The following is a 72,089-nucleotide window of genomic DNA, read 5'->3' as shown; positions in this document are numbered from 1 at the left end:
AAACAAAAATTCATGGGCCGTGACCTGTCCATGACTTTTACTTAAAATACCTGGGTGTTCGGGGGGAGGGGTGGTGGTGGTCTGGGGGCACTGCAGGTGCTGGGAGAGGGGGGACATGGCCACAGCACACAGCCCAGGGCTCCTGCTGGTACTGGGGGGGCTGGGCCATGGCGCATAGCCTGGGACCCCTGCTGGTACTGGTGGAGACAGGGGCATGGCCACAGCACACAGCCCATGACTCCTGCTGGTACTGGGGGAGGGGGGCCATGGCCACAGCACACGGCCTGGGACCCCTGCTGGTACTGGTGGAGACAGGGGCATGGCCACAGCACACAGCCCATGACTCCTGCTGGTACTGGGGGAGGGGGGCCATGGCCACAGCACACGGCCTGGGACCCCTGCTGGTACTGGGGGAGGAGGGCTGGCAGAGGCTTCCTACCTGGTTCTGCATCCTTGCAGCTCCTAGGCAGCAGAGGAGGAGCTCTGCTGCTCCTGCCACAAGCACCAGCTACCACAGCTGCCATTGGCCAGGAACTGCAGCCAATGGGAGCTGTGGGGCCTGCAGGCAGCATGGAGACACCCCTCACCCCCACCGCTGCCTAGGGGAGCTGCAGGGGGGCCATGCTAGTGGGAGCCGTGAAGTCCCCCACCCCGAGGTAAGTACCCCTCTGCACTCCCCAACCTTCTGCCCCTAGCCCCCTTCCACATACCCAAACTGCTGCTGCTGGCCCAGGGCTGCCTGCCTCAGGTAGCCCCTGAGCCAGCACCAGCCGCTACAGAAGTCACGGAGGTCATGGAAATCTGTGACCTCTGTGACAGACTCTCAGCCTTAATTATAAGAAAGGTACAGGCCAATCTGGGCTATGTAACTGCTATACTAATGATTAATATGTATACTTAAATGCTTAAATATATAAATTGTGGGTCGTATTATTAGCATAGTATATATGTATGCTAGTCAGTGTATATTAGTCAAAAGGGCCTACAGAGACAGGCAGTAGCTGACCAAGGGTTTTGTAAATGCCATTGGCACCTAAATGTTGGATATTAAGTGCATAAAATGGCAGTTACGTACCTAAGTGCCCCTTGGGTATCCTACCCCTAACGTAAACAGGGCAAGGTGCAGCTCCACCTCAGTGAAGCTGGTTGAGGAGAATCCAAGGTAAAAGTACAGCTTGCCCTATCTACAATAGGATTTTACGATGTCTTTATCTCATTGTAAAAACATGATCACAGAGAACATCCTGCTAGTAACTTCCTCTCTTTTAAGTGAAGCATTAACAGCTTGATTCAATGACCCACTGAGACCTCAGTGCATGTTTGTGGGATCACACCCAAAACTCTTTAAAAAGCTACTGTCAGAGTATCTGTAGGGTCAGTTACTACTAATAATGACTAATTAGTGGATATTTTGTTATTTAAAAGACACTCCAACAGTGTTTGGAGTCTCCATGTACATAGTAAGCCAGATGCAGTGTTGCCAACTCTCACAAATTTATTGTGTGAATCTTGTGATATTTGATCTTTTGCTTAAAGCTCTAGTTCTTGTAGTGAAGTGATTACATGAGACTCTCTGCTTTCTTTAAATGAAGAGGTTTCTAGCCCTCCTGGTTGTGGAGAAAAACCTGAAAGCATGAACCCAAAAAGCTGAAAAAGTAGAAAGCAAATAAAAAGAACCTGGCTGGTCAGGCTGAGACTGAGCTGCTTGGCTGCCTTTTGAATGCCTGCCCTCAGTCTGAGCATGCTCGGTAAGAACTAAGGGGTGGGGCATCCTTAGCCCATAACTGTTCCTTAACCCTTTCATGCCTAGTGAGTGGTTTTTACATTCTATCACACTATCACATGATTATTTTTTTTTAAGGGGGACTGACTTATTGTTTTTGAAAGCTTGGGGATGACACTGCAGCAGCTATAAGCGCATGTGAAAACTGTTAGTATTACAGTTCAAAATGCTGAGGAGCAGAAAGGCCCATTTTCGGGTCTGGTCTGAGTAATGAGAGACCATTTACTCTCCCATCAGTCTTGTAGTCTTAACCTGGGTCTTCAGAATTACTTAATTGAAATAATAGCAAATATTTTATTTAGGAAAAAAAACCCCACACACAAATGCAGGCATATATATGCAGTACACCCATGAGACCATTTACACTTTTCTAGAGGTCCATGTTGGGTAAATTACAGACAGAACAGAGCTGTAGCATGACAAAATTGGATCACTCCAGAAGAAGGTCCAGAAGATATTGTGCCTCAAACTGAGCCTCATAATTCCTCTGGCGTGCATAAACTATCCCTTAGGATAATGCACTGGGCTTCCCTTTTTGTATATGACAGCCTCCCCATCCATATAGCATGCAGTCATAATCTGGATTTGAATTAGATGTCATCATCTGACCAGTCATTGTGACATCACCAGAAATCCTAAGAGTGTTACATGGTTGCCAGCAACTACAAAGTACAAGACTTACTAAATGACCACAGTATCCCGTGAATACAGCAGCAAAAGGTATGGAAAAATCCAAAAAGGTAACCATAATTTCCCAGGTAGCTTGTATTAGACCACACTTATAACCATAGCAATATCTATATTTTTTATCCGTAATGCCCAGAGTATTCAGCAAACAGTAGTAATTTAAAAGTATCTAGAATAATTAGCATCCAAAAAGGGAAATATATATATATATATATAAAATAAACAAAAGTTTACAAATAAATATATATTGTTGCTGGTTCCTGGCTGCCAGTTTTATGGGTATGACTAGTGGTTCTAGCAGGGGATTGGAAGCTAGAACTCTTGGATTCTTTTCTCTCTGCCACTAGTTCACTGTACCATATACCGTTGGGCAAAATCCTGAGGCCAGATTTTCAGAAGTGCTAAACACTCGTAGTCCCAAAAATTAGGCCCTTAATCTTTCTGTGCCATAGGCCTTGTCTATAATAGAAAAGTTGCAGCAATTTACGAGATCAATTTCAACATGATTTAGTAAAACTGGGTGCAATTTCTGCAGTGTAAACAAGGCCGTAGTTTATCCTAGGGTTGCCAACTTGGTAATACTTAAAAACTGGACATTCCAGCAGGAGTGTCAGAACCTCCCCGCCCCACCTCTTCCCCTGAGGCCCTACCCCTCCCTTCATTCCTCTTCCCTTCCCTCTCCTCGTCGCTTGCTGTTTTTCACCTCCCACCCCCTGCCACCTGGGTCAGGAGAGACTTGCCTGCAGAGCCAGGGCTGGGAGCTGCAGCTGCCCGATGAAGGATTTTGCCCCCTGGCTGAGTAGGGGCTGGAGCAGGTGATGACCTGGAGCCTCCCCACCTACCCCGCTCAGAGTAACTGGACTTTAGGTGTCTGGTCAGTAGATCTGACCAGACACTGTCAGGTCTCCTTTTCGACCAGGTTTTCCAGTTGAAAACTGGGCACCTGGCCACCCTAGTTTACCCATGTGTAATACGGTAATTTACTAGATCCATTTTAAACTGATTTAGTTAAACTGGTGCAATTTCTGCAGTGTAAACCGGGCCTTAGTTTACCTATCTGCAATACGGGTATAAAACTCACTGTTCCCGCTGAACAGGGTTGCTGCAAGGCTTAATTGTGTGTAAAGCCCTTTCAGTTTTCCAGATGAAAGGCATTAAACGCCAAGACAATACTGTTTTGTCCTATTTGTTAGGCCTACACTATAGCATCTACTGTAACAACAACAGGTAGAACTGCACTGCAACTCCATACTTATTCTATGCATCTAAATCTGAAGGGTCTTGGCTGACTTACTTAACATTTAAACTTTATAAGATCAAAAGCTAAAATTCACATTTCTACTCCTTGTTGCTTTTAACAGTCTTCCTGTGCTCTCTCTTCCTACTTCAGGATTTTCCTGAAGTACTGAAAGGACATTGTCAAGGCCACCTCTTTAAATGCAGTCCTAGCATGGTAGAGACTATCATTATTCCTACTGCAGCTGTGTTACAGAGAACTCAAGGAGTTTTCTATACCAGTGTTGCATTTTAATTGAAAAGTTAACCTTTTTGCTTTGGGAGGTATGGGGGGAGCGGAGGAGGAAGGAGTAGTGGGTTACCTTTCCTAGAACCCACTCTTTCTGGCAGTATTGGCTGAGGACAGGACATTGGACTCTCACTCAGGAATCCTGGGTTCAATTTCTGGCCCTGCTACTAGTATGTTGGGTTACCTTGGGCAAATCACTTCGTCTTTCTATACTACCGTGTCCTCACCTGTAAAATAGGAATAAGAATACTGACCTCCTTTATAAAGCACAAGGACATGTATGGATAGAAGAGCTAGGTATTAATTAATATCCAAAATATTTATACCTCAACTCTTACATACCAAGGTGCTAGACGCTATAGAAACCGAGGGAAGATAGTGATAATCACAGTTGCATGTACCAGGTTTCAGTGCTTGGATGATCGTTAAAACTGAGTTGTAGGTGGGAAAAAGAGTCCACTTTCACAGCTTTTAAGACCAGAAGGGACCATTATGATCATCTAGTCTGACCTCGTGTAAAACGCAGGCCATAAACCTTCCCCCAAATACCTTACCTCCCAGCCTCCTCAAACTCATGCAACAAGTGTCCCCAGACAGTCTCCCAGAAGTGTCTTATTCTTAATATGCCCATTACCATAGGAAATTAGTGCTTTACTGCAGGTGCTCCAAATCTAGTGAATGCAGTGCAGGTTTAGTACTGATTTCACTGTTTTGACTGTAATTGGAAACAAAGTATCCAGATGAGACTAGTCAGTTACTATGTCACTCAGGCAAAGCAGAATAAAGCTGAATCAAAGATTTGATGCAGAGAAAAACTTGGTACATTAGTCTAGCTCCAAAAGAGATCAAACATAAGAGAGACCCAAAAGTATTTTCAGAGTCACCACCATCAAGAAACCACAGAGCAAAATGATGCATTAAAAGGCTGAGTGAATTCTTTGAATGCTGTTTATGGTGTTTCTGTATTCCAAATGACTAGAAAAGAGCGAACACTTTAGTCTTTTCATTAATCACAGTATAAAATGTATTCTGTGTATTCTTAACTCTGCCTTCTTTCCACAGTGCTTCAATAGACCACAATACCATGCATTTCTTTACTCTGCCAACCCCACAGCTGTTGAAATGTACAAGCTCTTCACCTCCTTTTACAAGCCATTCACTCTCACCTACAGGACCTCATCTAATACTATTAAATGACAAAAACTAAACCAAAACAAAAAGGTTGCCCATGCCACCTTTCCTCTGTTTTCTACCCACTCCTGTGTGAGGAAAAGAAAGAGATGCATGTGTACCTTCAGGATGCAATGTACCATAAGTTATGTCAGTAGCAGAGCATAGGACTTTTATTACAAAGGATATTGTCAGCAGTGAGGTGGAATAAGAGGATTCTAATGTTTTAATGATGGTTAAGAGAAAGTGTATGCTGAGATGGTATCCTGTGAGTAAGTGTAAGGGAGTTGTAAAAGGCTGTGAAGTGGTTCTTAAATTGTACACAAGTGGTGTTCTTTCTGGGGAGCTAGCTAAGTGGGTGACTGTACCCCATGACCTGGAACCTCCTGAATCTGAAAGTGCCAGGGGCCAGCGTGAGCATTTGCTATGTGCATATTGAGGCATTGCTTGAAGAAGACGGGGGGGGGGGGGGCGGAGAGGTGGCGTGGGCAACTTTTTTCCCCCTTTTGTCCTTTAATAATGTTAACTGGAATCCTATGGGTGGGAGTGAATGGGTTGTAAAAGGAGGTGAAGAGCTTGTACATTTCAACAGCTGTGGGGTTGGCAGATTAAAGGTTTGTGTTGGGGCATTGCTGAAAGAGGGCGGCGCTAAGGTTGCCCACGTGCCTTTCCTGGTTTTCAGAGGCATGAGTTCTGTTCAACGCAGCATTCTGCAAAGGGACAGCACACCTCCAAGCTACCTTAACTCTGCATTAATGTAGGTTTTTGCCACTGAGTTTCCTAGTTTTAACAGGAAAAGATATGTTGTTGGCAGGAATTAGTAGTTTTTTAGACAATTGTATATATCCTATACCTCAGTTTGCATACTGAGCCAAGTATCAGCAGTAGTCATGTATTTGTAGTCAGCAATCCCAATGTCATTGTGTATTCCTTGCTCTCTCGCAAACTTTGGCAACCTTATGATCTAGGAATCCCCCAGAATCCACGCTTTGGCAACCTTGGCAGCACACACGCTTCTTTTCCCTCAGCGATTAAGGCACTTGTGCTGTCAGTTCTAAATCTCTGCACTATGTCTTTGGAAACACCACATTAAACCCATCCCCAAATCAGCACATAGCCATTTGAACACTTGCCTGCTACCCTCCCGAAATTGCTCAGGGACTAGGTAAATAAAGATTTTATCCAAGACCATATGGGACCCATTCCAAACCCCTAATCATTTTAGTTGCCTTTTTCTGAACCTTTGCTAATGCCAGTATATCTTTTTTGAGATGAGGGGACCACATCAGTACGCAGTATTCAAGTTGTTGGCGTACCCTGGATTTATATAAGGGCAATAAGATATTCTCCGTCTTATTTTCTATCCCTTTTAGAATGATTCCTAACATCCCGTTTGCTTTTTTGACTGCCGCTGCACACTGCATGGAGTCTTCAGAGAACTATCCACGATGACTTCAAGATCTTTCTCCTGATTAGTTGTAGCTAAATTAGCCCCCATCATATTGTATGTATAGTTGGGGTTATTTTTTCCAATGTGCATTACTTTACATATATTCACATTAAATTTCATTTGCCATTTTGTTGCCCAATCACTTAGTTTTGTGAGATCTTTTTGAAGTTCTTTTCAGCCTGCTTTTGGTCTTGACTATCTTGAGCAGTTTAGTATCATCTGCAAACTTTGCCACCTCACTGTTTACCCTTTTCTCCAGATCATTTATGAATAAGCTGAATAGGATAGGTCCTAGGACTGACCCTTGGGGAACACCACTAGCTACCCCTCTCCATTCTAGAAATTTACCATTTATTCCTACCCTTTGTTCCCTGTCTTTTAACCAGTTCTCAATCCATGAAAGGATCTTCCCTCTTATCCCATGACAACTTAATTTACCTAAGAGCCTTTGGTGAGGGACCTTGTCAAAGGCTTTCTGGAAATCTAAGTACACTATGTCCACTGGATCCCCCTTGTCCACACGTTTGTTTGACCGCTTCAAAGAACTCTAATAGATTAGTAAGACATGATTTCCCTTTACAGAAACCATGTGGACTTTTGCCCAACAATTTATGTTCTTCTATGTGTAAAGAATAAAATGGTCAGACTATTGTTTCAACTAATTTGCCCAGTACTGACATTAGACTTACCGGTCTATAATTGCCAGGATCACCTCTAGAGCCCTTCTTAAATATTGGTGTTACATTAGCTATCTTCCAGTCACTAGGTACAGTAGCTGATTTAAAGGACAGGTTACAAATCATAGTTAATAGTTCCACAATTTCACATTTGAGTTCTTTCAGAACTCTTTGGTGAATGCCATCAAGTCCCGGTGACTTGTTACTGTTAAATTTATCAATTAATTCCAAAACCTCCTCTAGTGACACTTCAATCTGTGACAATTCCTCAGATTTCTCACCTACAAAAGACAGGTCAGGTTTGGGAATCTCCCTAACATCCTCAGCCATGAAGACTGAAGCAAAGAATTCATTTCGTTTCTCTGTGATGACTTTAAATGCTCCTTTTGTATTTTGATTGTCCAGGGGCCCCACTGGTTGTTTAGCAGGCTTTCTTGCTTCTGATGTACTTAAAAAACATTTTGTTGTTACCTATTGAGTTTTTGGCTAGCTGTTCATCAAACTCCTTTTTGACTTTTCTTATTACATTTTTACACTTAATTTGGCAGTGTTTATGCTCCTTTCTATTTACCTCACTAGGATCTGACTTCCACTTTTTAAAAGATGCCTTTTTATCTCACTGCTTCTTTTACATGGTTGTTAAGACACAGTGGCTCTTTTTTAGTTCTTTTACTGTGTTTTTTAATTTGGGGCATACATTTAAGTTGAGCCTCTATTATGGCGTGTTTGAAAAATGTTCATGCAGCTTGCAGGGATTTCACTCAAATCATTGTACCTTTTAATTTCTGTTTAACTAACCTCCTCATTTTTGCATAGTTCCCCTTTCTGAAATTAAATGCCACAGAGTTGGGCTGTTGTGGTGTTCTTTTCACCACAGGACTGTTAAATGTTGTTATATTATGGTCACTATTTCCAAGTGAGTATTTCCAAGTATTTCCAAGACCATTTCCTGTTATAGTTACCTCTTAGACCAGATCCTGCGCTCCACTCAGGACTAGATCAGTACCAGCTGCTCCAAGAAGCAGTCATTTAAAGTATCGAGAAATTTTGTCTCTGCATTTCATCCTGAGGTGACATGTACCCAGCCAATATGGGGATAATTGAAATCCCCCATTATTATTGAGTTCTTTATTTTGATAGCCTCTCTAATCTCCCTTAGCATTTCATCGTCACTATCACTGTCCTGGTCAGGTGGTCGATATTAGATCCCTACTGTTATATTCTTATTAGAGCATGGACTTACTATCCATAAAGATTCTATGGAGCATGTGGATGCATTTAAGATTTTTATTTCATTTGATTCTACATTTTCTTTCACATATAGTGCCACTCCGCACCCCTCCCCACCACTACCTGTTCTGTCCTTCCGATATATTTTGTACCCCGGAATGATTGTGTCCCATTGATTGTCATCACTCCACCAGGTTTCTGTGATGCATATTATATCTACATCCTCCTTTAACACGAGGCACTCTAGTTCACCCATCTTATTATTTAGACTTCTAGCATTTGTGTACAAGCACTTTAAAAACTTGTCACTGTTTATTTGTCTGCCCTTTTCTGATGTGTCAGATTCTTTATGTGAATGTTTCTCGTCTGATCTGGCCCATACTTTGTCCTCTTTCATCCTCTCCTCCTGACTAAAACCTAGAGAATCTCTATCAATAGACTCTCCTCTAAGAGAAGTCTCTGTCCGATCCACGTGTGCCTCTGCAGCAATCGGCTTTCCCCCATCTCTTAGTTTAAAAACTGCTCTGCAACCTTTTTAATGTTAAGTGCCAGCAGTCTGGATTCACTTTGGTTTAGGTGGAGCCCATCCTTCCTGTGTAGGCTCCTCCCATCCCACTACACTTGTATTGTAGACATATCCAATGACTTTTGCTGCCTTCACCTGGGGCTTTCCCTCAGACAGAGACACAGCTCTTTTGGTGAGTAGAACAAACAGAATTTACTCACCACTCATGATCGCTATATATATTATTAAACCTCATTATAGATTTGGTTGGGTTTGGGGCACAGGTTTGGGCTGGTTTTAATTTGACCAGTATTAGTTTGCTGGTCCCTACTGTACTGAAAGGATGCAGTGTATTGCCTAGATTTTTAGTAACTTTTTTTTTCAACTTATCTCTCATTGCCTGCATAACACACACACCTAAGAAGAGGGAAATGACTTTCCATGAGCCCTCAGAGAATATTTTTATGTGTCTGAATTCATTTTTAATGTGTCTGAGTTCATTGCCAGACAGGAAAATGAACAATTAAATAGGCAATGAGGTAGGAGCATCAGGCTTCCAATGAACTCTGCCTTGGAGGCAAGCTGGAGAAGGCTGAGATATTGCACAATATCAGAGCTTTTATGATAGAGTCTAAGCATAGAGATAGAAATGAAATACTTTGTAAAAGTATTTTATGTTAGCAGAATAAGTTAGTGTATCATATGTGACAAAGATGACAATTTCCTGCAATATCCTGGCCAACCTTATTGAATTAAGTATTTTAGGAGCTCACTGTATTAAAATGCAAATGTTTATGTTATCGTGGGATTGTATGTAACTTGTCTAGGAGATCTGACTAACACTTGGGAAGCATTAATGAGCTTTAAAGGACTCTTTAATGGGCTAAGATAAGAATGAACTATTAGTTGAGTAGGTTTCCTAGGAAATATTTGGGAGCAGGGGAATGCAAATGACCCATCTCCAGATCCATGCTTTTGGTGCTCCACCTTGAGGAGAAACCCATTGTTTGGCTGATTACCTATTCTGGATCTCTTCAAAGACCCAAACTAATAAAGGCGTAAGGGTGCTTGTGCCGAGCTAAAAGCTGTTAGGAATTTGTGACTACAGAAAAACCCTGGGTGGGGTTTGAAGGGCTATTCACAGGCCAGAAACTTTGTTGGAGTCGGGGTAATCACTAGTAAGCTTCTTAGCATGTGTGCAGGTTCTTTTATTGTTTTTAATATGTTTTTTTCTGTAATGTTTTTACCTTAAGAATGTGCTTGCTTAGAAAGAGCTGTGTGGTAACTTATACCTGTGGCAATAACACTGTGTGTCATCTGAGGAGAAAAGTAAAGCAGGCCTGCTTAGATAATAGGACTTTGTTGGGGAATTCACAGTGTAGATATACTACGCAGTCTGGAAATATCCTCCTCAGGAGGAAGAGAGAGACAGGTTTTTGCCCAAGAGAGGTGATAACTGAGTAGCTGGGAGTTTAGAGTAGTTGCCCTTGCTGGACCATGAGGGAGAAATACAGGTGCAGTTGTCCCTGCACTGTGACACCATATACATTACTATCTTTTAATCACCAAGGTCCATCTCTCACTCACTTATGTAACCTAACTCATGTGAATAGTCTCAGGGCATGGCTACACTTGCAGATGTAGAGCGCTGTGAGTTAAACCCGCCTTCGTAGAGCGCAGTAGTGAAAGCGCTGCAGTCTGTCCACACTGACAGCTGCAAGCGCACCTGTGTGGCCACATTTGCGGCACTTGCAGCAGCATTGGGAGAGGTGTATTATGGGCAGCTATCCCACAGAACACCTCTTCCCATTCTGGCGCTGTGGCTTGTAGGAAGCGGGCAGGGAGTACGGGGCATTCTGTGTCCTGTCCCAACGCCCTGTGCTGCATTGGTTCGCATCCCAGCATTCCCTTTGTTTCTGTCCACATCTGGTGCCATCTTTCAATGTTTTTTGTACTGCGCACTCTGTCTTCCCTTTCCGTCTGTGGGAATGAAGGCCAAACTGCTGAGGAGTATGCTGACGAGTCTCACCAGCATGTCACGTTTGGCAGTCAACTTATTCCTTAAGATCCAAAGTGACAGTGAGGGCTCCGATGATATCGATGCGAGTAACGCATATGACACGAGTTTACTTGTGGCATTCATGGACATGCTCACCACCATGGAACGCTGCTTTTGGGCTCGGGAAACAAGCACTGAGTGGTGGGATCACATTGTCATGCAAGTCTGGGATGATGAGCAGTGGCTGCAGAACTTTTGCATGAGGAAAACCACTTTCATGGGACTGAGTAATGAGCTCGCCCCCACCCTGCGGCGCAAGGACACACAATTGAAAGCTGCTCTGACGGTGGAGAAGCAGGTGGCTATTGCAGTCTGGAAGCTGGCAACTCCAGTCAGCTACCAATCGGTCGCTAACCAGTTTGAAGTGGGGAAGTCGACTGTTGGAATCGTGTTGATGCAAGTTTGCAGGGCCATTAATCGCATCCTGCTCAGAAGAACCATGACTCTAGCTAACATGCATGATATTGTGGCTGACTTTGCACAAATGGGTTCCCTAACTCCAGAGGGGCAATACATGGCACGCATATTCCAATTCTGGCACCAGCCCACCTAGCCTCTGAGTACCTTCACTGGAAGGGGTATTTCTCCAGGCGCTTGTGGATCACCGTGGGCGTTTCATTGACATTAATGCAGGCTGGCCCGGAAAGGTGCATGACACGCGCGTCTTTCAGGACACTGGCCTGTTCAGGAAGCAGCAAGCCGGGACGACTTTTTTCCCAGACCAGAAGATCACTGTAGCGGAAGTCGAAATGCCCATTGTGATCCTTGGAACCCCGCTTACCCTTTAATGCTGTGGCTCAGGAAACCCTACACAGGGAACCTTGACAGCAGCAAGGAGCGGTTCAACAACAGGCTGAGCCGGTGCAGAATGATTGTGGAGTATGCTTCTGGCCGTTTAAAGGGCCGCTGGCACTCTCTGTATTGGAAGCTGGACCTGGCTGATAACAGCATCCACGCGGTTATATCCACATCCTGTACCCTCCATAACATTTGTGAAGGGAAGGATGAAAGATTTGCTCAGGCATGGAACTCAGAGGTTCAACACCTGGAGGCTGAATTTCAACAGCCAGAGAGCAGGGCTATTAGAGGGGCCCAGCGTGGGACTGAAAGGATTAGGGATGCCTTGAGGGAGCAATCTGAGGCTGAAAGCCACCAGTAATGTCTGGTGCATCGTACGGGAGTGAAGTGCAGTGGTTCCAACGTTAGTAGGAATCTGTGTCAGCTACGCTGACGTGCAGTGCCTGTTTCTTTCCTGGGCTAAGGCATCTTTTACTTTATGCAATAATAAAGAATGTTTTCAAAGCCAAAAAATCCATTTATTGGAAAAACACAACTGCTTGGGAAACAGAAAGGGCAAGGGGGTGGGATGGGGAATGGTACAATCACAGATTTCCATATTCTTATACTCAGCCTTCCTGTCTGGAGTGCAGTGCAATGAGTGCTGCACTTCAGGATGGCTATACTGCATGGTGATGGCGGTTGAGTGCAGAGGGTAAGGGTTGTAGTTTTCAGGGCTGGGTGGTGAAGCTACAGGTGTTGGAGGCAGCTGGTGGCGGTAAGAACCCGGATGTTGGGGAAAGTGGGTTGGAGGTGACATGGGGGCACAAGAGAAATAATTTTGGGACAAGGGCTGCGGAGGGGAGGGAGGGTTGGGCACGGTAAAGTTCCACCTGCATGGCTACGAGTGCCTGGATCGAGTCCACTTGGCGCTCCATTACGCTTATCAGCCGATCCGTGCTTTGCTGCCGGAGCGCCGCGCTTTTGTGCCGGCGCTCCTCATTCTGCTGGTGGATCCTCCTTTCACTGTCCCGCCACTCCTGCACTTTCTTATTTTCATTACTTGAATGCTGCATTACTTCATGCAACATGCCTTCCTTGCTTCTACGGGGCCTCTTTCTGATTCTTTGGAGTCTTTCGGCTGGTGATAACACGGACAGCTGAGATCTCAAGGTTGCATCTGTAAAGGCAAAATGCAGGCAGCATTGTTCACACCAGACAGAGCAATGATTCCCCCGTACTTAAGGGCAAGCACAGTCTACACAATAGCATAATTTGCCCGTCCCAAAGCGAGCGCACATAACCCACAGGAGCCCCAAAATGGTGAGTAAGCACAGGGTCAAGCGTGACTGATTGTTTCACGGCTGTACTGTCCTCTGGGTTTCTGTGCCTTGGGGATCCATCAGCAGTAGGGGACCCCTATACTGAATACCATCCCCACATTTTCCACAGGAGTTTGTCCTGGAAGATATCTCGCTGCTGAGGGTGACCTGGGAAGCAAGGGAGGGTCTTCTACCGCAGTGCGGCTTCCGCCCTGGCAGCTTGCCTGTGTGCAGCAATAGTACAGCCACCCCTCACGGCACAGTGGCGTGGACAAATTAGCCTTACTGGGACAAGGAACACAGTGGTTCTCCCGAGAAACCTGCGCAAGCACATTGCCCAATTCTGGATGACACTTCTGAAGAGATCACTGAGGCCGATTACCACGATGTGAGAGAGGACATCAACACCCTATTCCGCATCTAGACATGCATGCAGCCTTAACCCTCCTCACCCCAAGAGCCCACACCGAATAACTTCCCAAAATAAAAGACACTTACTGTGAACCTCCTGTGGTGTTTGTCCTTCCCCAAGCACCGGCCGTCGCAATTGGCTACCTTCCTCCTGGCTTGAGAACAGCTCCTGGCTGCATGCATCTAGGGATTCTGGGGTGTCTTCCTACGCCTTACCACCCTCGCTCCCACTTTGCTCCTCCTTGTCCTGCCTTGTTGCACTGGGCTCTGAAATGCCTATGGTGGTACTCTGAGTGGAGGTGGGGTTGCCCCCAAGTATCACGTCCAGCTCTTTGTAGAAACAGCAGGTCACAGGGGCAGCACTGGAATGGCTGTTTGCCTCACGGGCTTTGCGGTAGGCATTCCGCAGCTCATAGAATCATAGAATATCAGAGTTGGAAGGGACCTCAGGAGGTCTTCTAGTCCAATCCCCACTCAAAGCAGGACCAATCCCTATTTTTTTCCCCCCAGATCCCTAAATGGCCCCCTTAAGGATTGAACTCACAACCCTGGGGTTAGCAGGCCAATGCTCAAACCACTGAGCTATCACTGCAGTGCATCCCAGTCATGGCCCCTTTCCATCATGTCCCTTGATATCTGCCTGAAGGTACTGTAATTCCTACAGCTGGAGCGCAGCTGCGACTGGACAGCTTCCTCCCCGCAAAGACTGATGAGGTCCAGCACCTTGCCATTGCTCCATACAGGGGCTCGCCTGGTGCGTGGAGGCATGGGCACCTGTAAAGATTCGCTGAGAGCACTCCATGCCTGGCTGAGCAAACAGGAAGGGGATTTTAAAATTCCCAGAGCATTTAAAGAGCGGGTCTGACAGTTGGTCACCTGAGGGCAGGGCAGTAGAGTTCAAAATGATGACCAGAGTGACTAGCACAGGCATTGTGGGACACTTCTGGAGGCCGATCAGAACGCACTATAGGACCAGGGCGTCCACACTGGTGCTGCGACGCTCCAGCGGGGGTGCAGCAAACATTATTCCACTCGCCGAGGTGGAGTCGCCGCGCTCTAGCCGGGGAGTCAGAGCGCTGTATGTGCCTTGCCAGTGTAGACGGGTAGTGAGCTAGTGCACCTGGGGCTCCTTTATTGTGCCGTAACTCGCAAGTGTAGCCAAGACCCCAGTGAAAGCTAAGGAGTTATTAATTTGCTTAAGTTTTTTCAGGAGGAACTCTGAATTTGTTCTCATTAAAGTCAATGGCAAAACTCCCATTTATTTCACTAGCATGAGGCCTTGTCTACACTACAAAGTTCTGTCAGCAAAAGCTGCCTTTTGCCAGCAAAACAGGGGAGGTGTACACACTACAAAGCTATGTTTGGTGGCAAAACTCCACTCATCTAGAGGCATAAATCCTTTTGCGGCAAAGTTAAAATGACAAAGCTTCAGTTTAGACACTGCTGTTTGTTTTGTCGAAAGAACTGGCTTCCGCCAGTATCCCACAATGCCTGCCCTGACCACTCTCCTGTTCACTGTTTAGATCTCTGCTGCCCTGCATGCATGTGCCCTCCCCTTTCAAAGCCCAGGGAAATATCTGACAACTGAGAATGCTGCTCCCTTTGGGGAACAAAGAGCAAATCATTGGAATGCTCGTGTTCTTCCCTGCCCAAGGAACAGAGAAGCAGGCAGACTGCTGCTGGCAGGGGGGATGACTGCTCTGCTGCTTTCACATTCCTCAGCATGGAGAGCTCAAAGGTGTTGAGAATTTGAACATCTGGGAGGTCAGGGTCCTCAGCACCTTGCAGGATTAGGCCCTGAGAGGCCCAAAATAAAGTACAAGCTTGGAGGGTTTCATTTTTATTACTTTTTCTCTGGTCCTATCCTTCTGTAATATGTGCTTTTAATATGGCTAAATGTAAATATATACATCTAGGGACAAAGTATGTAGGTCATAGTTACATGATGGGGAACTCTATCCTGGGAAGCAGTGACTGAAAAAGATTTGGAGGTTGTGGCGGATAAGCAGCTGAACATGAGCTCCCACTGTGACCCTATGGGCAAAAGGGCTAATGTGATCCTTGGATGCATAAATGAGAATCTTGAGTAGAAGCAGAGAGATTATTTTACCTCTGTATTTGGCACTGGTGCAATGGCTGCTGAAATACTGTGGCCAGTTCTGGTGTCTACAATTCAAGAAGGATGTTGAAAAATTGGAGAGCATTCAGAGAAGAGCCACAAGAATGATTAAAGAATGCTTTATTTATAGTGATAGACTCAAAGAGCTCAATCTATTCATTTTAACACAGAGAAAGTTAATGGATTACTTGATAATACTTACATAGAGAACAAGTATTAATAGGCTGTTCAGTCTAGCAGCGCAAGGTATAACAATTGAATGGTTGAAAAGTGAAGCTAGATAAATTCAGAATGGAAATAAGGTGTAAATTTTTATCAATTTGGGTAATTAATTTTGGAGCAATTTACCAAAGATCATGGTGGATTCTCCATCACTGAGGATTTTTAATCAAGATTCGATATTTTTCAAAAAGATCTGCTCTAGGAATTATTTTGGGGAAGTTCTTTTGGGGAAGTCAGGTGAGCTGGTCACAATGGTCTCTTCTGGCCTTGAGGTGGAGGCCTATGAGGTGGAGAGGGTATTTGGTATGGCTTTAGATTTGTGGGCATCACTGAAAAAGGAATTTAAATGAGACAAGAGTGGGACACTAGGACAGTAAGGTCAACTACTAAAGTTTTCTCTGAATAAAGGAAAATCTTTCTAGATTGGTTATACAGTATATAGCCCTGTTTGATCCAGAACCTCTTGTTATTAAAGGCACATCTGTAAGCACACCCAACAGTAAGCTGTATTATTTCTGTTGTATCTAGCAGCCTCTGAGTACCACCTGCAGTGCAAAGAGATGAGGCACCTCATCCTTAGTCAAAGTGCTTATATCAGGTGCCCTGAATTAGAAGTTACAATACTTAACCCTCTATTATGCCTTTTATCCTCAGAATTGTTTGTAAACATCAGTAAATAAGTACATTAAACTCATACTGTAGCATACCAACTCAATATGCAAAAGCCAGGGTGGATAAAAATCAATGTTTAAAAAAAAAACACAAACAGATTTTTTTGATAAAATGCTTTTTGAGGAAAAAACTTATCTAAAGATAGTTTTAATTAAGATACATTATAGCTCAGAGATATCTCATCATGGAATAGGGATTATAAATTCTATAGTATGAGACAATATATTCATGTAATGTTTAAGAAAAGTTTTGGAAATGAGTTCCAATACTTCATGCATTAGGGACCCAATCTTATGGGGTCCCAGGGGCTTCTGTAAAGATTATTTAGGTTAATCTTTCTTTCTATCTACCCAGTGGGACTCGGTGCTCAGTCTAGAACAGGGGTGGGCAAACTGTTTGTTTGGCCTGAGAGTCACATCGGGGTACGAAACTGTATGGAGGGATGGGTAGGGAAGGCTGTGCCCCCCAAACAGCCTGGCCCCTGCCCCCAATTTGCCTCCTCCTACTTCCCATCCCCTGACTTCCCCCTCCTGGGATCTCCCGCCCCAAACTGCCCCCCCCGTACCCTGACTGCCCCAACCTTTCCACACCCCTGCCCCCGACAGACCCCCCGGGACTCCTACACCCTATCCAACCCCTTCCCCCTTGTTCCCCACCTCCTGACCACCCCAGAACCTCTGCCCCATCCAACCATCCCCTGTTCCCTGTCCCCTGACTGCCCCCCTGGGACTCCCCACCCCTAACCACTCCCTGCTCCCTGTCCCCTGACTGCCCCCCGGGACCTGCTACCCAACACCCCACCCCCCCACTGCCATGCACGCTGCCACCGCCCCCTTACCATGCCGCTCAGAGCGGCAGGAGCTTGCAGGCCCGCTACCTGCGGGGCTGCACGGGAGGGGGAACAGCGTGAGAGGGGCTGGGAGCAAGCCTCCCGGGCCAGGAGCTCAGGGGCTGGGCAGGATGGTCCCGCGGGCCACAGTTTGCCCACCTCTGGTCTAGAAGATACCATCAGAGTTGCTTAGTTTTGCAGTTCTCAAACTGTGGATTTGTGTCTCCAGAGATAATATGCTTGTTAATAGCAAAAATGTTTTAAAATAAATAATATATAGAGGTGAGAATAACAGACCTCAACCCTATTGTCCCCCTGCAAATTTGTGTACACAGAGTCAATCCCTTACCTCTCTCTAAAAGTGCAAAGTTTCAGAAAGTTCAATGAACAGAAAATTGTTGTGGGTGGAATAGATCTGGACAAGGAGAAGAAGTCTGGAGATAAATGTGAGAAGGGAGGGACACGCAGTAGAAACAAAAGTGAAACTGTGTGACCAGCATATTCCAGAAATCTTGAGGTCTTTCTGAGTGTAGCCTTCATTGATTTGAGATCCACCATACTATTCTCTCACTAGAAGGGAAAACCTATGATTGCAGCAGGCCGTAAAAGAGACCCAGTTTGGGAATATTTTAATGAACTTCCTCTACCTGTGGGTAAGAGAGGCATGCGCGCAAAATGCAAACAGTGCAACAAAGAAATGCAAGGCTTGGTTGCCCGAATGAAACAACATCATGAAAAGTGTTCCTTCTCAGGGGGAAGCTGCATTGAAGATGATGAAAGGAACATGTTTGAACATGCAGGATCTTCAGGTTGGTAAACTTTATTTCCTACTTCTTTCTTAAGGACTGCCTGTCTTTCTTCTGGACTATTCTTGAATTCTCATTTTGAGCAATAAATATACTTGTTACTCTATGGTATTATCATTTTAGATGCAATTGTGATAAAAAACAAATAGCTAAAATAGGCAGATCTTTCTTTTACAAATTTCACCTTTAAAGTAGTACTGACTGTTAGTGAATGCAATGAGTAATACTAAATGAGCAGTATGATAATAATAATTAAATAACTGCATTGACTTATTTTGTTTAGGAGAATCCATCTTCAACATACAGGATTCTGAAGATGATCCACCTTCAAGATCACCATAATTTTCTATAATTTCAGAGTTATCTGCTAATGATAGTTTTTCAGTCACGTCCTGTATGTCACAAAGCCACAGTATATCACCTGTGGCAAAAAGGAAAAAAAAACAACCACCATCCAGAAACAACCATAGATAAGTTTGTGATAAGAACCAGCAGATTACAAAAAGAGGTAATTGATGAAAAAATTGCCCAGACTGTTTATGCAACAAACTCACCTTTCCGTATGATTGAGAACCCACACTTCATTAACATGGTTCAGTCATTAAGACCAGGATACATTCCACCCAACAGAGCAGATGCCGCAGGCAAATTGCTGGATAAAGTATATGAAAGAGAAATTGAGCAGTGTGCAAAAGGTCTAGAGGGTAAAATGGATAACCTGAGTCTTGATGGGTGGAGCAATGTCCACAATAATCCTATTGTATGTGCTTGTGTGGCAAGAGAAGGGAATGTCTTCCTTACAGAAACAATTGATACATCAGGAAATGCACAGACAGCATGATACTTACAAGAAGTAGCATTAAAAGCTGTAACAAACTGTGAAAAAAATTCAAATGTCTAGTACCCAGCTTGGTCACAGACAATGCTGCAAATGAATCCAAGATGAGAAGAAATTTAGAAGAGAGTCCCAAGCTAATAACATACGGTTGCAGTGCTCATTTGATGCACTTCCTAGCCAAAGACTTCTGTGTTCCAGAAATAAAGGCTAATATTGTTGGAACTGCAAAATACTTCCATAACAATCACTTTGCAGCAGCTGCTCTGAAAGAAGTGGGAGGAACCAAGCTAACTCTCCCACAACACGTTCGATGGAACTCAGTAGTGGCCTGTTTTGAGCACTATATCAAGAACTGGCCTAATCTGATGACAGTTTGTGAACAAAATCGTGAAAAAATAAATGGCACGGTCATAGCCAAAGTTCTCAACATTGGGCTTAAGAGAAATGTTGAACACATGCTGAGTACTCTGAAACCTATTTCTGTAGTCTTGAACAAAATTCAGGGAAATCGCTGTTCTTCGAGTGCTTGTTCGTGTCCATTCCAATCAGGTGTGTGCACATGCATGTGCACAGTGGCCAGAAGGTTTTTCCCCTAGCAGCATCCATCAGGCTGGCCTGGGCGCCCCCTGGAGCCGTGCCTTCATGGCACTCCATATAAAGCCCTGCCGACCTGCCACCCCTTCAGTTCCTTCTTACCGCCAGTGACGGTTGGCTGGAACTTCCCTCAGCCCTTGCTTAGCAAGCGCATTCTATAGTTACTGTGTATAGTTACCTTAGTATCTGTTCTTAGTATTAGTATTGGAGTTCTTAGTATAAAGTTGTTGGGCGTTGCCCCCCATTCCGCCTCCCCAGAACTGTGGTATGCCGCAGTCCTCGGGGTTTAAAAACTGTGTGGCCCATGCAACGCGCATGCTGAAAAGCAATCCACACTCTTAGTGTCTATGGTAGCTAGGGGAGGGCCACCAAAACGATCGCTGTAAAATCTGAAGCAAGTTCCGCCCTAGAACTCTTAAAGAAAGGGAACAGCAGCTTAAGGTGATCCTCATGGAGGCAGCCCGACGGCCTCACTCCGACCCGGGTCAGAGGACCCGGCTCCTAACACTTCATCCTCGATATGGAGAGCCCCAGCACCGTCGTCAAGCTTGGAGCCAAGAAAGGACTCGTCCCAGGATGCTCAGCACCGACAGGGCACTTCACAAGACCCGGCTGAGAGCAGGCACCAATCCCACTCGCTGGTGCCTCAGAAGAAAAAGAAGCTGGATAGCCGCTCACCTCCAGCTAAATCCAGAGAAGTGAGACCCCAGGCGGGCCACAGCTCCAGATCCCCTACCGGGGCCATGTCAACTCCTGCCCAGGCGAGGTAGTTGAGTCCAGGCCCCCCCTCAATCACCGGTCCCTACACAGCAGTGACAGCTCCCTTTGATGCCAGAAGCTTACCAAGCCACTTGGGACCTCTTGTACCTTACAGCGCCATTCTACCCCCAAGGAGGGAAGAACCTCCAGCACTGGCAGACCCACCCCACTCCCCGGTGCAGTCAAGAGGGAAGCTGGCTATGATGTCCAGGCGCTCCCCCTCTCCATCAGCCCACTCAGACAGAGAGCCTACCCACTCCCTGAGCTCTTGCCGCTCAGCTCCTCCGTGGTCTTCAGTCTCTGAGACCTCAGAGTCCAACTCCTATCGCTCCAGGAGGAGCGGAAGCTGCAGATCGAGGTCCGGGAGAGACAGGAGGGAGCCCCAGGCATGGCCTCCGCAGTGGCAGAACTTACCACAGTGGCCCTTCTGGACACCATGGGCCTTTCACCAAGGACAGGGAGGGACCCAAGATCACCGCTCTGCTGCATCTTCTGTGGCCTCAGCCACCTTTATCCTGCCATCAGCTACGCATCTTCCCTCTGCACCTGCCCACACACCAATTCCTCTGACAGTGGCACCGTCGTTGACTCCGGCAGTGGATTTGGCACCGACCCCGGCACCACCCTTGGCAACAACCTCGGCATCGCTGACTCGCCCAACTTCCATGCCAGCACCGTTGTCAATGTCGACTATGACACAGGCACCTATGGCCTAGCCCTCCATCTTTGTCAGTGCAGATCGGCACCAGCTCCATCGAGGTTCCTCTCATCGTACTGATGACAGCGACAACACATAGTCCGGCGTCTGCAGCCCTAGCACCATCAAGCACACCCTAGCACCATCAAGCGCACCACTGGCAACGATGCTGCTCCGAGAGCCGAGAGACCCCCGGGGAGCAGATGGCAGAGAGTATCCGCTCCTTATAAGCGCTTCCTCTTCTTCGTCACCTGATGGAAGCATTGGCAGGTACAGCCGTAGCACCAGCACTCGAGGACAACAGGGTGCTGCAGCAGTTGCTGTGCAGGGCTGCTCATAGTCTAGGCATTAAGGCTGAGGAAGTAGTCGAGGAGGCTGATCTCATGGTGGACATCCTCGCCCCCTCAGGACCTTCCCATATTGCCTTTCCATTAATTAAAACCATTGTGGACATCACCAAGACCCTGTGGCAGACACCAGCTTCTTTGCCTCTCACTGCCAAGCATAATGAGAGGAGTTATTTTGTGCCCTCCAGAGGGTTCAACCATTTATACTCTCACCCACCCCTTCACTCTCTTGTTGTGGATGCTGCTAACCAGCATTAGAGACAGGGTTTCCAAGAGCCCTCCCCAAAAAACAGGGTGGCCAAGCGTCTAGACGTTGTTGGGAGAAAGGTCTATTCCACCGGGGGTCTTCAGCTCCGTATCTCAAACCAACAGGCCATCATCAGCAGGTACTCATAAAACACCTGTGCGGCGATGGCCAAATTTACAGAGCTCCTCCCATCAGACTCCCGAACTGAGTTCTCGACGTTGGTAGAGGAGGGGAAGCTAGTTTCCCAGGCTTCCCTCCAGGCCACATTGGACGCTACAGATGCCGCAACTAGGATCATGGCGACTGGGGTAGCCATGAGGAGGGGATCCTGGCTCCAAGTCTCGGGGCTCCCTGACGAGGTCCAGCAGACTATTCAGGATCTCCCATTTGAGGGTGTGACTCTGTTTTCTGAAAACACAGACAAGAGGCTGCACAGCCTCAAAGACTCACAAGCCACCCTCAAGTTGTTGGGCCTGCACTCTCCTGCCACACAGTGGAGATACTTCCGACCACAACCTCCTCACAGATTCCAGCAGCAGAACTGACAGGACGCTTCTCGGAGAAGGAACAGGAGTGGCAGGAGGAGGCAACACCCATCCTCAGGCCAGAGCTCTGGCCACCCCAAGCCACCCTCTGGCCCTAAACCAGTCTTTTGAAGGTGCAGTCAAGGACGGTGCACCAGATCAGAGACTAGATCTATGCCACCTTACCTTTTCCTGCTGACTATCCCCTTTCTACTGTGCGTCGTCCCGTATCACTTCGGACTCCTGGGTGCTCCGAATGGTAAAGAGGGGATATTCCATCTAATTCTGTGCCCTCCCGCCCTTCCACCCCCTTTCCCCGTCCCTCTTCAGGGACTTTTCTCACGAGCAACTCCTCGTCCAGGAGGTGCAGTTGCTCCTATCACTAGGGACAGTGGAAGAAGTTCCTCAGCAGCACACGGGCGAGGGCTTCTATTCGCAGTATTTCCTAATGCCAAAAGCCAAAGGCGGCCTCAGACCTACCCTGGACCTGCAAGAACTCAACAAGTTCATAAAGAAACTCAAGTTCCACATGGTCTCCTTGGCCTCCATCATCCCCTCAGTAGATCCAGCAGATTGGTATGCTGCCCTCAACTTGAAGAACGCGTATTTCCACATCGCAATCACTCAGACCCAAAGGAAGTACCTCAGGTTTGTGGTCAACGGTACTCACTATCAATTTACTGTCCTTCCGTTCGACCTGTCAGCAGCACCTCGAGTATTCCCCAAGTGCACAGCAGTTGTCACCGTGGTCTTGTGGAGGCTCCAAATATAGGTGTTTCCGTACCTCAACTACTGGCTGATCAAAGGCTGCTCCAGGACCCAGGTGGAAACTCAGGTCACATTTATCAGAGCCACTTTCGAGAGTCTGGGTCTACTCCTAAACAAAGCAAAATAGACTGTCTCCCATCCAGAGGATGGAGTACATAAGGGCAGTACTGGACTTGACCCAAGCTAGGGCATACCTGCCGCAGGCGAGGTTTCAGGCTCTCAACGACATAAGAGGCCACATGCAGTTCCCCACCACTACAGTGAGAAACTGCCTGAAACTCCTCAGACACATAGCTGCCTGTACCTACATGGTGCAGCACACCAGACTCAAGCTTCGAGCGCTCCAGTCGTGGCTCGTATCAGTGTATCGCCCAGCTCGGGACAGTCTGGACAGGCTCATGACCCTGCCTCGCCTGGTCCTCGACTCCCTCTGGTGGTGGATCTACGCTCAGGAGGTGTGGTCAGGGGTCCCCTTTGCTGCCCCATAGCTATCTCTGTCGTGGCTGACAGATGCATCAGACTTGGGCTGGGGAGCTCATCTGGGAGACCACAGAACTCAAGGCCTCTGGTTGCAAGCAGATTTGCGTCTCCACATCAATGTCAGACTGGTGCACCTAGCATGTCAGACATTCTGTCCTTACCTAACTGGACAATGTGTATCAGACATGACTGACAATACAACAGCAATGTTCTATATCAACAAACTGGGGGATGGGCACATTCCTCTCCCCTGTGCCATGAAGCCCTCATGCTGTGGGACTTCTGTGTAGAATATTCAATTTACCTGCAGGCGTCATACCTCCCCAGGGTTCAGAACGAGCTGACGGACCACCTCAGCAGGTTGTTCCACAGCCATGAGTGGTCCCTTCGCCCAGACATAGCAATTTCAATCTTCCAGAGGTTGGGGTTTCCTCAATAGACCTCTTTGCCACGTGACGCAACAGGAAGTGCCAGCAGTTCTGCTCCTTCCAAAATCACAGCCTGAGCTCCAGCGCAGATGCATTCCTCCTCCATTGGGGAGGTTCTCTCCTATACACCTTTCCACCGATACCGCTCGTTCACAAGATGCTGCTCAAGATCTGCACGGATCAAGCTTGGGTCATACTGATAGCACTGGCCTGGCCCCATCAACACTGGTACACATCCCTCCTAAACATGTCTGTGGAAGCCCCCATTACCTTGCCGCTCTCTCTGGACCTTCTCACACAAGATCAGATATCTCTAGCACCTGAACCTTCAGTCGCTCCATCTCATGGCGTGGAAGATCCATGATTAAGTCCGTTTGGAGCTTTCCTGTTCAGACCAGGTTAGACAGGTCCTCCTTGGCAGTAGAAAACCCTCGACGAGGGCCACATACCTTGCCAAGTGGAAGAGATTTTCAATCTGGTCAGCGCAGCGCCATTTACCCCAACACTAGCTTCAGTGCTGCACATTCTGGACTAAACTGTGGCAGATTTAGTCTTCTTCTGCCCATCACCATCACTTGAATGAAGTGGGAGAGCAGGAAATTCACTGCAGGTCATTAGAAAACCAGCATAGGGAGGGTACAGTTAGGCACAAGTGTGTATTAGTGACTTTGCTCAATGTATTATCATTAAATTTCCCAACATTATGAACCCTATGTCTACACCAAAAAAATGTTAAAACATGTTTTCTAACACTATATTAATAGGATGTTAACCAAGACTTAGTACCTAGTGTAGAAACACAAGTTGCTGTTAAAAAGCTTTAGCCAACTGTAGTTAAAACCACAACCACACATTTTTAAACACTGTCATTGTCTACTAAAAGCAATACAGTATATGACATTTAGCATGATCTATTTTCCAAGTGTAGACAAGGCATCTTTGGTCCACTGATTGGGTGTGATTTCTTCAAGAATGCTCTAGAATTTAGCTTGATCCACAATCTTATAAGGGCAGACAGTGGATTGTTGAGCTTGGAGCCCAAGTGCTGATCTGACTGGATGAGGTAATAATCTATCCAGGTTAGGGGAATGATTTTTATGTTTACTGTTACAGACGGTTGAAAAAAATAAGTATTTCAGGTAATTCATTTTGTTTCAACACTTGGGATTTTTTTCCAATAAACTACACACAATTTTAAAAATTGGTTTTAATGGTTAAAATACCCATTTTTTCCTTTGATTTATTTTCCTCCACTGGCCAAAAGGGGATGAGGTGACAGTGAGATAAAATGGCACTTTTTTTCATCCTACCAAAAAATTTTAAAACTTCAAACATTTTTGAAATGGCAACTGTTGGGTTATTTTAATGAAACACTTCAACTAAAATTCTGTGGGTTTGGGGGAGGGGATTGGCTTTTTCTCATTTTTTTTCAAATTTTTTTTTTGCTGTCAAAGTATTTCCTTTAGAAATTTCTCAACAGCAAATTTTTAGTCAGTTCTATTCCTTAAATTCTCTTCCAGTCAGATGATCATGTTTAGGATCTGTCCAGATCTGGAGATTACCTTGGAAGAGTACTTCCCCCCTCCCCTTTTTTTAAAATTACTACCACTCTCCAAGAATAAAAGGTCCCCCTTTAGGTCAACAAAACAAGGAAACCATGAGCTAAGGCTCCCTATTTTCTCTTCTTGCTACTGCAGTAGCTCTTTAAAGGACTCTGGAATAGGCACAACAGATACATTAAAGGGACAATAAATCTATCTAACTTCTATGCCATGCTCATGCCATGTTCAGAGTATCTGAACACATTGAGAAAGGTAAAATTAACAGGCTGAAAGGGTGATTCTTATAAAGCAAAATTCCCCCCCCCCATCTTTTAAAAAAAATCAGAGTTGGGAGAGTCTTAAAGTGCCAAACATAAAATACCGTACACTTAAAGACTGTTGTAAATTTAAAAACCTTGCTATCTCACAAAAACAACTGAACAGCAAATAATAGAAGGCAGACTACATGCTCCCACCCCGTGTACTGTATTTGTAATTCTTCTGCTCAAAGCTCATTAGCTAGGATTTTAAGCCTTGTTTTGCAGGGTTGATAATTTTTCCACACATGTAACAGACCACTAACTTCAAGCCAAACTCCCAGGGCATGGAACCTGTCAAAGCAACTGACTATTTTATTCAGTGCAGTTGTAGCTGTGTCCGTCTCAGGATACTAGAGAGACAAGGTGGGTGAGCTAATATAATTTATTGGACCTCTTTTTGTCTCTTTATTTTATTCAGTTTAGTTTCTTATATGCAGGCAATACTAGAGCTATAAATAATCCTAAACTGCCCCTTTGATTTGAAGGGCCCCCTTTATGGGGCCTTTCCTTACCTTTGTCAGGCCTATTTCTTTTTTTTTTTTAAATCTGTTGTTTTTTATGTCTCCAAGAAGATCGTTGTTGCATTAGTAGGGAGGAAAGGGCAGACGTGACTGCTCTGGAGACTGAGCGCATGAGCTCCTTCCACCCTAGGTACAAGGGCTAATCTCTGGGGCCCCAAGGGCGCAAGTGTGTTTCATGCAAGCTCTCACGCTGTCCTACCCATCTACTACAATGCAAGGACGGGGAAGAGATGAGACAGCAGCGATGTGGTGCCCTGTGGGCGGGGGCAAAGCTTGGACAACTCACTGTGACTCCCAGCGGGCTGACAGGCCAGGCCGCTTGCAACCGGCCCCTAATACCCCACTGGGTTCAACAACAGGGAGGCTCACAGCGGCCCAGGCTGGGGGCTGCTCGCGTCTCTCCCCCCCCCGTGCAGGCCGCTCCACAGCGAAACCTGGAGAGGGCGGCATCCCTCCCGGCACCCGTCCTAACCGCCCGCCCCGCCCCCCTTAGCTACCTGCTTTCACAATCCGCGCCGCCGACCCTTCTCGGCGCCTCACCGGCCCCCCGCCCGCCAATCAACAGCCCTTTCCGGTCTTCGCCCCACCCCTTCCTCTCCCGGTCCCCCTGGGTGAAGCTGCCGCAGGGATCAGCTGACTGGCGCCTCACGTGACTCACTGGCTGCTGCGGGGGTGGCGAGCGCTGCTGTCACGGGGGGATGGAGCAGTGAAGGGTAAATTGCGACCGGGCGCGCCAGCGGGATCCGTCCCGCCCCCTCTCTCCCTCCCTGCGCCGGCCCGGCCACTCCGGGGACACCGGTGAGTGCAGAGAGAGCGGGGAGACGTTGTCCCGAAGCAGCAGCAGCAGCGTTGAAGGGCTCAGCCCGGGGGGTGAGACTCGGTCCGGGTGAATGGGGCTGACAGGCCCCCGAGAGTGAGGGCCACCCCTCAGCGCATGAGACACGCCCGGGCAGGCCTGGCCCCGGCCCCTGACTCATTGGCTTGCGGGAGGGGTAGCAGAGAGACTCTCCCGGGCGGGCCTGGTCCCCGGCCTCTCACTCAGGGGATGGGGGGAGGGGAGGCTGTGGGGAAAAGAGAGACTCCACCGGGTAGCCCGGGCCCCGGCCTCCCGCTGAATAGGGGGTGAGGCTGATGCTGAAATTGGGTGTAGGGTGTGTGCTGCCAATGTACCTCTTTTTCTCATGCATCCTTTTAAAAACCATGTTGGCTAACCATTGACCCAATGTTAAATCAAAAAAACTTTGCTCTTGTCCCTAAAGTGCAAAAAACAACCCCCCTCCCCAAAGCTGTGTAAAGCCTTCTGGTCAGTAAACTTGGGCTCTGTGGGGCCCATGGGAAACCAAACTCTCTAGAATTAGTGATTTCTGGTCCTAAAGTATTTTATTGTCTAATGAAACACTTAACAACTCCTTGCTTTTAAAATTTTGTTTAGTGAGATAATAACAGCCTCTCCTAGGCTCTCTAGGCCACCAAAGGTTTCAGTTATCAGGGATCATTACAGGACCCCATCTATCCTGCCTGAGTCAGTCAGCTGTAAATGCAGAAGCTGTATGTGTGCAGGATTATATCCTGAGAATTGCTGCTTCTAGCAACTGGTTCAAGGACACAAACTTTGTCTGACCTGAAATGTCAAGGGTTGAAGATAAAAACTTTGGCATGTCTTTGTCCCTTTTAAATTTAAGTGAAGCTTTTGTGAAAACCTGGAAATGACTGAGATTCTGTAGTGATGGGCACTGAATGCTCAGTCAAATGGAGCACTGTAGTCTACTTCTTGTGATATTGTCTTATGACGTATAAACATGTCCTTTTTTCCCCCCAGTGTGTTTGTACGAAGCTTACGTTTCCTCAAATTCTTCCTAGTACAAATATCACTTCCTTGCTATGGCAGACTTCCCTTTATGAAATGTAGGGACATTAATAGCCAAGCAATACATACCAGAAGTGATTTCTGGAGACAAAAATGAAGAAGTATATACAACACAGTTACACTCTGAGGTACTGGAAACCTTACACTCACCTTAGTAAAGATGAGAGCTGAATATAAAAACCTCTGAATTAGTCTAGAAAAATGCAATATAAAATGCGTACTAGTTAAGATCCTGTTTTGGCATTATTATAGTTACACTCACTGGTCTACTAGTGAACTTTCTAACTTCTGTTTAGGGATGCTTGTGCTTATGTATGGCACACTGCATGAAAGCTGGCTCTACAGACATGCATCTTCCCCACTGTCCATTCTTCACTTGATACCGCATGAGGGCTTTCATGAAAATATTCATAATAATGAAGAAAGATCTCTATAGATGTGCAGATCTCTATAGATGTGGCAGCAGGCATGTTCCAAAACATTAGTAAACATCACCTGATGAAAAATTCTTTGAGGCTTAACTTCCATGTTTCTAAGAGGTTTTGTACATTAAGTTCCACCCCTTGTACCTAGTGTAGTTGTTTTAAGCATATTTCAGCATCCAATTATTGTGATGCCAAAAATAATTTTTTTCCCCATTAGTTCAGTCAGAGTTAATATAATCTTTCGAGATATATATATATATTATATATAAACTTGTATTTTGAAAACCAGGAAACATCTGTGTGTTTCTGTGACTGCTTTTGTAGTTTAGCAGTTGCTAATATCGTAAGTCTTATCTTGAAATCCCTTACAGGCATGTTTATAAAGGAGTATCAAGGAAAATTCAGTGTAATGTGCTGCTTAATCAGTGACACTAAAATGAAAACTAAGTTGTAAGTGTATTCCATTAAAACTCTACTGATCCTTTTTATTATAAACAAGAATAGACATTCTCTATCAGTAGTACTGAAGTGTTAAATAATGCATCATTTTAAAAGAATGTCCCTACTGAGTCAGACTAATGGTCCATGTAGCCCAGTATCCTGTATTCTAATAGTGGAAAGATTTAAAAATTTTCCATATGAAGACCGGCTAAAACATTCCATTTTCTTGTAAGATAATTGGAGCAAAATGATTCATGTGAAATGTTAGACTCCAGTTGGTCAATCCTATAACTAATAATCTACAAGCCTGCAGCATCCTATCTATGCCCCTTAACATTAAATGACTAATAATACTTTATGCAATGTTGTAGCTGTGTTGGTCCAAGGATATTAGAGAGACAAGGTGGGTGAGGTAATATCTTTTTATTGGACTAACTTCTGCTGGTGAGAGAGACCAGCGTTTGAGTTTACACAAACTTTTCTTCAGGTCTGGGAAATGAAGACTGTGTCTAAACTGTGGACCTTACAGCAGCACAGCTGTACTGCAGCAGCTATAGGTCACTCTATGTCTTACCTATCAGTCCTCATCCTGAAAGAAAACCTGCACAACACCTTCAAAAGATGAGCCTGGGAGCTTAAATTCATATCTTGGCTAGACGCTAAACATTATGGACTGAATAGAGACACTGGATTTATGGCTTATTACAACAATCTGAAACCCACTAACAATCCATGTTCCCCCTCACTTTTCTTCCCTATGACTGGAGGGGGTGTCAATGGGCTTCTTGAATGGTCCCTTGAAATATGTGCTGACTACTTATGCTAAACAATCTGTTCCATCTTGTATTTAGCAGTGACACTCTAGTTAGGCTATGTCTACATTAGCACTTCTGTCCGTATAACTTACGTTGCTCACAGGTGCAGCCCCCTGAGTGATATAAGTTACACTGACAGCAGCGCCGGTGTGGACAGCACAACGTCAGCAGGAGACGTTCTCCTGCCGACATAGCTACCGCCACTCTTGGGGGTGGTTTAATTATGTCGACATGAGAGCTCTCTCCTGTCGCCATAGAGCGGCTATGTGGGAAATCTTATAGTGATGCAGCTGCATTGGTACAGCTATGTCGCTGTAAGGTATCTAGTGCAGTTTCCCAGACCTGAAGAAGAGCTCCGTCAGCTCAAAAGCTTGTGTCTCTCACCAATGGAAGTTGATCCAGTAAAACATATTACCTCTCCCACCTTGTCTCTCTAAAAAATATTTTAGTTAGATAAGAAGCAGAGTTTCAGAAAATATTGAAGAAGTTCCAGACATCCTTTCACAGGCTTAACCAATGAGAGGGTTTTATGTAACTTGCTTAGCTTGGTGACTTTTTGTTTTTAAATTGTATACAAATACTTCTTGTAAAAGTTGATTAGTTTTTCATAGTGACATTTCAGAAGACGAGAGAACTTTTGTCCCACTCCTGCAATATATGGTGGAGGGGTTACTTTTAATGATTTCACTGGGTCTCTACATAAGCACATGGGTCTGCTCATACGCAACAGGATTCAGGACATTGTTTCTGCCCATTCAATGTAACAGAATGTCTTAAAACAGAATAACAACATCAATGGAAAAAAATCAGCCTTTAGAGGAATCAAACAATTTGACTGAACTATCTGCATCTGCATCTATTTTTCAAAATTAACAGTGGTGTCTAGTTTTCCACAAACACATAGAAACTTCAGAATTATTTACTCTGTGTCAACTATACTAGCAAATGAGAAATGTTGCCTTATGTTTGGCCTGTCGCTTAAGACTATATCTGCCAAATTGATTTCATTTCACTGTGAAATCAATGATTTGGAAGAAATTGATGTATTTCCCTGTTGCAGGCAGAATTCCATTACATAATATGGATACCTCTGATTTCTTATGAATGTATATCAGAAATAATTGCAATGGGGAGAAATCGCTAGCAGTACCAGTGTTCATTGAACCCTAAATTCTATAAAGAATACTACCCAAGGGGGTTCAAATACTATGTTCCTTTGACATTCTTTCATAACATAATCAGCTTTTCTTAAAATGAGTGAAAAGTAGTCTTCAGTACTACACTTGTCCTCTACTGCCCTGTCAATCATTTCTCTTCAAAGTTGTTCACCCCCCAAGCCCCAGTTGTTGTTGTGAAACCTCACAAATAAGGGAAACTGAGTGAAACTCGGGACACAAAGTGCTGTCAGATGTGGAATGCAAACTAATTTGACAGATCTCTTTTCTAATCTTTCAGTTATTAGAAACATGCTCTGAAAACTTCTGAGAGGCACTTTTAAAATGTACAATTAAGCTGCTCTTAGTGTCTTCAGTTTTATTCAGTTTTTGAATATTGTTACAATAGTTTCTTGTAATACTCTTAAATTATACTTAGAATCTTAATCTGGCACAACTTGAAAACTACTTGCAATAAAAATGTAATAATAATTGCACCCTCTTAGATTGCAGATTCTACAGATCAGGGACTGCGTCCTTATATTTATTTGTATAGCACCTAGCACAATAGGACCCAACCTTGACTGGAGTTTCTGGGTGTTATCGTGCACAGTGTATAAACCTGTTTATTGCAATAGTAGTAGTTTTAATCTTCAGTGTTATTTTTAACAGCATTGGATAAACCTCTTTGCAGGAAAAACATTGACTGTCCTTGTAGGCAACCTGTATTACAGTCAATGTGTTTCTGAAGTAAGATTTTAAAATATGAATTTTATGACTCTAAACTGAATACAGTTAGGAATTTGGTCTTTCTGTAAAAGGGCTCACTTTTTCTCTGACTTGCAACACTAAAACTGAACAGCTGAATTTAGGTCAGACTACTCGTTACTAAGTAATTAAACGGAGAGGGGTTTTTCATACTTTTTTGATAGAATCGGCCACTTCATTAGACAGTTAAACAAGATCTCAGTTATTGTACTATAGAATTTAAAACAGTCTGAATAAGAAATTGGGGGTAATAAGTCTGTAAGGAACTTTGCTTTATATACTCTGCTTCTTTTGCTAATTCATAAGCTGCCCAGTTTTCAAAATTTACTAGTATCTTTGAAATACTATGTGCTAGAATTTGAAATGAGGATTGTACTAATCTTTGGTATAACTGCTGCCAGCATTGGTGTAAAGGCCTGATGATTCTAGTTTTGTTTACCTGGATGGAAGTTGGTATTTGTTTATATAATTGTTTTCCAGTGTTTAAAAGTAATTGTCTGCAAAACCATATATCTATATTTCCTCCCAAATTTGAGACCACTTTCCCTAGAAACTGACAGATATTAGTCTCAGCTATCACAATGCTTGGGCTAATATCAGCAGATACTATTTGTGATGCCAGGACTTCAAAATGTACCCAACACCTATTAGCCTAAAGACAAAATCTAACAGTTTGCAGTGGCGGGAGAAGAGTCTGAATCAACACTCCCATGCAATTTAAAGGAACAAAACGGTGGCTTACTGTTTAATTGCAATTCTATTGATGTATTTTGAAGAAAAAATCACTTAACTTAGTATCAGAGGGGTAACTGTGTTAGTCTGTATCCACAAAAACAACGAGGAGTCCGGTGGCACCTTAAAGACTAACAGATTTATTTGGGCATAAGCTTTTGTGGGTAAAAAACCTACTTCTCGTGGGTTTTTTACCCACGAAAGCTTATGCCCAAATAAATCTGTTAGTCTTTAAGGTGCCACCGGACTCCTAGTGAGTTTTAAGTAAAAACTACGATCTCCTCTTTTTGTTCCGCCATATTTTCTTTCCTATAATAGATTATTGCTTATCTTTATATGATATATACAATAGTTATACTACTTGTCAAAGGCTGATGGAACTGTGTGGGGCAATGCCCAAGTAAGAAGCTAACTTCTTCTTGCAACTGATGAGAAATGGAAGGGTTCTGGAATTCCTACCCTGCTTGGAGGCTTCAGTTTCATATAAACCTCCAGCTAGTAGGTGCCTGAGAAACTTGAAGTGGTGCTGTTCTCTTCTGGCTACTGAAAAAGAGAAGGAATGCTTATTTATGTTCTCTGACTAGGGTAAACACACTTGGCTGCTAATGAACATGTGCATGGGTCTCCTCTGCTTTTCCTTTTCCCTCAGCTTTCAGTCTTCTCTGAGGATGGTAATGGAGTATTTCTCTACTACTCAACCCCTCCGCCAGCCTTTGTTTTTCAGGCCGGGTCTGCACTACACACCTATATCGGTGTCACTACATCACTTGGGTGTGGATTTTTTCACACTGGCTTTATACTGGCTTAACCCCCTCATGGAGACCGCTTCTACCTTCAACATAGCTACCACCTCTCAGGGAGGTGGATTAACTACACCAACGGAGACGCTCTCCCATTGATGTAGCAGTGTCTTCACTTAAAGTGCACCTGTGCTTCTGTACGTGAAGACAAACCCTCAGTCTGCTTCCCAGTGAATAGCTCCATGATTTCCCAAGCAGTAATGGTAGAATGAAACTGATCAGATTCTTTTCACTTCCATTGTTGCCCACAATAGTCTGAATTATCAGTTTTCACTCTACTGCAGCTCAGGTCTGCTTTGAGCAGCAGCAGAGGCACTGAGCTCTGTCTGCACATTTCAGATGACAGCACTGCATTGGCTTACATTCCATGTTTGGAAGGATATCTTTCTATCAAAGGACTAGAAACAAACTGTTTTTAAAAATGGAGATGTTAATGGGCCTTGCCTGGGAAAGCTTCCTTCTCATCACAGGGCAAGATGGCAAGTTAATTTTGCAAGCCTTGAGCGGTGACAGTTTAAATGCAACTGTTACTGCAGTCTGCAAGGAAATGAAATAATTGTTTTAGTTAGGATCCTGATTTGAGCAGCTGACATAGCCACATACTTTTTCTATTGCTAGTTATGACAGTATTATTAGGGCTGGTCTACGCTAGAAAGTTAGGTCGACTCTGGTGTCACTCAGGGGTATGGAAAATTCACAACCCCGAGAGATGTTGTTAAACTGACCTAAGCCCTAGTGCAGATGGTGCTAGGTTGATAGAATTCTTCCATTAATTTAGCTACTGCCTCTGGGGGAGGTGGATTTACAACAGTGATGGAAGAACCCCTTCCATTGCTATAGTGAACATCTATCAGTAAAGTATTACAGCAGCACCTCTGCAGTTGGGCGACTCTAGTGTTTTTAGTGTAAACATAGTCTACACTAAAGAGTACCCAGACGACCCATCACTCTCACAGATCTTGGGAGGCAGGCCAGTCCTTGCTTACAGACAGCCCCCCAACCTGAAGCAAATACTCACCAGCAACCACACAACAGAACCACTAACCCGGGAACCTATCCTTGCAATAAAGACCGTTGCCAACTGTGTCCGCATATCTATTCAGGGGACACCATCAGAGGGCCTAATCACATCAGCCACACTATCAGAGGCTCATTCACCTGCACATCTACCAATGTGATATATGCCATCATGTGCCAGCAATGCCCCTCTGCCATGTACATTGGCCAGACTGGACAGTCTCTACGTAAAAGAATAAATGGACACAAATCAGATGTCAAGAATTATAACATTCAAAAACCAGTCAGAGAACACTTCAATCTCTTTGGTCACTCAATGACAGACTTAAAATTGGCAATTCTTCAACAAAAAAACTTCAAAAACAGACTCCAACGAGAGACTGCTGAATTGGAATTAATTTGCAAACTGGATACAATTAACTTAGGCTTGAATAGAGACTGGGAGTGGATGGGTCATTACACGAAGTAAAACTATTTCCTCTTGTTTTCCCCGCGCCAACCGTTCCTCAGACATTCTTGTCAACTGCTGGAAATGGCCCACCTTGATTATCACTACAAAAGGTTTTTTCCCCCCCACTCTCCTGCTGGTAATAGCTCATTTTAAGTGATCACTCTCCTTACAGTGTGTATGATAACACCCATTGTTTCATGTTCTCTGGGTATATAAATCTCCCCACTGTATTTTCCACAGAATGCGTCCGATGAAGTGAGCTGTAGCTCACAAAAACTTATGCTCAAATAAATTGGTTAGTCTCTAAGGTGCCACAAGTCCTCCTTTTCTTTTTGCGGATACAGACTAACATGGCTGCTACTCTGAAATCTATAGTAAAATATTTCAGCAGCACAGCTGCAGTTGTGCCACTCCTGTGTTTTTAGTGTAAAGATAGTCTAAGTCAAAACCAGTCTTGGTTATCAGAAAGAGGAATTGAATATAACAATATAAGGCTACAATGCAGCCTCTTGTATTTTTTATTGTACCAGCCGAATTAAAGATTTGCTACAAGTCCCTCTTTTCAATAGTTTATAATTTTTTACCATAGACTAAACGTTGAACTATGTTAAAATAGTTTTCAAAGGTGTTCTGTACTATCTGTAAAAATCCCTAAAACTTGACATTCTGAAGTCAGCCTGTATTCACTGTTTTCTTCAGAAAAAAGTTTAAGTATTTAAAAGAATTTATTAATGATTACTGCATGTTCTGTTCAGAGAAGCTACCTTTCACAACATAATTATCTGTAATGCAAAGAATGTGAGACCATGTCACCTTGAAAATGTGACTGTTCTCTTATTGATCATATCTGAGACATCTTTTGGAAATACTTTATAACACGTGCATGAGGAGCCTTTCAGATCTAAGTGGAATCATGTAATGTTCCACTTATTGGAGTGAATGAGTCAGATTTGGTTTTGCTAGGATATTTGCTTGCACTGTTATGCTCTCAGAAGAACTACTTCCTCATTTTGCAGTGAGGCCTGTTTTTTAGTTCCTCCGTCTTCCCACAAAATCCATTTTAAAAATAAGTTTTAGTACTTTCGAATTCTAGTCAAACCTTAAGTGTGGCAAATTGAAAATAGCACAAATGACTTTAGCATTTCAGATGTCAGGGTGTGTGTCTCTAAATTGAACTCTGGTCTTTTCCTGTGGGTAGGGTTAGGAGGCAGGGGAAGAGTGGAGCTCCATCTCATGCAGTGGCAGAACCAAAAGCTGATTGGGAGTTTCCACTCAGAAGAGATTGTGAGCAAATGTTAGCTGTAAAATGCTCAAGTGCTATACAGTAAACCAAAGCCATTCTGCCACTGTTTTCAGATAAAATATACAAATGATGTGAAAGGTGGTTGGAATAGGGAACCCACAACGCACGCACCAGGCAACATCAGTACTTTGCTTTGTAAGTGTGTATATAGAAACTAAGAGTGAGGGTAGTGGAAGAGGCGTCTAGCGTTGCACCTGGAGTGCTGGATTTTTGTCATATATTAAGTGAAAGAGTGCTTCTAAGTCATGAGAAGGGAAGGGTGTAAGTCTCATTTTCTCCAGAAACATGGGACATTTAGCAGACCAAATTCTATGGAAGTCAAATGATGTGAGATAATATAGCTAGCATTTTTTCATGTAGATGTCTAGGCTTTATGTACCAGAAAATTATACCCCATCCTTCCCCTGCATAGACATCACACTCATGGGCATAAAATCTTTGCAGTCATGTGCCACATTCTGTTATTGCATTAAGTAGCTTCCTTTATAAGAGGGATCTTGGTGGTGGTGAAAGGACATATTATTAAGGGAGGAAATAAATTGGCAGTTGTCATTTGAGGAAATCTTCTGTGTGGGCAGACAGTAGAGTTTAGTAATATGAGCCTCATCCTGTTTATCTTCTAATTGGAAGAGACTTGCATTAATTTGGAAGTCATACAATCAAGGGAATACATGTGTTTTAAAGTACAGTAGAGCTTTGCTAACCCACACACTTTGATTCTTAAAGATATGGCCCCCTTTCTCAAGAAAGATTATAAGTGCTTTAGTGAGGTCTCATTAAAACTTCACAACTTTTCCAAAATATACTATAGAAAAAAATATTAGGAATTAACAGAACTAAGCCATAATTGTCAAATGAACAAAGCCCACTTAGTGATGTGTTAAACTTGATTTTTTTTAAATTCATTTACTAATTCAAAAAGTCCAGTAACTCTCAATAGGCTTGGTTCTGTTTTTCATGTCTAGAACAGTGCCTAAATACTTCCTCTTTGATCTTCTTTGAAAAGTTTACTTGTCTCACTGTAATTTTCTTTCAGTACTTGCATTGTTGTAATGAACAATTGTCTATTATGTGTACAGTTTTGTAAAGTACCATGATGAGATCAGAGATTCAGTGACTATTAGATTATGTGTAACAAATTCCCTATTCATGTTAGCCACTTGGAAAACACTCTTAACTTCAGAGCAGTAAACGTCCAAAAATTACTTCATTGTCAAGCAATAGCTCTTCAAGTGTGATTCTACTCTGAAAAGTGGTCAGGTAAAACTTAACGCCACCTTACTGAGCCAATTTGTTCTCCTTATATATTCAAATGTATTTGCTTGCTGTCTGGGCTTTTAAAAAAAAACCTCCTTTATATTGGCACTGCAGAGTAAATATGGCTATGGGAGTTTGAGCTGAATTCTGTTATCACTTGTGCACCTTCAGTAGACTTGTAAATTATGTCCTGGAGAATCTATGTAGTTGAAAGAACCCACCTTAACTTGCAATTTCTAGGTTGAGTTTGCAGGGCTGGTAATTTAAAAGTAAAATGGCAAGTAATGAAAAAAACAAATGTAACAACATTATGGGGTATTTTAGTAGTCTTTTTGCAGTGTGTTGAACTGTACTCTGAAAACACAGTAGACTTTTTTTAAAGTTACAGTACTACTTTGAGGGACACTAATCTGTGGCTAAGTATAGATCCTTTTTCTCTCCAGTGTCTCGCATCTATCTTCAGACATATTAAGTGTAAAGATAAAGTGACAAAAATGACAGAATTCTGGCTTATTTCTGCTCCTGGGGAGAAAACGTGTCAACAGACATGGGAGAAACTACATGCTGCTACTACAAAAAATAATAATCTCTCCACCAATTCAAAGTTCAATATTCCTGACTTAAAGGTACGTAAATACTCTCTCATATTTCCTAAAATGTGCATATTTTCTTTATCTAATTCAGGATTCTTTTGCTGCAAAAACTCAGTGAACTTATGTTTCTAGTTAGGTAGTTATTGGTGGTTTGAATTGTGAAACTTTAATTTTAATGAAGAAAATTGCAGATAATTAGAAGTTTATGTAGACCGGAACACCAGAAATAAATTCACTTAAAGAAAATAACTGAAAAATCAATTATTCTGCTTAACATATTCTGAGTTCTGGGTTCTATTTACTCTGCAAGGCTTGAAGATGCAATAAATCGCACTCACTGCATTCTTCTAGATCTGGCAACTGCTGCATAAGAAAAAAAGAATGTTGAAACCATGAGTTAGTAGTTAAATGGAGGAGAAGATATAAATGTATTTTGATCAACTAAGATTTGTAATATGAGCTGTCTGCGGTAGGGTTTTCTATGGTCCACTTCTGAATTGTCTGCTTCTCCTTTTTCACATGAGATACCATGAAATGGCTTGATTAAAATCAGAGTCTTTTTCAGAGACAGAACCTATATCCAGACACAGCACTTCCTCCTTCAGTGCAAATGGTGCTGCCTCAGTGTGTCTTGCCAAGTTATTGCATGGAAAAATGACTTCTGGGGGAATTCTATGGCAAAAAAAAACCAAAAACTCTGCACACAATATTTTAAAATTCTGCATTTTTTTGGTCAAAATAAAACAGAATCACACTAGTTTCAATTATTTTGGTAATCTATTTTGAAATACCTGTCAGCAAGTATTTCTAACAATACAGACAAAAAAAATTCAGGACAAATAGATACCTTACTAGACATATTAATACAGAGCGTTGAGTTATTAATTTACACTACAATACAGAAATGTATTTACCTCAGAATCAGAGCAAAGGTTTGGGTGGTGGTCAGGGGTAATGGAAGAACTGAGGGAGGGGAAGTAATTGCTGGGAAGGAGTCTGAGAGTGAATCTGGAGGGTTGTTGGATGTGAGTGGGAGATGTATGGAAAAAGGTTGGTTGTGTTTTTGTTTTGTTTTGTTTTTGGGAAGGGGGGGAAAGGATTGTTAGGGAGTTGGGAAGCCTCCCCCGTGCAGACCCTGTCAGACCCCTACCCTCTCCCATTCAGTCAGGCGCATGTGCCCCTGTTCCCATGAGTTCCTGCAGCCCGCCTCCCATTCAGCCCCTGGCTCAATGCTGTCACCCACTAGCTCTTGAGCCTGTGCCCCAGTCTGTCGCCCTACTAGCCCTTCTGAACCCCAGTCTGTGATGCCCCCACCCCTCCAGCAGCCCTGTGTGCCCCACTCTGTCCATCCCATGGTTCGTCACCCGGCCCTGCTGTGAGGAGCGCAGCTTCTCTGCCAGCTGACTTCCCTCTCTTCTGGTGCCACAGCAACCCCTGGTTGGGCAAAAGGTGTAATAGCAACACCTCTCCAGCAGAATCCGTATTTTGTATAGAAAAAAACAAAACTGTGGAGGGAACATGCCTTCTGCACATGTGCAATGGTGCAGAATTCCACCAAGAGTAAAAAAGTAGTAAGAGACAGTGGATACCATTGCAAGGAAAAGGAAATCTGAAAAGCAGTTTCTCTTGAATTGGTTTACTTCTTCCTGTCAGTCACAGTTGGGAGCCAGTACATTAAGTAAGAAAAGACACATCCTAGTCTCAGAAACAATAAGAAATTATAAGTCCAGATCAACTTTTAAAAGAAGAAAAATCTACCAAAGGGGAAGGAGAAAAGGAAGAAGGTAGGAAAACCTGCCTGTCACTGGAATGATTCCTAAATAGGAGGCCACTGGCTACCTACCACCGGCTTACCTGACGCTGTCCTTGGGAGCGAGAGTGAGAGAGCACAATGCTCCAGTTTATTCTCAGCGGGTGGTGAGGTTCTTCGGAGTCGTCTCCAGATGGTATAATTTAAAGCACCCCTGGAAATACTCTATATTATGCTGGTAGAAGTTTCAGACCCAGCATCCTGAGAGTAGAAGGTAGATTAAAACAATCTTCCCTCTCCTTCTCTTCAGTTGTGTCAAGCACAAGCTTAATGCATCTGTGGATCTGGCACAGAATCAAATAATTGTCTGTCTGCAGGGGTGAGGCCAATACTTACCAAGGACAGCTCCCTGTGGGTTTTACTGTTGTACCCCTCATTGGGGACCTAAGCGGGTATTTCTTCCCTTTTTTCCTTTATCTCTGATCTTGCTGAAGTAAGACTCTTTCCTCATGGAGTCAAGACTGTTTTGTGCTGTGCTTGTGTCTAACCTTTCTAATTCCTGTGTACGCTTTATGGCCAAAAGTTGTGTTCTTCCAGCCTAAACATTGTGTGGACAAAGAGGCTGTATTCAGGTGCAGAGGGAGCTTAGGTTAAGGTTTGGATGGCATCAAAATATCACAAGATGTTCTTGAGATTTCTCCCTGTTGAGACCAAAATCTCATAAATCATTCACTTTAGGATTTTTGGCTGTATATGAACCTGTAAGTAGGCCACTACCAGGGATTAGAATGTGAAACATCCTCTTTCCCTCCCTAGCCCTCAAGGCAAGAAAAGGGCACAGGGATTGTATTCAAAATTGCAACCTGAGGCACATTTTTATGTACATGTGAGTGCATAGAACAGAAATCTGTTAGATTTGGAGTCTTCAACAGCTTAGGTTAACGATTGTGTCTACATAAAGGTTTGTAACGCACCTTTATTTAATTTTCAGTGTAACATAATCAAGGCATTTAAATGTGGCTTTTAAAGTTCGTAGACTTAGTGCTTGTTCTTTGTAAAACATTTGTTTCTTTATGTGAACAACATGTACCAGCACATGTCAAGAGATTTTTCTGAGCTCTTATTTTACATGTCCTCTCCCCCCACCCCAAAAAAAAAACCCTTCAATTTTTGTCTGTATATTTGAGGAAGTCTAACCATATGAGGTTCCAAGACCTTCCTGTGACTTAAACATCAAATAACTAGCACCCAAAATATTTCATATAATCCACACTTTATTACACAATATTTGAATCTAAAATGGTTACGTTTTAGTCTCCTGAAAGTAAATGTGCAAAAGTAGCTGCAAATATCTTATATATAAAAAGGAAAGGAAGATGACTGCTTTTTGGAGGGTGGCAAAAGTAAGAACCAATGCTAAAAAACTACACTTCATTACTGTACTTTGGACACTTATATGAATAATGAGTTTCCAGAGTTGTTGTTATTAATAGCAACAAATCTTGGAAGGGATGTTAAATCTCATGTTTCAGGGCTTAAACCAATCTCTAATTATTAGATAAGAGTGAGACCTAATATGGGTGGCAAATTATCCCACATCTGCCTACTTCAGTGTTCTTATAACTTCCATTGGAGCATCTGGAACTAGCCACTGGCAATTTCTACATACAGAACTCAAAAAGACTGCAGCAAATCACAATTGACTTTTCAGTATCGATGGACAGTATCAAAGGATTTTGAATGGGTATAGTGCAGAAAGCGCTGTTGTAGCAAGCTACATTAAGTCAAGTCTAAGACAGTTTCAGGAAGCAATTAATGTTTAAAGTTTGATTTGTGTGACTCCTATTAAAGTCCGTGGTAATTATCAAATTCAGACATCTTGTACTGCTTTGAATCCTTAAGGTCTGGGTTTGTATGGAATGTGTAAAGCTTTTTTTGTTAAGTTCTTGGTCTCTAAGACTTGACTTGAACCTAAAATCCATTAATAAACTTTAATTATTTTTTCTCTTCTAGGTTGGCACACTGGATATTTTAGTTGGTTTGTCAGATGAATTGGCTAAGTTGGACGCATTTGTGGAGGGGTAATATAACTATATATATGTATATATTGTATAATTGATGTTGCTCAGGCTCATGTCAACCTTCACAATGTCAAACTCCATAGTCAACCTTTCAGCAGATTGACCTATTGTTTAGTAGTACGCATACTTTTTATAAAAAGAGAGATCTAAACAGGTTTAAGGTTACCTTCATTAATTTAAAAAAAAAAAAAAGTGCTGTGTGCTGCCAGATTCAGGAGAAATGTGTTCAGATCTTGGCTTAAGAATCACAGGAAGTGATGGTGAGTATGACGGGCTTTCCTGGGGTGCAACTGGAATTGGAATACTGCTGAGCCCACTGGCTCACCAACCTGGGCTCCCTCTCACACTGTTATACTATGACAAGCTACAAACCTCTCCAGATACTGTCTGTGTGACATCCACAGGCAGGGACACATCCAGCTGAGTTACATAAATGCTTCTCCTAGCCACTCATGAACTAACAGTAGAGAGACTCCAGCCAATTCCCCCAGCTCCCCAGCCTAGGACCCCAGGGATGTACCGTCCTGCCCTGGTCAGAAGCCTGACCAGTGTAAGTTTATTGCCCAATGTGGAGAGGACCTGAACTAGCTTTTATACACTGAGCAGAGGTTTCCCCAGCACTTCAAGCACAATACGCTGTTTTAGGTAAAATATGAAACAGGTTTATTAACTACGGGAAGTTATAAGTGGTAGGAATAAAGGATAGAGATGGTTACCAAAGAAAATTAAAATAAGTGCACAATGTAAGTTCTATAAATTAAACAAGATTTGAATCAAGTGGTGTCTCACCCTGATAGTGTAAGCAGGTTACAGATCTTCAGTACATAGGCTGGAATTCTCCTCCAGCCCAGGACTACTTCCGCAGTTCAAAGTCTTTGTCCACCAAACATGTTTCCAGGTGGTGAATTGTGGGGAGCATGAGGCCAAGTGATGATATCACTTCTCCTCCTTTCAAAGCTTCTTCCACCTTGCTGGAAAGATCCTTTGTTATGACATGGGTCAAGCAGTCTCCGTTGTCTACATGCTATTCCTGAGAAGTCTCCGTTGTATACAGTTCTTGGGATAGTCCTTGGGAGCGTGGATTCCCTTTAATGGGCCATCAGCATGTCTAGCTCCTCCATTTTTGCAGCTGAAAGGCTGGTTGTGGGTGTTCCCAACCTCACAACATATTTCAGTAACGCAGATACAACAAAACTTCTCAGTGGGGAAAGGGGTTTTTGGTGTGGGTGGGGGTCCAGATGCACAGGGGTCGGGTGGACAGGGGGAGCAGCTTCCCATACAGTGACCCCTCCCCCAATGGCCGAGGTGCGATGGGGCCAGGAAGTGGGGGAAGGGGTCACTGTATGGGGAGCTGCTCTCCCATCCACCTGACACCAGTGCATCTGGACCCCTGCTCCCCTATGCTGAGTCTTACCCTCTGCACCCAGACACCCCCTCTGCTGTGCAGAGCTTCCTGCAGCGGGGGGAAAGGTTTCTGGGGGTTGATCTGACCCAGCCCTGGCTGCTCCATGCAGGGTAGAGGGAATTCTGTCTCTCCTTCCCCCTGCCCTCTCCTCCCCCCTCCCCCCCCGTGCGGTGACTTCTCTCCCACAGCTGCTCCAGGTGCCCTAACAGATGGTTCCAGGCTGCTGGGGAGGGGTGAGTGAGCACTAGCGTGGGGAGGCAAAGGGATTCTGCAGGGCCGGGGGAGATGTTTCTTCAGGCACACAGTGGCGCAGAATTCCCCCAGGAGTAGTTAATACCTTCTTAGCTAACTCTGAGGTAAAGTATATAGGATTACAAAGAAATTAATTTTGCTGTAGGGCCATTGTTTCAACAGAATGCATCTTTGCTGTTCTACAGGGTTGTCTGGTATGGAGTTTACCAATTCCAAAAAAGACTCATTATCTTCAAGGGCAAGGGTTTGGTCTTTCTTTAGGTGGGGAAGAAAAGGAAGAGATTAGAGGATCTTTCCATTTAATGCTATAATTCTTCTTCTAGTGCTGTTCCTGTGGGTGCTCCACTTCAGGTGTCGGTGTGTCCCGGCGCTGTTGATCGGGGATTTACAGTAGCAGTGTCCACACTGGTTGCATGTGCCCAGTAGCCTTCTTGCACGTGCTGTTGGTGTTGCATGTAACATGTGCATGATCTGAGCCCTCCAGTTCTTTCTCAAATGTCCTCGGCTGAAGATGGAGCTCTGGGGCAGTGTTAGCAGTCTTCTCTAAAACCATTAGAAAAATAGTTAATTAGATAGTTAGATAGAAAGTTAGTTTTAGTTTATTGGGAAAAAAAAAAAGAAAAGTTTTCTTTTGTTAGCTACCTCCCCTCAGGGGATGGTTACCTGCTAAGATGCCTGGTTCTTCAGGCTTCAAATGCTGCGGCTCCTTATGCTCGTTGCATGTACGCTGCCTGGGTGAGGGGCATATCCCCCAAAAATGCCCCCACTGCAGCAATTTGAAAGCCAGAGCCCCATGTGACAGGGATCTCCGGCTAAAAATTATTTTAATGGAGAAATCCCTCCAACCAGAGTCGAACAAGCAGACTGCCTCTCTGGGCACTCCTCCAAATGGGAAAGGAGACATACCCTCTGAAAAATGAAAAAAGAGGGGTCAGATTTCTTCATAGAGAACACTTCGAAAACAGAGGCGGTCTCCTTCCAGGTCGCTGCCCCTGATACCAATATATGCTTGGGTGAGCAGCTATGGTGCTCCGGGCACCTCTGGCACCACCGAGGTCCGTGCGAAGGAGATGGAGTTGAGGCACAAAGAATGCCTCCTCCACGGCACTGAGTGTACCAGTAGGGGACTCAACACCAAGCTTCTCCTCAGGCACCATGCCTCTGCCCCTGGCACCGACATTATTCAGCATTATTCTTTCTGTCTAGAAGATGAGTTATTCAGAGTGCCAACAAGTTAAACTGTTGGGAGGATAAGCAGAAATATAAGAGGCTATAGTTATGATGGAAGGCATTAATGAATGCCATCAACCTGCTTGATCTGTGGACAATTGTAGAGGTGCTTGAAGCTGTGACTGTGTTAATCAGGTGGCAGGAGCTCCATGTGCCAGAAACTGGGAATGGGCAACAGGGGATGGATCACTTGATGATGATTACCTGTTTTGTTCATTCCCTCTGGGGCATCTGGCATTGGCCACTGTTAGAAGACAGGATACTGGGCTAGATGGACCTTTGCTCTGACCCTGTATGGCCATTCTTATGTTTCCCCACTTGTCCCCTTTTGGTTTTCCAATTTTCTCCCAAATAAGTAGGATTTTGGCCACTGATGCCTAGAACATTCCCTGAAATTTTGGAATTGATCAGACGTGACATTCAAAAGTTACTGCATGAGAAACAGATGTTCTTGACAGGTTTCAGAGTGGTAGCCGTGTTAGTCTGTATCAGCAAAAAGAATGAGGAGTACTTGTAACACCTTAGAGACTAACAAATTTCCTTGAGTAAGGCCTTCAAGCTCAGCTAATCAAGTGGCCGACTAGTAGTGGTGCTGACATTTTCCTTAGCAAATCTGCAGTCAGTTGCTTGTGGTAGTTTATTTTACAGATTGCTAGGTATAGCCTTACATGAGTTTGTTCATTGTTGTCTGAGGAGGTTTGTGTTGGGGAAAGTATCTGTAGCCTGGGCAACATAACTGCTTTTTAAAATGAAGAGCTAAATAAACACAACTCCTTTTCCTTTCACAGCATTATGTTCACAGTGTCCCTGCTAAACCAGTGTGTGTCTTACTGATACAGACATAGTAAGGCATTCAATATAGATGACCATTGTCTTATCCAAATCTAAAATTGTTAGTTAACAGTTTGATGACATAGTCTTAAAGGGAGGGAAAGCGAAATGATTAATGGTGAGGTAACTTTGTTGTAAAGCTTTCAAACAAAGCAAATAATCTTTTAGGTTTGTACATGTAAATGGTTGAAATACTGTTAAAATAGCATTCTACTTTCCTAGACAGGAAGGATGGCCTTGTGTTTAAGGCACTGGACTATTACTCAGGAGACTTGGGTTCTCTTGCTGGCTCATCCACGGTCTGTCTTTGTGCCTTTGGTAACTCACTTAACACTTTGGTCTACACTTAACGCTTAGGTTAGCATATCTACAGTGCTTAGGTGTGTGAAAAGGCACAACCCTTAGCGCCATAGTTATGCTCAGGAAGGTGGAGTTCTGATAGCGACGGAAAAACCCCTTCTGTCACTGTATCTGCATCTATGCTACGGAGTTACAGTAGCATAGTAGACATGGCTTTAATCAGTCTGTGTCTCAGTTTTCTTTGTATTAAATAGAGATAATCATGCTCCCAACCTCACTGGGCTGGGATTTTTCAGAAGATCCTAAGGGAGGCAGGCACCCAAATCCCACTGAATATAAATAGAATATAAATACTGTGGAACTCTGGAAGATAGTCACATCACAATGACAAGCACCTATGAAAGCCTAAAAACAAAACAGATATGTCTGCAGTTGTTGGGGAGATGGCTTCCTGCAAATGGAAAAATTCTGTAAGGTGAGGCTTCCAGGAACGCAATTTAAAAATTAAGTTTGATGTAACTGATCTGAAACTGTTTGGAAAACAGTATTAAAAAAGATTGGGCCAAATTGTCTTTGACTCAGTGGACTAATGTAACAGATTCTCTTATAAGATGGCAGTGCTTTCTTCATCCTCAAAGCAGTTCATGTTTTGTTGCTCTATCTTTGTTCTCCAGAGTGGTCAAGAAGGTGGCCCAATACATGGCTGATGTTCTGGAAGACAGTAAAGATAAAGTTCAGGAAAATCTATTGGCTAATGGAGGTAAAGTGTTAACTTTATTCTCAAGTGTTTCAGGATTTTCTGCCTTTTTTCCTACCGACTTAACAGATCATGTAAAGAATCAGACTGAGAACTTAGTTTAAACATGAAAATGCTTTCATCTGTCTCTTGCATAAGTCATTAATACCAGTCTTACATAAGTCACTTATATCGGAGGGGATGATACCTCCAATTGTGGGTAGAAAATATAGGTACGGATCTGTATGGTAACTGTCCACTTCCAAGAAAAGCCTTGAGTTCCTTTTGGGTACTCTGGTTTGATACCTCCACCAGTTTAAAGTCCAATTTTTTTCTTTACTTTTTATACATTTTTAAAGATTTTGTTTAGAATCCAATACTCCATCAATAAATTATGTTCATATAAAAGGGTGTCCAAATTTTACTTACTAAGTTCTTCACATAAGCTAGCTGAGAATCTCTGCCTTCCCCCAAGTTGTCAAGTGGCATTTTATCAAGCTAGTTTTCTCTTAGAAACAGAAGACTGGCTATGGTGGAACACAGCACTGATCCCTCATGTCAGCATTCTGTCACCAAGTAATCTGGCAAATTCAAACTGAGTTTACTATTGCCTGGTATTGATATTAAAGACAGATACAAAATTCAGTTAAAATAACTGCTGAAGTAGTGCTCAACAGAAAGGAAATCTGATACATACATATCTATATAGAAACTGCTCCCAGCACCTATGCATGAAGCTGCTATTCTGAGAGCCAAATTAACTTTTAAATTAAAAAACAGCTTTGTGCAAATCCAAGACTTGAATGCCATAGGTCGGGGTGGCCAAACTTACTGACCCTCCCAGCCACACACAATAATCTTCAAAGGTTCGAGAGCCGGGCGTGCCTGCCGGGGGTAAGGGCCTCAGCCCTGCTCCTTCTGGAGCCCTAGCAGGTACCTCCCCAGCAGGGCAGAAGCCCCAAGTCCCACCACCCTGCCACAGGGCAGAAGCCACAAGCCCCCTGCCCCAGTCTGGCAGCTGGAGAATGGGGGGGAGGTGTGAGGGGCTTAGTGAGCCACACTTTAACTGTAAAACAGCTGCATGCGGCTCACAAGCTGCAGTTGGGCCATCCCTGTCATAGGTGGTAGGCAGACATACTGTTTTTGTCTTCATCACTTTGCTGGTTCTCAAGAGATATCACTGCCATGTTCTCCAGGTTAATATTTCTTCAATTTTAAGGGTCTACAGCAGTCAATATCTGAAGGCAAGAATCTCAATTAATGCACCTATAACTTTTTAGCATCAGAAATTCTAATACCATAAGTCTAAGGGTATGTCTACACTGCCCACATTACAGCGCGGCCACGGCAGCGCTGTGATGTGGGCAGTGTAGTCACGCTTTATCACCAGGGGAGAGCTCTCCTGGCGATTTTTAAAAAAACAACCAAAACCCACCGCAAATGAGGGGTGGTAGCTTTATTGCCAAGAGCATGCTGGTGCTTTTCAGCGCTAAATTTTTTGTCACTTCTGTCACTTTTTCGCACCCCTGAACAACTAACGTTTTAGCGCTGAAAGTGGCAGTGTAAACACAGCCTTAGTAATAGGGCCAATATATCTGAAAGTCTGCAGTCTTTCTCAGTATCTTCCATGGCATCATAAACAATACTATAGCAAACAAGTAAAGTATTAAAGTCTATTTTCTTTATTACCAAATTTAACACATTCATTCCTTCACATTTTTAGTTGACTTGGTTACCTATATAATAAGGTTCCAGTGGGATATGGCCAAGTATCCCATCAAACAGTCCCTGAAGAATATTTCAGAAATAATTGCAAAGGTAAGATGACATGTAATTCAAACTACATATATATTGTGTTGCTTTCATCCTTGATACGAGAACTTAGTTTGACAATGATTCTCAATTTTTTCCACTCTGAACTACTTACGAAACGAGAGATTTTCTTAAGGGTCACCTCCTTTCCACCTATCACCAGTTCTGTGACAACTGTAGTATTTGGCTACAGCAAAAAATTCAATATTAACACCATATATAAACAAAACTTGCTTCTGGTTTGGCAGGTTGGTTATGTCTTTCATTTGGTATCTGTGCTCTTTTTTTCTTCCTAAAACAAAATCTGTTCTCTCACCGTGTATAATCTCATGGATTTCTGTGGGATTACACAGGTCAGGCCAGATATGACCCCTTGTGTTAAAGCAACAAGAGATTTCAGTATATTCTTCCACTGCGTTAATAGCTCCAGGGTACTTTACGGTTTGTTTCTGTTCTCCTGTGTGGTGTCTGAACTGGCTAATGGTGGAATTTGCACAAAAGAAAATCCAGACAACCATGAAGCAGCTGCACAGGGCACATAGAAGTACCTTCTTTAGTTCAGGTTTCAGAGTAGCAGCCGCGTTAGTCTGTATTCGCAAAAAGAAAAGGAGTACTTGTGGCACCTTAGAGACTAACAAATTAATTTTAGTCTCTAAGGTGCCACAAGTACTCCTTTTCTTCTTTAGTTCAGTTGGTCAGAACTGAGAATCATGGAAGTAGGTTGCAGGTAAAAGAAAGGATCAGTGCTAGAATGCTGACATGTGCTCTGCAATTAGGGTGCATGCCCCAGCTGTTTACAGATTGCATCCTCTGGTTTGAACTTCTTGCTAAGTTTGTTATACCAGTATACACCATGTAGCTGATCCAGACTGTAACTGACACTTAGTTTGATGCAGTGTTATGGAGGACTAAATTCAAGCTGTAGTAACTGTCATTTCTTAAATTAGATAAATAGCTTAAGATCACCTCTTTATCAATAATCATGTTCCTAGGCTTGGTAATTAAACTTTCATATATTTTGTGTCTGCAGTACTTTAGTCCTACTGGAAGTATGAAGGCTGACTTCTGGCTTTGATAAAAACTGCATGACCTTAATATTTCTTATGTGAAATGTGTTTGTGTTAAAATGTGAAACTATGTAAGGTCATGAGTTCTTTGTAATCTTGAAGAAAGCAGAAAAAATGAAGAGATTTGTTTTTGGCAATTGATCAGTTGTAAAATGTTCATCCACTCCTAGAATTTAAACTCTGGAAAAAGTTTTACAGTAACTTCACTGGTAGATTTGTGAAAGTCTTATTGAGCTGATACTTGAGGAAATAAACAGTCTCTGAAATCTGGTTTTGTTTAATAAGTAAGAGAGTATGGAGTACTTGGACAAGTAACAGAAGATTTTGCCACTATATCTTCTCTCATTATTGGTCCTGCAGTGGAAATTAGCTACAGAAACAATCATAGTTATAGTAATTTATCTGTCCAGAGGTAGAGGATGGAAATCACTTAGAGAACTACACAAACGTAAGTGTAATTTAATTGCATTTCAAAAATAGCTCAAACATAAGCAGGATAGTGTACTCTGTGATTTCTCTCCCCGCTCCCTCCCAGCCTTGGAAGTTGCTAAAGCTCTTGCCCACCTGCCACAAAACTGTGCACCAGAACCTTACTTTTGATTATTTTTATTTTTTAAAGCCACCTGTTTCTAGCCATTGAGAGTTGCGGAGAACCTGAAATGAACAGTGTAAACTGATAGTGTCATCTGTTTGAGTCTGTAGAGAACCTGAAACAATAGTCCTGAGGGGTGACCAGCCACATTGATCTCAATCCAGGCTCCATGCACTTTGCAATTCTGCAACTGTGCATACCTGGGAATTTTCAAGGTGGCATGAAATTTTGCCATTTTGTTGTAGCCAGGGCCAGACATCTTGTTTCTGTCTGTTGCCTTACCCTTCCAGGACCTGCCTACAGCTGCCTCTTACTGCACAGGAATTGCCATACTAGATCACAACATGGTTCATCTAGCCAGTCTCCTGTCTGAGAATGGCCAACACCAGATGTATGAAACCTCACTGTAGGCAGCTGTGGTATAATCTGCCGCACATGAAAGTTTCTTGCTGATTCCTAATAGTTAAAGATTAGCTTAAACCCTGAAGCATGAGGTTTTTAGATCACTTCCAAAATACCTTTTGCATTAAATATAACTCTGGTGGTTCTCGTCTTCCATATTATTGTCCTAAAAAAACTCTGATGCTTTCCCCACAAGGGGGAGTTAATTTCATCACAGTGCATGTTCCCTTCACTGTTCCCTGGAGTCATGGAGCAGGGACTTGAGAAAGAGCCTAAGTCCAACCCGCAGCCAGGGAGCAAAGGAAACAGAAGTGTAGGCTGGCAAACTAGGCAACCTGAAGACCAGTTCAGCTGCTGAGGCCTGGGGAGCCAGTAAGATAAGCAACTGAAGCTGGCTACAAGCTCCCGTGTTCTCTGGCACATAGGGAGGAAAAGGTTCTGAGCTGAGTCCCCCCCAGACATAATCCTGGGAGCTGGGACTGGGTCTGGGACACCTGTTGCCAGTAACTAAAAAACCTAACCTTGGAAGCAGTCATGGTAAAAAACACTGAAAAACACTCTGACAACAATGTAGGCCCAAATAAAGGCACTACCTATTAATAATCAGAAGGGTAGGTGTGTTAGTCTGGATCTGACATGTATCCGACGAACTGGGTATTCACCCATGAAAGCTTATGCTCCAGTACATTTGATAGTCTATAAGGTGCCATAGGACTCTTTGCTGCTCTTGTCTATTAATAAGGCATTCATATATTATTGTGTAATGTATATGTACCTAGATACTTGAGATAGAAGCAGTAGAGGTGGGTTTTAGGTTTAATTATAAGACCAGAGAGGTACACTGTACTAAGTCCTTTTAGTGTGTGTGTGTGTGTGTGTGTGTGTGTGTGTGTGTGTGTGTATATATATATATATATATAATATAACATAACTAAACATTTTTAAATCAATATGCTTAACAGGCAGCCAGCATGTAGAGCCTTCCTAAATTCCATGTGATAAAGGAATATCTGTTTTACCATCTCTTTATCGAAGATCATTAAAGGTTCACAGTGACCCCCTAAATCTTAAAGGTGGAGTACAAGTTATACTTGGCTTGAGTAGCCATGGAGGAAGTAGGCAATTCTAAGAGACTAGACTTCTAATTACAGATGTAAATCCTTAATAGAATCTTATAACAAGATGGCTCTGAGATGGGCAGAGAATCTGTCTGTAATGCCAAAGATACCTTATATTTGAAACTAGCATGTAGGCTAATGTAATTGGAAATAATCAGACCCAAAACAGTGAATGAATAAGGGGGGCAAAATAGTCTGGAGGAAAGAAAGAAAGGAGTTAAGACATACCCAATTATCTGTAGCTAATAATATAAGTCAGGCTCTGATTTTTAATTTTGAAATGCTTTGATTTTTAACCAGCAATAATTACATTGGATGTGGCCCAGTGCAATTTCAGCACAAGCCAAAATATCTCATGGCACTCTTTACTAAATGAAGAAAACTCTCATAAAACATGCTGAAACAGCCCTCCCCCCACCCCACCATTTTAGTTATAACAAACTGCTACAGACCTGCAGCAGAGATAGCTTGGTGTTGTGCCAAGATATAAAACAGGACTGAAACTTCCTAAATGGAATTGGCAAGTGACTTTCTGATGCAAACTTTGCTACATCTTCCCTTCAAAGTATACAATCAGGGAACTGCTTAGTTAAAAAAAAATGGTGTAGTATAAACACGACAATATTTAGAATTGGAACATAGGAATTTTCATTCTGGATTTAGACCCAGTGCATCTAGTCCAGTATCTTGTCTGACAGTGTCCAGTGCCATATACTTCAGAGGAAGGTATAAGAAACCATGCAATAGGCAGTGTAATCTGTGTAATCTGCCCCCATTCATGTCTCTTCTTGATACAGACTGGCTTAAACCCTGAAGCATGAAGTTCTATATTGCTTCCTAAAATACTGTTGTTAACTAGTGTAAGTCTGTATCCATGTAAACATCCATTCCCTTTTTGAATCATACTAAATTCTTGGTTTCAGAGTAACAGCCGTGTTAGTCTGTATTCGCAGAAAGAAAAGGAGTACTTGTGGCACCTTAGAAACTAACCAATTTATTTGAGCATAAGCTTTCGTGAGCTACAGCTCACTTCATCGGATGCATACTGTGGAAAGTGTAGAAGATCTCCGATGAAGTGAGCTGTAGCTCACGAAAGCTTATGCTCAAATAAATTGGGTAGTCTCTAAGGTGCCACAAGTACTCCTTTTCTTTTTACTAAATTCTTGGCCTCAGTGACATCCTTTGGCCAAGAAATGGCTTGATAGAAGGAATAATAATATGATTAGAAATCAAGGTCAAGAGGGAGGAAGTTAAAAGTGTACTTAGTAAATAGCTTAGTGTGTAGTAGTAAAGAAAGAGCCTGCTTTAAAGATTCAAAATCTGTACTCATTTTGAAGTCTGGAAACTAAAGTTGGAGGATCTAATATTAATACAGAGCAACATGTTTGAACTCCCATTAGTGTACAGAAGAGTATATGGAGATATATTGGGTAGGGGATAAAATATGGTCACAATTCACTTTTATTTTTATGATACAAGTGAAGATCATGCATTAGAAAATAGTCTGTTCACTACTGGCAGTTGGTCAGTTCCACTTAAATGGATGAGAGTGTTTTATGGCAGAAGAGTTGTGGTAAACTGTTTCTGCAACTATATTTTGTATAGTGTTTTTTGGACATGTAATGCACTATAGAGCACAAAGCAAAATGGATGAACAATTTCGATTGTGGGGTCTCTGAAAGTTTCTGGAATAAATTAAATATCTTGTAAAGATAGTTGACATGAAAATACAGATGAAATATTATTTGGTAAGGGGGAGGTGAGTGAAGTGTGCATCACTTCATGACACTTCTGAAAACAAAAACCGCATGTCAGCATAGAACTTGTGGTTCATAAATGGCAAGTTCCAGTCTACATTACTCACTGGATTTCCTTAGAGATGATTGCAATGTGTTCCCAGTTTTAGAATTGTGTAGCAATACAACTTGTTCAGTGCTTTGTTTTTCCAATTTTGTCAAATTTCTGCTTACAAATAATGAAATCTCTAACTTTTTCTTAGAGACAATTTAAAAAATAATTTGTTTGCTAAATTTATCCTTTTATGAGACTTAAAGTGAACAATTTGATTTTTGAATCTTGTGTTTTAAAGGGAGTAACCCAGATTGATAATGACTTAAAATCAAGAGCATCAGCATATAACAATCTGAAAGGCAACCTTCAGAACTTGGAAAGAAAGAATGCGTAAGTGATCTTAGACCTTGCTAATGCAGCACAGAAAAATGGCAGTTTAACTGCAAAGTGTTGGTAATGTGAATATACTATATTTCGGCTTGGTAGGTTTTTAGAGGTGCCTATGTTTCAGAATTCTGGTGTGTCATGATAATTAGCTTGTTTACGGGGGTGAACAGGCCTAAAATAGTAATTTTTACTTCACTATAGTTATACGCAAACAGTATTCTACTTGAATAATGCTACTAATTACCTGAGCCTGTTGCTATTGGTTTCCTTATAATTTAAGTATCTACCTAAACTTCTCTTGAGGAAGTTTCTCCTTTTATTGTTGCTGTCTGAAGAAATCAATTAATATTGAACTTGATATATTCCTCCAGTAATAGGTGACTTGTCCCCAAAAACCCAGATTAGTTGAGCAATGTAGATACAATGTCTTAAATGGGTAAAGATAAAACGTAATGAAAATAGGGAATCGGAGTAACTTTAAGTAACTGAGGGTAACATTCTGTCCTTCCTCTCTGCGTGTGAAAGGTCCTTAATGTAACCAGACCATAGTGTTTCCTGTGTGGAGGCATGTACTTTGGGAGGGTATGCCCAGTGGCTATATACAAGCCCTAAGGATACATTTTTCAGAAGTGATTTGGGCTCCTAAGTCTCTCTGATAGTCAATTGTACTTTTGCCTTTTAAAGTCATTTTTTAAAATGGGACTTTAAAACACGTAATTGACTTAGGAACTTTTATCGCAAACCCTCACATATGGATTGGTCAGGAGCAGTGGTGAGCTGGAGCGGTTCTCACTGGTTTGCTAGAACCGGTTGTTAAATTTAGAAGCCCTTTTAGAACCACGAGGGACAACCGGTTCTAAAAGGGCTTCTAAATTTAAGTGGCCAAAAGTGGCACCTTAGGCGCCAACTCCATGGGTGCTCCAGCCCTGTAGCACCCAAGTAGAAAATTTGATGGGTGCAGAGCACCCACTGGCAGCTCCCCGCCCTACTCCCAGCCCCAGCTCACCTCCCCTCCGCCTCCTCCCCTGAATGTGCTGCCCCGCCCTGCTTCTCCACCCCCTGCCCCCAGGCTTCCTGTGAATCAGCTGTTTGCGCGGGAAGCCGGGGCGGGCTGAGAAGCAGGCCGTGGCTTCCTGCTCAGGTCCAGGGAGGCGGAGGTGAGCTGGGGCGCGAGGAGGGCTGCCCGTGCTGCAGACAGGTAAACCCGGGGGTGGGGGGGCTACAGGGGAACCGCTCCCCGCCCCAGCTCACCTCCGCCACCCTCGGCCTGAGCCTGAGTGGGAAGCCGCCGCCTGCTTCTCAGCCCTCCCAGGCTTTCCGCCGAACAGCTGATTCACGGGAAGCCGGGGGAGGGAGCGGAGAAGCAGGGCGGGGCAGCATGTTCAGGGGAGGAAGCGGAGGTGAGCTGGGGCTGGGGATAGGGCGGGGAGCTGCCAGTGGGTGCTCTGCATCCACCAAATTTTCCACTTGGGTGCTCCAGCCCCGGAGCACCCGGGAGTCGGCACCTAAGGCGCCACTTTTGATGTGATCAGTGGGGGAGCGGCCACTCCCCCTGCTCCCCCCCAGCTATGCTCCCCTGCCCCTAGGAGCCAGAGGGAGCTGCCCCAGGTAAGCACCTCTGGGACTCCCCACGTCACCCCCCGGCGGGTGCCTCTGGCTCTTAGGAGTGGGCACCCACTATGGTGGCCCACGAGACCCTCCTGCCCAGTTCTGGGGGCAGTCAGGGGGCAGGGGTTCTGAGGGGGCAGGGGCGTCAAGGAACACGGAGGGGTTGGATGGGGCAGGAGTCCCGGGGGGGCAGGGGCAGGCAATGACCCCCTCGTGGGGTGAGGAGGGAACCCGTTGTTAAGATTTTGGCAGCTCATCACTGATCAGGAGCCTCAGCTGCTGCCACGCCACATGGGCTATAGTAGTGACAGTGGAACCACTGATAACTCTTATGTTACAAAAACTTCAGTTACAGAAAGAGTAGTAAGTGCACTCTGCATACTAGTAATTAGTTCTTAAGTGAAGTACTTTCTAAAATGTTATTAACCAAACACTAGAAGTTATCCAGACCAAGTTTAAGATTTGAACTATACACTTACTATAGCAGTTTTTGTTCCTCTACAGGGGAAGCTTGCTAACTAGAAGTCTGGCTGATATTGTAAAGAAAGAGGACTTTGTACTTGATTCAGAATACTTAATTACATTGGTGGTGGTTGTACCAAAGTAAGTAATCTTGTGGTACCAAATACTGAATACAAATATAACCAAAATGCAAGCAAAATGTAAGTTTTGTACAATATGTTTTGTTAGAAGTAGGAAAGGACCGTTTATAGTATGGCTTTTAGACAATTTTGAGACTGAAAACAATGTAGCCCAAACTTTTGGATGCTCACCTGTGACATAATAAGCCTGTGTGGATATTTTCTCACTGTTGCTATTTTTTGGCTTTATCATAGGGGGTGCTCTCTATCCACAAATCCCCTTGGAGAAAATTTGGAATTAGGCCGTTAATGTTTTGTATGGAAAGGTGATTCCCCTTGCTAATGTTACAAAAGTTGTCCATATAAAATAATAAAATCCAAGCAAAATACTGGATGAAAGCCAGAATTTCTTTCCTAATTTTCCTAAAAGAACTAGTCACTGATTTGCCTTGTAATTTCAATATTAGCTTGTACCACTTAACTTAAGCTTTTTTTTCATACATTAATTTTAATACATTAAGATTCTATTTAGTTTCTTTATCCCATCTTCTCAAAGAGCTTGAGCATTGCCTTTAGAATCATGTACAACCTCTAGCAATTTAAGGAATATTCCTTTCAGTAGTCTTGAAATCTCATTAAGTCTTCTAAAGGAATGCTCTGACTGGCATGAGGGTCAAGGGGAATTGTCAGGTACATGCTGAGTACTGTATAGATAACTTTTGAAGTATTAGCTTCAAATTGAAAATCTGCCCCTCTGCCAAAAAGTGCTAACCTAGAAACCCAAATCTTTTTTTAGAGCGAATGGGATGGAAAATAGCAGACTGACTATTTCTTGATTCAAAAACTGAGTAAACTCAAGGCATTTTGTTGTGCGGCCTTTACGTCACCAGGCTATCCCTTTGGGGCGGGGAGCAGATGGTGGGCTTCTAATTTACAATATATACACACAACATTACTAAATAGTAGTTCAGTATTCAGTAAGAATTAAGTGTAACACCATAGGAAAGCAATATTATCTATTCTAGTGGTAGTGGCAAGGGAATGAGAGTGAAGACTCACGGATCGTATTTTTCCTTCTGCATTTGACTTGTTTTGACTTTGGGCAGGTTGCGTAGGGATGGGTTCCATTCCCATAAACAGGAATAAAACACCCACAAATGCATCATATTAATTTTGAGTGCTGGGGTGCATAATGTCTCTGAAAAGCTGGTTCTTAATCTCTGTACTTACATTTATCCAACTCCTAAACGGGGTGTAAATATCTCATAGGAGTGTTGAGAGACTTCATTGAACAATGTCTGTCAGACATTTGGAGATCCTCTGAGAGGTGTTAAACATGTAATTATTAACTTCATTGTGTAGCTGTGCCAGATTTAAGAAAAACTTTGCTTTTCACTTTAAAAAATAGCCCACCTTATACAATACACGTGTAAACTTATAAACAATATTTTTAAAAATCAGATACTATTTCTCAATTTCTCTGAGTTCTCATTTCAGAGTGTTTTCTTTGCAATATTTCGTGCCCTGAAAAATAGGACAGGGGACCAAATTCCCTATTTCATATACTTTATGATGTCCTCCAGTGATAGGAAGGAAACTTGATTAGCAAGAGGAAGAAAGAATTTTGAAATACTCCTGTGGGTATCTTAATATTCAGGGGTTCTCTGCCAGCTTCTTGTGACCCATTTGATTTTTACCATGGTTTTATTGTTGTAGTACTAAACTTGAATTATAACCTATTTATTCTGTAGGTCAAATTACAATGACTGGGTTAAGCAATATGAAACATTATCGGAGATGGTAGTTCCACGATCCAGCAAGTAAGTGGTTTTTTATGATTCAGCTTTTTCCAAAGTAAATCTTTGATTTGCTTGAATTGGGTTTTAATGATCATAAGAGTACCTCTTCACCCTAAATCTTTGGGACCTTTTATTTGTAATTGGGTTTTAATTGCTGATTAGTGATTGATTATAAAGTCATTACCTATGTTCTTATTAAATAATTCATCTGAATTCAACTCCAAGTACAATATTCTAAACTTTAAGATTCTCTCTAAATTCTGTAGTTCACAAAGGTGTCAGTCAGCCCCAGTGTTTATAAGGCATGGACCGAAGAATTGAAGCAGGAAAATTAAACTAGTCTAGATGTGCTGCTTTAGTCTTATATTAAAAAACAACAACAACAAAACCCCCCTCTACAAAACAATGCTTGATAGTGGTAACTGTGTTGCCATTACTAGAAGGGCTAGAAACAAATAAGTTATATCACTGGAAACCTGATGCAGATGGTTCTGGGCAGGGGATAGGATGGAGATGTGGAGATGAGTAATGAGTGTTTTGGCACTCTATAACCATGGAGGTCAGCACATTACCTAGAAAAAATGTGTGAGGAGGCACACACGTGTGCCTCTGTGTGATGGTGTGGAGGTGACTATTGTGTAGTGTTTTGGGGGTGGTGCAGAGAAACAGGATGGATCTGTGTAAGTGCAAATCCTTGATGGGAGTGGAGAGTGTGGGTGTTGGATTGGGTTTTTTTGGTGGGGAGAGTATTTGGGAACATGCCAGAAGATTGGCTAGGGGAAATCCAGTGAACTTTACTATTTAAAAAAAAAAAAAAAAAATCATGCAGGAAGGGGGAATGGGCAAATGCATTTTCCTTTGTCTGCAAGTCATATTAAGCAACACTGGATTTTTAAGAGTGCCGAGATATGTGGTAAAAACATGATCCTTTCCCTTAAGAGCTTACAATGTAAATTTAACACAACAAATGTTCGTAAAGACAAATGTGATAGCAGTAGTGGGAGAGAGAACAAGGGCAACAGTAATATAACGTGGTAACTCGAGCACATGCAAGCTTGATGCCTAACTTCCAGTCCTTTCTGTTTTGTTACTATTCTTGCCCCTATCTTACTTGGAGATAGAAATGATTTTTTTAGAGGGATTTGAATGTGGCAAGGGAGATGGCTAGGCAAACAGTGTGTTCCAAGTGTTAAAAGCATTATAATTACTGAGGCAAAATTGTCATTTTCTATTTGAGGCATCATTTTTCAGTAGTTTCCTCGTAGATTATTTTGATAATTAGGTATATTGCACACTTTGCTCTTAGATGGGTGGGTGGTGTAAATCAGGTGGGTTGGATGATGGATTTCATGGCAGTGGGGAACAAGCTAGATCCCTTTAATTGTTCGCTACAGACATTTTAGCATTTGGGCTTTTAGAAAGATTAACTTTTGTGAGAAAAGCCACATTGTATTGGGACGTTAGCTGGACTTCTTTAGAGAACTCCCTTTCCAAGATGGCTAACGCAGCTCTATGCCACCCAATCACCTACTCTTAGTTCGCTGCTACCTCAACTCCTGTCCCTCCGTACTTGCACCCATTTCCTTTCACCTGAAAGACACCAAAATAAATGTGACTACTGAAAAGTCTCATGACTACGTACATTGAAATGAAATCAACTCAAGTTCATTTCCAATAAAATATGGCTTTAAATTGGAGAAATATCTGGTTTAGCGCAGCTAACAGTTTTACTCCAGAAAGCATGTGAATGTAAAATGTAAACAGTTCCTCTCTTGCTTAAGGATGACAAAGGCACATGTTTGAGCTACAATTACTATTCTCTAATGTAGTTAAACTCTGGAAATTAAGTATTCTGGGTGTGGTAGGGTTGTTCTAGAACCATTCATAAGCAACTAATTTGATCTTACTAGTTCTGAGTGACCACAGGCTAGAATTTTGATTGTGATGCTTCAGCCCCATAAAGGTTCTAAACCTGCGAATTGTAACGCTTTTTTTTTTCCTTTACAGTGTTCTTTCTGAGGACCAAGATAGTTATCTGTGTAATGTCACCTTGTTCAGGAAGGCAGTGGATGACTTCAGACACAAAGCCAGGGAATACAAGTAAGATCACTTCTTCAGATTGATTTCCTATTTAAGAGTACTCTACACAGCCACTTGCAGTGTTCTTGTTCCTCTCCAAATGTAGGTTTATGGTCCGTGATTTCCAGTATAATGAAGAAGAGATGAAAGCAGACAAAGAAGAAATGAACAGGCTATCTACTGACAAAAAAAAACAGTTTGTAAGTTGGCATAAACTAAATATTATTTTGGACAGAAATTACTATAACTGAACATTTAGGCATGAAAAGGTCACTGTTGCAATCATCCTCCAACTACAAAGCTCACAACAAGAGTCCTTTTCTCTGTTATATCTGTTTTTGGTTTGAGACATAATGCTCAGAGATGATAATCCTTGAGATAAGGGTATACTCAGTTGCATGTGAACTGTTGAATGTCTTTTTGATATTGAATAAACTCACCAAAATGGTAACTCAGTCCCAAAAGGACTTGGATAATATGTAAGTTGTTTCCATTACACTCATGCTTGAAGTATGGTGGATCCTGGCTATGAACACCAGTTAAAGGCATTGTAGCTTGCCTGAAAACGTTACAGATAGTAGCTCCTAGCATTACAAAGTCTTCTATAAAATATACAACTATGTCTCTAGTCCAAAAACACTGTTAGAAAGACTATGGTGTCCAAGCAGAAAGCTAAAACTCAATTCTCTCCTTTTAAGTAGAAGAAAAAACACACATTAAGTTGTCCTCCTTCAGTGGTACAATATACCCAGTGAGATCCTTAGCTCTGGCTAAGGTAAATGAGGATGGGGGTTGAAGTGATGCTCTCTGTGTTCCCCTGATCTTGGGGCTGCTGTGTACTGGGTCAGTCTAACCCAATGCTAGGCAGACAGGCTCAAGAGCTACAAGTGGCTCTTTAATGTGTCTCCTGTGGCTCTTTAAAGCACATATTTAAACACTGTGTGATTTAGTTTTTACTTGATCTAAGTTATTAACCAATCAGGTTGCTTTTTTACTGTTAATTGTAGTTGATAAGATGATGCTAATTGGTCAATTATTTTGCTGTGAGAATAGTGTGTGTGTGTGTGTGTGTATGTGTGTATGTATATATATATATATATATATATATATATATATATATATATATATATATATATATAAAAAAAATGTAAAACTCTATGAATATATAGCGCTATAGTAAATTAAACAATGAATTCACACTACTGTTTCTCTTTTCAATAATGTTGATTGCTAGTTTGGCTCCTAAACCACTGAAGTCTCAGTATCACTGATCTAACCTGTGCCTGCTGCCAGCAGACCTAAGGGGCCATTATGGCTCTAGGCATTCCCAGTGCACAAGAGCCCTGTCCACATCCCCTATACCAGCAGCTAAGAGGAGTGACGTTGATTCTCTGTGGGGACTCTATCCTGTCCAGGGATCTCCCTATGCAAAGAAGATCTTAACAGTATGGTTTCTGGGTTTAGGGCTGCTTCATACCGTTGGAGTGGAGCAAAGTAGATGAGGCATGACTCAGGATTGTTGCCCTAATTTTCAGAGTTAACAGATTTCTATGGGCTAAAAGTACAGTAGCAGAGTGATTATGAACTTCACTAATAGATATTTGGCTATTCTTAAAGTCCAGAGTAGTCTCAGTAAACCCAAGTGCAGTTTTCATATGAGATTCCTACTGTAATTTCTCTATACTAAAACATTTTGGAGTTAGCTGTCCAGCGTTGCCTATTCCATCCATCCATTTTCTGTGTCTGTAGTAATACCATTTTTAACACTGAGTATCTGTTTAAACAAATTTTAATAAGGCTGAATCTTTATTGATGCTTGTGAATAACTTCCTGTCTCTTGTCCCCTCTCTCTTCCCCCTCTAACAGGGACCTCTGGTTCGGTGGCTGAAAGTGAATTTCAGTGAAGCATTCATTGCATGGATTCATGTGAAAGCATTACGAGTTTTTGTTGAATCTGTTCTAAGGTAAATAGATCTGGAGCTGAGTGTCACTGTTTTTCCTAGATTTTAAAAAACCTATCTGGAGCGACGTGTAGATAACTGAGGATCTTAATCCATGCACCATCTGGCTCAGCTCATTCTGTAGTGTTCTTGGAGGTGCTCTTGCCTTACTCCTTTAAGCATCTTGGGCTTTCTGTATATTAGAGCAAGAGGTCCTCACTGACTGTTAATGGTTTGCTTTAATTGAATGGCTTGTAGAAGAAAACTTTCTAGACTTAGAAATGCAAGCAATAAATAAAGTGATCTATTCAAGATACAGTAATTCCTCACTTAAAGTCGTCCCGGTTAATGTTGTTTCGTTGCTGATCAGTTAGGGAACATGCTCTTTTAAAGTTTCGCAATGCTCCCTTATAACATTGTTTGGCAGCCACCTGCTTTGTCCGCTGCTTGCAGGAAGAGTAGCTGGTGGGGGCTTGGCACCAGGGTGGACCAGCAGCCTCCCTATCAGCTCCCCGTTCCCCTAAGTTCCCTGTGTGGCAGCCACCCAGCAGTGGGGGAAGGGAAAGCTGAACTGCCAGCAGCTTTCCCTCCCCCCACTGCCATGTGCTGCTCCTGCCTTCTGCCTTGGAGCTGCTCCTGGGAGCCTCCTGCTTGCTGTACGGGGGAGGGGAGGGGGTGAAGAGTGGGGAGCTAATGTCAGGGTGTTCCCCTCCCCCCTGCTCCTGGCCCCCGCTTACCCCATCTCCATAGAGCAGTGGGGGACACAACAGGGCTCAGGATGGAGGGAGCTTGCTGGCAGCAGCTGCTGTCTCAACTTGCAGATCTACTTAAAAAGGCAATGTACTTAGAGTGGGGTCAGCATACTTAAAGGGGCGATGCGCCTCTCTCTCACACACACGCACACACACACGGTTTGTGTCTCTGTCACTGTCTGCCATGCCTCTCTCCATCTGCACTGCCTTGTAGCTTGTGAGGCTACATTAACAACAATGTGTTAACCCTTCAGGGCTCAGCCAAGTGCTAGTTCATCATTTAGCAGAAAGGCATTCCCTGGGAAATATTCCACCCTCTGACTTCACCACCTCAACCAAGCTTCACAATCATCATCGCTGTGTATAGTATTAAATTGTTTGTTTAAAACTTATACTCTGTGTGTGTGTGTGTGTGTGTGTGTATATATATATATATAAAATATAGTCTTGTCTGGTGAAAAAAATTTCCCTGGAACCTAACACGCCCCCCCATTTACATTAATTCTTAAGGGGAAATTGGATTCACTTAACATCATTTTGCTTAAAGTCGCATTTTTCAGGAACATAACTACAACGTTAAGCGAGGGGTTACTGTACACAGAAGACAAAGCACTCAGTCATATTATTAGGTAAACACAGTTTAATACAAAATTGCTCAGGCTTTGAGGCATACAAAGCAACCCAAGACTCTGCGTAGCAGTAACCACTAGATTTATTTTTTCCCCAGCATGTGGCTTTACTATTTGCTCATGCTCTGCTTTTCTCTTGTTCATAAGTGAACAAGAAGCATAGCTAATAAGTTGATTAAAATAACTGGATGAATTCTGCGAAGAAGGCGGATTGTTAGGATAGCAACATCTGGTTCTCAGTTGAAGTTTGCAGCTTTCTAATTTGGACAGTTACTGAAACCTTCTTGATACTACATTTACAATAACGGAACAGTGTAAAGAATAGAATGAGGTAAGTGAAGGAGCAGTGTTGAAAGAATGGTAGGGATTGATAATAGAATCTTAAATTAATTTGATAGGTCTTTTCCACAGCTAGCCCATCCCACAACTATGCAGACTTATTACCTTGGAAGACAATGTGGGTAAGGAAAGTAAGATGAGAATGTAAGTGTTGAAGATGAATATGCACCTAGAGAAGTTAAAAGGTGGTTGTGAGAAGGGATTGATAAGAAAGGGGGCTAGCCTTTCCACACAAATGAGATCTTTCAACCTAGGTAAATTATTTTGTTGCAACCCCAAGACTTAGAAGTAAGCTAATTGAAGTCTTCAAAACTTAAAATAATAATAAATAATAATAATAAAGTGGGGGATGAAGCTTGGTAAGAATGAATATGGGAGTTCAATATTGACCATGGAAGGAATAAAAAAACAGGTGTCTAAATATTAGATATCTCCTCTTCTTTAACATGAAATAAAATTCTTTTCCAAAGTTCTCAATATGATGAAACAGTAATAACAATATGGTCTTCCCAAAATTAAAAAATAAGCAGATGTTTTATTCTCAGGAACCAGAAACCTTTAGCAAGGTCTCTTCTCCCTAAAAAGTGATATAGCACTGTTTGAAGTAAGAATGAATAAACTCTTAAGCCACTTTAAAAAAATCTCATTAGCATCTGTCACAGCTTTCTGCTTGCTCCCTCAGGTATGGTTTGCCAGTTAATTTCCAGGCAATGCTCCTTCAACCCAATAAGAAAACAATGAAGAAACTGAGAGAGGTTTTGAATGATTTATACAAACACCTCGATAGCAGTGCAGCAGCTATCATTGATGTAAGTAACTTGTGTAATTTCTATAACTAGTGTTTATGGTGTCCAGTTGCCACCCACGTTCAACCCTACATTGATTAGTCTTTTCTTAAAACGAAGTGGGAATGGTCTGCCTCACTGTACAGTGTTAATCCTCTGAAAGGAATTGCTCCATGAGAAAGAAAGAGACTCAGGCTTCTAGGCTCTTCTGGATGCTGTTTAACAAGAAATATGCTCCATGGATTGTCTTGGGGCAGGTCACAAAACATGTTTCAGGAGCTGTTTTGTTTGTTTAAAGCTCATCCTCTCCATTAAGTACAACCGTTCCTCATTGCTCTCCTCTACTGCAGAGGCCATTTTTTCTTATTGGAATTAATTCAGTGGAGTTCTTCAGACGCCTTGTACATGGGTTTTTGCAAAGGAGGAAGTACTCAATTTACAACCAAGTCATCTGAAGAGCTGTTTCTGTGTTCTTGGGGATTGCTGTGGGTCCAACAGACACTGTACAATTTTTAAAGCACCTTTCCATGGCCAATGTACCATGGTGGCACAGTAAGAAGAAAATAGAACTGTAAGTCACATGGATTGAGAAAAATGCCTTCAGTCAAGTTTAAACTTAGTTTAGAATTCATCTCTAGGCATTTCATAACTTTTAAGCACAAATAATACAGGAGATAGTATTTGCCATCTCCAATCTGAGGGATTGCTTCTGTTTATTAAAAACAAGAAAAGCATACTTTTACTTGGCAGTTTCAGCAGAGATGCGAAGGAGTGAATGGACATGAATTCAGAATTACCCTTTCCACCTCTAGAGGTCCTCAGTGCAAGGAAAGCTTGCACTGCTGCTGCCAATACTATACTTGTTCTGTGTCTAGATAAAACTTCAGTGTCCATAGCTGTTACCTTTCATGAGCATTTGACCTTAAAACAAGCCAATGTCTTCAGAGCAAAATGCAGGTGAAATGTGGAGTCCAGCCAAATAATCATGAAGGTTCCTTCTGAAAATGTTTCAAAAATTCTTTTAATGTAAGAAGTCAATGTTGATCAGAAATAAGGAATGAAAAATTATATTTAATCCTGCGGACTAATGTTCAAACTTTTGGATCAGCTGAATTGTCCTCCAGTACAATTTTTAAATTTGCATAAATATTAAATACAATAGTTTAATGAAATAGGGATGTAAATAAACAAATCTAAATTTCATTTATACTGATTCTTCAGGGTCTCCTTTAGATTTCCACACTTGAAAATAGTTAGACAAAACTGCATTACTTAAATGTTGTTATGTAAAGGAAAATCCTTTAATACAAACTATTGTAGAGGAGTAGCAGTAACGCATTTGATTTGCTGAAGATTGTATTAAGCTAAGAAACTGAAAAAAAGAAACAAGTAACTACATTTTTGCTCCATATAGTTATATTATGGTAACAAAGCCAAATGTCATTTCATATGAAAATATGGCATGTATTACTGATGCTAACCTACCAATATTTTGTGAGGAAAGATCTTTTTTCCTCTATTCATCTTACTCCATTTTGAGAAGCCTGATGGCATATTATCCTTTTCTTCCCTTAATGTTTACATTACCAGACAAAACCTGGCATGACTTTTGTGCATCTTAAATGTTTGACTGTCATGTAATCTCCTGAATGGGACACTGACAAATTATATTGTAAAATGTTTAGTAATTTTTTTTAAAAACTTTTTCACAGGCAACTATGGATATTCCAGGCTTAAACCTCAGTCAACAGGAGTACTACCCATATGTGTATTACAAGATTGATTGCAATTTGCTGGACTTCAAGTAAACCTTTTCTTATCCTGACAATCCTCTGATAGTGTTGGTGTAAACAAACAGAAGTGAGGTTGAAGTACAATGATACTTTTAACTCTGTTAATCCTATGCTTGCTTCTTACTCCCTTTACTTAGGTGAATTTTCCCCATGGTGGTCCATCTCTTGGCATTTTCTTTTAAAGAAAAGTGTAGGTATTACTGCTTTTAATCAATCAAGTCTGTAAATGTATATTGAGAGAATGAAAGTATTTATAAACAGTCATTTATTTAAAGAAAAGGATAATTCCTCTTTCATATGGTGATTGCATTAATTTCATTTACCATTGTTCATAAAGACCTTGTTTACAAAGGAAGATAGTGTAAACATGCCATTTTGTTCTCTGTATTTAGTAGATACAGATGTTAACGTTGTTGAATTGTGATGTAAAGTATGTGAGATTGATATACAGTCTGTGCTTTCAGAATATTTTAAATTATAATCCATAAGCACTGTCGGAGAAAATAAAAATACCTGTGCAAATGTATGGTCTGTCTTATTCTGATGCATAGAACTGTAAAAATCTCAGCCAAACATGAATACAGGTAATGTAAAGATGTGATATATGCTGTATCTGACCATATAAAAATGAAGTTTTCAGTTTAACATAAATATTTGATGCGAGGTAAACTAAAATAAACATCTGCATTGTTGTGAGAAATACTGGAGCAGATTTTATTTCTATAATTTAAAGTTCCATGTGTGAATATACGTACACAACTTCTCTTAAGGAGACAGTCATGGCCTTACTCTCTGGAGGAGTGGGAGAGATATAGGCTTCTTACGCCCTGGGCCTAGTCAGTATTTCTACTTATATATATGTATTACTCTGTTTTCACTTATTTGCAACGGTGGCTACTCTTATAACGTAGCATGCAAAATTCTAGAGAAAGAGCTGCTACTTACCCTATATCCTCATCACACAAGACATCATCCTTTTAATTCTTGTCGGAAAGAATTTAACATTTCTAGTAACTGTTCTCAAGACATTTGCATTTGAAACTGTATCTTCCACTCACTACTTCAACACTGATGGATTCCAAGTACTGGATTTATAACACTAAAGCTTATTGTAGTCATCCGGACAAGTCCTGAGCTTTGAAATAATGTTTGGTAAATCAGTGCCTCTCTGGAGTGTTGTAGTCTTTTGGAACTGTTTCCCCCTAGTCAGTTGTTTCCCCTGTAATCGGGATCTAAGCAATGTTGAAAGACTCAAAGAAGATCAGTAGTGTGACTTCTAATTGCTTAGTATAAACACTCTTGCAGGCATATGTCTGGCAGACTTGGCAGCAGCTTTCATTGAAACTCCCGGCCCATTTAAAGGAAGGACCTGCTTGTGTATAAGAACTTAGGAGTTCTGAGCTAAAGTAGCAAAACTCCAAAACAAAATCATTCATAGATTCTAAGCCCAGAAGGGACTATTGTGGTCCAGTTTGAACTCCTGTATGGTGCAGACCAGAAAACTTCCCCCCAAAATAATTCCTAGAGCAGATCTTTTAGAAAAACATCCAATCTTGATTTTAAAATTGCCAGTGATAGAGACTCCATCACTTAGTAAATTGTTCCAATGACTAATTACTCTCATCATTTAAAAACTTATGGCTTATTTCCAGTCTGAATTTGTCTAGCTTCAACTTTCAGCCCTTGACTCATGTTAGTCCTTTCTCTGATAGCTTGAAGAACATATTATTAAATATTTGTTCATTGTTAGGTACTTATAGACCAGAATCAAGTCACTCCTTAGCCTTCTCTTTGTTAAATTGAACAGATAGACTCAAAGAGCTCAGTCACTAAAAGGGATGTTTTTTTCTAATTCTTTAATCATTCTCCTGACTCTTCTTTGATCTCGCGTCAGTTTATCAATGTCCTTCTTGAATTATGGGCACCTGAGCTGGACACAAATAAATAAGAAATTTATTTCCTACACCTTGTGACTATTTCCCGTGTTGATTTTAATGTGCACTGACAAAGGGGAAAGGTGTTAAGATGCGACTTGAAGGTGTGGAATAGATAAAGCAGTGAGAGGGGAGGCAATTGTATTGTAGTGGAGGGGAAAGCAGAGGGTTTCTTGTTAAAATGGAGACTTTTCTGCCTCATCTCTTGCCCTACCTTTCATATCATCTAGAGCAGGGCTTGGTTACTACTTTCATAATATTATTGCACACAAGTATTTGGCACTTTACAGTACCAACAAAGAGATGATCCCTGCCCTGAAGAGCTTGCAGTTTAGTTTTAGATAAGATGCAACAAGTGGTGGTAACAAATCAGCAGGAAATGGAAGTAATTCTCTTAAATAGCTATTGTCTCACGTGCAGGCAATATGGAAGAAGTGAATCCTTATGGAAAGATTGTGGGTGTAGGGAGGGGAGAGAGAGTGGCTTTGAAGCTTGAACTTTGCGGGATATTGTGAGCATAGAGGTAGCATGGGAAAAGGCATGAAGGTGTTTGGCAGTAAGGATTAGTATACTGGCTGGCATTCTTAGAACAAAGGGCTTTGGGACTTTCCTGATAAGAGACTAGGTTGGATATATAGGAACTCAGACTTCCTTGCCTCCAACTCTATCCCCTGGAATAAGAGCATTCAAGTAAAAATTGAATCTTATTTGTACATACAGACCCTACTATCCACTTGAACAAAGAAAGGTTAAACAGTAGGTAGTCAAGCTTTGTTTCTTTCTCAAAATCTGTGTAATGCTAGGGAAGACCAAGATTAAATGAAATTTATTGCTTACAAGGAAACTTGCACAGGCTTGTGCAGATCATTGTATTATATACTTGTCATCAGGTGTTACAGGGACAAATGTGGAGTTCTGAACTTGACTGCAAAGATAAGCGAAAGATCAGTCTTTAAACATCCATATTACATATCTTAGATACATCCACAACATACAGAACAAGTACACTTCAAATATTTGGTAACAGAACTAACAATTTTAGGAAGGCATTGAGAATGAAAAGTGTTTGAAGTGCTAAGTTTTGCACTATCTTAAAACTGTTTTCAATTTAAAAAAAAACTTTACAGTTGAGAAACTGGCAAAAGCAGTGTAGTTTAAAGTTAAGACTGTAAATCCCTATTGTACGGTACCTACTACTGTATATGTCTTGAATTCGTGCATGCTAATATAAGTAGCATCTGAACCTGAGGTACCTTAAGTATGGAATGTCCAGGCAAAATTAATTTTACTGTGTAATATCTTAATGTAAACTAACTTTACTGTTAAAGAACCTACTCTGAGACAGCTAGGGTGCAGCATCCTGCATAGGCAGTATATGTTAAATGCTAATTTCTTCTAATCATTACCCAAACAACACTGGGAACAAATAGCATGAGTTGAATACTGTGTAATACTAAAGGTCCTAGGTTCTGTTCTCCTAGATCTCCAGAGTCAACTCAAGCAATCTTGGATACTTCTAGTTTGAACCACAAACAAAGAAAGAAAAAGACCAGTATGGGACACCAGAATATGAATGTGCCACTAGTGCAGAGGAAGATTTTGGATACATGAAGCGGAATGCTTTCTGCATTGAGAAGAGAGGTTGGATTAGATGGTCTCTTTTCTACATGGAAGGGTTAGGGAAGCCAACCTTGAGTTCAGAATGGGCAGGCCTTCTTTTAAACTGGATTTAAAACATGTAAGAAGGGGAAAGTTATTACTTAACTCAGATTTTTGCATGCATCCTGCAAAGTAAGGCAGAATTTTTTTTGAAGTAGACAGCATATTAATGACCCAAGTATATATACTGGCTTGTAAACCGCATGGGAATTCTAGAAAGAAGAACTAGTAACAGCCTAATGGGTAACCGAGCTAATGGGAAAAACTGAAACATGGGATGACTTTCATATCAATGGGCAAAATTTTAGGGAAAGGCAAGAATAGTTAGTGACACTGCACAGCAAAAGTATCAACAATTGTAATGTATTTAAAAATCCATATAAGAAAGAATCCAAGGACTTAAGTAAAATGGTGATTGATACTGTAGAAAACTCTATGATAGATAAAATAGTTTCCTAATTAAATTATTTAGAAAAGAATATAAGGAATGGAAAAACAAAAGTTGCAGTGGCCATTTTCCAGACCATCTGAAGTGGAGGAGAGCTGGAGGGTTCTAAGGAGGCAAGTAGTGTACTGGAAAGAGTGAAAGAGAGAACTGGGAGGATGGAAGACAACCCCTCCCAAAGGGGGAAAGCAGAGCTGGGTGAGTCAATACTTCAGAGCACAGAGCAGCATGAATTAAAAGCAAGCTGACTAGGTCACTGTTCAGTGTGGAGTGAGAGGAGAGACCAACATAGGTATGAGGCTGAGTGAGAGATGAGATGCAAGTTTCAGTGATGGGGGCAAGAATGTGGAAGGAGTGGGAAATCAAACAGTAATGAACTGTAGATGGTTTTAGAGCAAGGGGAGACCATGATAGCAGAAGAGATGATGGATCATAGGGGAGTAGGAAAGATAAAAGGGTAGAATTAAGACTGGATAAGAACAGATGTTGGGTATAGGTAAATAGCACAAGGTCCTGGGGAAGTGAGGCAAAAAAGAACCCTTGTGAAGGATCTAAGTTATGCAAGCAGTGACAATAGACCTTGCTCCATTTGTGTACTGAAGGTGAGTAAATGGTGATGAGGCATATAAAAGAGCTCAGAGCAAATAAGGTGAAAATGAGTTGACAAAGAAAGAAGACAGTGAACATAGAGTACATGGTGATATGTCCAATCACTGAATTTTTGATCTCTAGTTTGATGCCATGGAGGTGTTACTCAGGAGCCTTATTGAGAGGAAATACTGGATTTGAGCACTCTTGGCACATTCAAGGACTCACCCCAAGGAGTGCTCCCCCAATGAGAAATCTAGTGACCAGTAGCCCATGATGACACGTGAGTCAGTCTTTTAGAGTATGATCAAGACATTAAACTCTTAACTTTCTCCTTTGCAACTGTTTTCCTGTTCATTAAGATGTAGTCAAAGGGCTTGAAAACTTCTAAAGATACGTTTTCCTTTCTTCTGTTCTGCTTAGTAGTTTAAATATAGACCATTAATTGACTTGTACTTCATCTATTTCCTTGAGGGGTAGACCTGGGAGGACACTTCTGATTAGAGACTCCTGTACTAACCTTGGATCATTGGGAAGCATTCGCATATTATGGACTGAATGACTTGGGCAGCACTTATATTTTGCAAGAACTGAGATTTATTAATAGTACACATCTTTTTTCCTTACATGTTGTGAGGAATCAGCAACACAATACTCTAGATTTAATTCTTAAAGTGAGTCAAATTGACACTCATCAAGAACAGAGCATATACCTAAGGAGATGGAATATAGTTTCATGTACTGACTTATAAGTCTGTCATTGCCCCCTAATGGAGACCATAAACAGGACAAGCTTGATGTATTTGGTTGATACCTACTGAGACAACAGGTGTTTATCTGCTACAAAAACTTAATACAAATTACACACACACACCCCACCAATAAAATATGCAGTGCCTTGCTCGATGGGTCTTGGTCTCTGACTCTGGCCTCCAAGTACTCCTTGCAGTACAAATAGCTGAACCCACATATGATGCCCTAATTATATGCCATTCAGTTTAAGGCCTCAATGAACTAATGACATAGATGGGGAAGCCTGCAAAGTTCAGGTGCTGATAGATCACCAAGGAAAGTTGAAGGGGCTCAGTATCTTGTAGGATAATATAAGAACTGCCCTACTGGGTCAGACCATGGTCCATCTTGGCTAGTATCCTGTATTTGACAGTAGCCTTCAGTGGAAGCATACAGAACAGAGACTATGGAGTGATCCACCCAGTCTTCCAGTTGGCTTCTGACAGAGGTTTAGCATCACCCTGAGCATGGGGCCATTCATGGACCTGTTCTTCTTGAACCCAGTTATATTTTTGGCAACCAAAACATCCTATCACATGGCAATGAGTTCCACAAGTTAGTTGTCTGGAAAAAGTACTTCCTCTTTATATTAAACCTACTGCCTAATAATTGTGAGTGACCACTGATTTTTGTTACTGTGTGATACACTTTTTGCATACCATATATGATTTTATAAGCCTC

General features: G+C 42.4%; 1 protein-coding gene across 2 annotated transcripts; it reads left to right on the top strand.

Annotated features, from left to right (window-relative positions):
• Positions 1 to 26,910: 26,910 nt before the first annotated feature.
• Positions 26,911 to 66,690, top strand: ATP6V1C1 (ATPase H+ transporting V1 subunit C1). 2 transcript variants are annotated; one of them, XM_077809894.1, is made up of 13 exons: positions 26,911 to 27,021; positions 37,782 to 37,964; positions 41,695 to 41,762; positions 46,455 to 46,540; positions 48,240 to 48,334; positions 53,597 to 53,688; positions 55,798 to 55,896; positions 57,626 to 57,694; positions 59,681 to 59,773; positions 59,859 to 59,952; positions 61,619 to 61,716; positions 64,095 to 64,221; positions 65,910 to 66,690. In XM_077809894.1, the coding sequence occupies exons 2-13, from the start codon at positions 37,833 to 37,835 to the stop codon at positions 66,003 to 66,005; spliced, it is 1,149 nt and encodes a 382-aa protein (XP_077666020.1). In that variant the 5' UTR covers positions 26,911 to 27,021; positions 37,782 to 37,832; the 3' UTR covers positions 66,006 to 66,690. The 2 variants fall into 2 exon arrangements, with proteins under 2 accessions (XP_077666020.1, XP_077666019.1); XM_077809893.1 differs by having other exon boundaries at positions 26,954 to 27,106.
• The last annotated feature ends 5,399 nt before the right edge of the window (positions 66,691 to 72,089 follow it).

This window comes from Eretmochelys imbricata, chromosome 2 (genome assembly GCF_965152235.1).
Source record: "Eretmochelys imbricata isolate rEreImb1 chromosome 2, rEreImb1.hap1, whole genome shotgun sequence".
NCBI lineage: Eukaryota > Metazoa > Chordata > Testudines > Cheloniidae > Eretmochelys > Eretmochelys imbricata.
The sequence above is the reverse complement of the archived record's forward strand: the minus strand, read 5'-3'. Positions and strand labels throughout refer to the sequence as shown.

Excerpts from the sequence above, each read along its gene's own strand:
- ATP6V1C1 (XM_077809894.1), top strand. The coding sequence starts at position 37,833 with ATGACAGAATTCTGGCTTATTTCTGCTCCTGGGGAGAAAACGTGTCAA. Across the intron at positions 48,335-53,596 it reads TTTCAGAAATAATTGCAAAG|GGAGTAACCCAGATTGATAA; the intron begins GTAAGATGACAT and ends TGTGTTTTAAAG. Across the intron at positions 61,717-64,094 it reads TTTGTTGAATCTGTTCTAAG|GTATGGTTTGCCAGTTAATT; the intron begins GTAAATAGATCT and ends TTGCTCCCTCAG.